Source organism: Hippopotamus amphibius, chromosome X (genome assembly GCF_030028045.1).
Source record: "Hippopotamus amphibius kiboko isolate mHipAmp2 chromosome X, mHipAmp2.hap2, whole genome shotgun sequence".
In the NCBI taxonomy this organism is placed as follows: domain Eukaryota; kingdom Metazoa; phylum Chordata; class Mammalia; order Artiodactyla; family Hippopotamidae; genus Hippopotamus; species Hippopotamus amphibius.
The window spans coordinates 18,280,860-18,352,948 of record NC_080203.1 but is presented as its reverse complement, the minus strand read 5'-3'; the positions used below and the strand labels follow the sequence as shown (position 1 = coordinate 18,352,948).

Here is a 72,089-nt window from a genome sequence, read left to right as displayed (position 1 = left end):
ACTTATTAAAAATGAATTTACTGCAATTAGAAGGAAATTTGGGGGAAGGAGGGTGGGGAGTGGCACATGAGTCCAGGTAGATTCTACCTTCCTATCTTTCTGCAATACTGGATGCATATCCTAAAATGTTCTTGAATGATCACTTGAAGTATGATTTCCTTGCCTTACAAGCGAACGGTAAGACCATAAGGAAATGCCTCATGAAATGGCCAGTAATCTTCAGGTAGCCCAGGGCTTCCTTACTCTAACGTAACTTTTCATGAGCTAATCTCTGCAATCCCATAGTTAAAGTAAAAACAAAACAAAAAGTGTGATTTAATTTTTCAAAACTGAAAAATTTAAAAACTGAAAAATTGGACAAGTATCCCATGATGTTTAGACAAGGTTCTTACATTTTAGTATTGATCATAAGAGCAAGCCAGGGGAAATAAGCTAAATGTACAACACGAGCTTGGCTAAATAGAAATAGTCCATCTATGTAATGGGGTACTATGTAGCCATTAAAAATAAGGAATTATGTTTTGTGCATGTGGAATGAATTTAGTAGATGTAAAGTCACCTCACCAATGGCTCAAGTGATTGAGCCAGGGAGAAACAAATATATATTGTATAATATACATTTATACACTCCACTTATAGAGAAGTAATAATACTTGCAAACAGTATTGCACACTTACCATAAGCTATGCAACGTCCTAAGCACTCTATATACATCACTTCATTTAATTCTCACAACTCAGAGATAGGTGACAATCATTACCCCCAATATTCACGAGAGGAGACAAACACGGAGAAGGACAGTGGCAGAGTGATGAAATATTGCCAACAATATTATTCTTCCTACTAATGTGAGACATTCATTGCTATGGTTCATTTTTTTCTTTGCATTTTTAAATTGAAGTATAATTGACACAGTTTTATTAGTTTCAGGTGTAAAACAGTGATTCAATATTTTTATATGTTACAGAAGGATCACCACTGTTATAGTTAGTTAATTGTATTTTTATTATTTGAATTGTGAGGCCTCTTTTTAAAAACTTTAGTGTAGAAGTCACTATCCAAGTGGGTGGCATGGATGCTGGAACTTTAGGAACACAGGGCTAGGCACTCCATTCCTGCACCCTTGGCTTAGCACTCCCAAATACAAGTGCAGTGTATCACTGCACACGAATGGAGGGTCAGATGAAACTCATAGTCACTCAGGATTTGAATCCTAACCAAAGAAATTAGTTTTTTTGGTCCCCACTCCGCACTGGGAGGCATGCGGGATCTTAGCTCCCTGACCAGGGATCGAACCTGCGCCCTCTGCAGTGGAAGCACAGAGTCTTAACCACTGGACCTCCAGGGAAGTCCCTCCTTTTTTAAAACTGAAGGAGAGTTGATTTACAATGTTTCAGGCATACAGCAAAGTGATACAGTTATACATATACATATATAGGGAATTCCCTGGTGGTCCAGTGGTTAAGACCCAGCCCTTTCGCTGCTGTGTGGACACAGGTTGGATCCCCAGTCCAGAAACTAAGATTCCACAAACCACATGGCATGCCCCTCCTGCTCCTATATATATATATTCTTTTCAAATTCTTTTCCATTATAGTTTATTATAAGATATTGAATATAGTTCCCTGTGCTATACAGTACAAACTTGTTTATTTTATATATAATAGTTTGTATCTGTTAATCCCAAACTCTTAATTACTCTCTCCCCCACCCCCACTATCCCCTTTGGTAACCATAAGTTTGTTTTCTATGTCTGTGAGCCTGTTTCAGTTTTGTAAGTAAGTTTTTTTTGTATTATTTTTTTTTAGATTCCACATATAAGTGATATTATATGATATTTGTCTTTCTCTGTCTCGCTTACTTCACTTAGTATGATCATCTCCGGGTCCATCCATGTTGCTGCAAATGGCATTGTTTCATTCTTTTCTATGGCTGAGTAGTATTCCATTGTGTGTGTGTGTGTGTGTGTGTGTGTGTGTGTGTATACACCACATCTTCTTTATCCATTCATGTGTCAGTAGACACTTGGGTTGCTTCCATATCTTGGCTGTTGTAAATAGTACTGCTATGAACATTGGGTGCATGTATCTTTTCAAATTATGGTTTTCTCTGTGTATATGCCCAGTAATGGGACTGCTGGATCATATGGTAGCTCTATTTTTAGTTTTTTAAGGAAACTCCATACTGTTCTCCATAGTGGCTGCACCAACTTACATTCCCACCAACAGTGTAGGAGGGTTCTCTTTTCTCCACACTCTCTCCAGCATGTGTTATTTGTAGACTTTTTAATGATAGCCATTTTGACTGGTGAAAAAAATTCCTTTTCTACCTAGACTCTATCATTTCTCTCTTCCTTTCCCCCAAGTCCTCTCCAGATAGGACCAAACTTTCAACTTTACAGGCACAGATGCAGGCTCCAGGTCCTGCACTTTCCTCAGGCTGGACTATAGCCTGCGCTTTCTGTTGTGACCCTTGATCCCCTTCCTTGGACACAGTTCCATGACTGCCTTCAGACTGGGTCTGGTCACCTAAATGACTACTGGTGATGAGTCCCTTCTCCAGCAACTCAGAGAGACTATCTCTAGAATCCTGGGGCCCAGTATAGGGATGGGAGTGGTCAGAGAGTGGGAAACATTCTGTCTTTCAAGACATGATTTACCATAAGTCCTCACCTTGGGTAGTTTTACTGCAAATCTAAGAGCTTTGCTTCACATCCTTTCTGAAAAATGCTTGGGAAGCTAGCGGTCAAGTTCATAAGCTAAATTTTGTTGAACCAAAGAATCTGAGTGATCCTGGGCAAAGTAACCAAAGTCTTAAAAGGTGAAGCCTCCATAACAAGCAAGGATACCAAATTTGAGGGGCCTTTGCTGGGTAGTGCTGTCCTTCCCTCATTTCCATTTCTATAGCAAGCACTCCTGTGGTCTGGAGAAGTGAATCTCTGATTTTCAGCGGTTCCCCAAAGGAGGAGATGTTAGGTAGACAGAAAAGTAATATAGACCGCATGTAGAAACACCCTTCTTCCATTCATATGATTCCAAACATGCTTCCTCCTGGCATGATTTAATTACTCCACATACCACCAAGAACTACCCACAGAGAAACAACACATACAAACACTTCCAGCTGTCACAGTCAGAGATGAGGTCATGGGGCCTCTGATTATAGTTCAAGTTCTCCCTGTGATGTCTTTTCTTTCTCTAGCGCCGCCATTATCCCAACTTAATATTGCTATTGTACAATTCTATGACCTAAATGGTGAATTCACCACCACCACCACTCATCCTATTTATAATACTAAAGAAGAGGTGAGAGAGATATTAAAAAAGACAATCAGCCAGGCAATACAGGTGGACGGTAAGTCCTTGTGTTCACACATGGCCATGAGGTGGTCCTGTTATTTATGACTTCCCTGTCAATTCCACGATCCTTTTTGCTTTAACTACTGGGGGGTACAGTTTCCCTCCTGAGGAGTCTGCACCTTAGTGGGCTTTGTAGAGTTGCAGTGCTCTGGTTTGCACGCTCTCAGGATTGTCATATAACAAGGTACCTTAGGGGATCCGAGTCTCATTCGTATTCCTCCCTGTCATTCTACAGCATGAACACCACAACCACCTGTTTTGAGTGGCTCCAGGAGCTAAGAGTGACTTCACATTTTGTGGAACCATTGTTTTGTTCCAGACTAGGAGTGTTTTTTCTACGGAACAAAAACCTCTAAACCAGCAGAGATCAGAGTTGCAGGGACACAAAGTAAAACTGTTGCAGATGGGTCAGGTGTAATTACGAGAGGCACCACCTTTATTTTTGCCTCCCAGTTCCCAAACTTGCAAATCTTGCAATGGGAGAAACAGCACTATAAGTTGGTTGCGGTTCATAGTGAATATTACATCCCAGCAGCCTGCACTGTGATTCTCCTGTCAGGGCTTACCACAAGCTCCGTATAGCAAGCATACTGATTCACTCTAAGCATTTTGGGCACCACTGGATATTCGAGGTGATAAGAGCCAAGCAGCAGACCTACTAGCATGGTTGCCTACACCAGCTAGCTGGAGAGCCTGTTTTAGCTGTGGATCCCCATTAGTCTGGGTGTGGTAGGAATAACACCTACTTTTTCAAATCTTGGATGGTGGCCAAAATCTCTGCACTTCCTGTAAGGATAAACTATCGCATTTTACTTCCTCTGTTGATAAGGAGGGCGATTTGTCCCTCCTTATCCTCATATTCCTTTCTCCAGGGGCCAGGTTGCCACTGTGGCAGTGTACAGGAGACAGGCGCCTGTCTCTGCCTGGAAATTTCCGGAAGTCAGGAGGCTTGCTGGAGCAGCCTGTTCCAGCAGGATAAGCAGAGGCCATGATATGGTGGATTTGGAAGAAAAGGATGGGGGCGATCTCCCACTCGCTGCCTTCTCTCTGTATCCCTCAGAAGCTGCAGAAGATGACTTCAGTGTTTTCTGTGATACTACGTGTTGGAGCACAGAGGTTAGAGGAAGCAATAGAATGTCAGGGTAGCCCTGACAGCTTACCAGCCCAAAACACTCCACCTGGAGAGGAGGTTAGGGACTTGGTTTGGTGGACTCTAAAAGGAGGCCCAGATGTCCCTGGCTGAGAAGGTCCTCAGCTATATCAGGGGAGATGGGATGCGTTGAGGCTGGACATCAACCACAATAACAAAAATTACACACTCTAAGCAACATGCAGTTACTGCCTGCCACTAAGTGTACCTGGGAACTCGTAGAATAATCCCATAGGAGGGGGTCAGGGTCTCTCTGAGCCTTCAGAGTGGCAGCCTCAGGGAAGAACACCATTTTCCCCTAACCTCCACAAGCACTCCTTGCACTGTGCAGTAGGTACTATGTGGGGGTACCTGGGTCCCTTGGCACTAGCATTGCCTTAAAGGCAGTTTCAAATTCATCTCTGAAAGATTTGGGGCTGTCCTGCTTCCTTTTGCAAGTTGCCAAGGTCAACAGGGACGGGTGTTTTTGTAACCAAAAGTGGGGGTCCTGCTGCTTGCCGCTCAGAAGCCAATAAAGAGACAAGGTCGGTGGGAAGGAAAGTTTGCTTTATTTTGGATGCCAGCAACCAGTGGGGTGGGTGGACTCCTGTCCAAAGGATGACTCCCCACCACTGACAACTAGTGGGCAAGAGCTTTTATAGATGGAGGGAGGGGGCTACATGCAGAAACAGCACAGTCAGTTCTGACAGTCATCTTGACATTGGTCATACAGTGATCTGACCAGCATCGCCTAGATTGTTTTAAGCACAGTTAGTCTTCAGTTCCAGGGTTGGTCTGTTCCCATTTCCTTGAGGCCAATTCTCGGAATTGTGGCAGCTTATGTCATGGCTACAGTCTGGCCACCACGTAGGTAACTTCTTCCACCTGGTGGGGGTTTCAGTGTCTATAAGGCATCTCACAGGATATGGCTCAGAATATTATCTGTAGCCCTTGAGAAGGAACTAAAAGTCCCTGACTATGTTTAACGACTATTATTATTTAGTCTTCTTGGACTGTTTTTGTTTGTTTCTGCATTTTCTCACTTCTCTGATTAAAATTATTCTTTGGCTAAAGTTTTTCCACAGACAAAAGGCAGGTGGAGGACGTGGTGGGGAAGGACCATAGGGTCCTGCTCTGTTTCACTTTGGGGGGAAGGCCAAGGGGAAGGTTCACAAGCGTTACAACACATTCACCCGACCATCCTCTATTCTAAGGACTCTGGGTGTGTGTAATTAATAATTCCTGCCTGGGAATTGCACGTGAGCTATTCCTCTATCTGGAAGGCTAGTGTGGTGACTCAAATGCCAGGCACCTCTCTTGGCCAGACCTAAGAATCTTTTTGGTTATACAGATCAACTAAGGCCTTGGTGGACTGTCTGTAGATCTCATTCCTGGGAACTCCAAGGTGAATTATCCACAGTCAGCGTGTGTATTAGTGCACTCAGGCTGCCATAACAAAATACCACAGACTGGGTGGCTTAAACAACAGACATTTATTTTCTCATAGTGCTGGAGACTGGAAGTCCAAGATCAAGGTGCCAGCAGGGTTGGTTTCTGGTGAGACATGTCTTCCTGGATTGCAGATGGCCACCTCTTTGTGCTGTCACATGGCCTTTCTCTTATGTGTTTGGAGGGAGAGAGAGAGATCTAGTGTCTCCTCCTCTTCTTATAAGGACACCCATCCTATCAGAATAAGGACCCACCCTTATGACCTCATTTAACCTTAATTACCTGCTTAAAGGCCTTGTCTCCAAATACAGTCACATTGGGAGTTAGGGCTTCAACATATGAATTTTGGGGGGGAGGGCACAATTCAGTCCATAACAACGTCAGATGATCCCCAGATGTCTGTTATGTTAATATCCACTTTGCTACTGATGTTAACTGCCACCACCTAGACTCATCTATACCTGGCTCCCTCCAACATGCTACAAATCAGAGAGCCCATTTCATTGGCACCTACTTCTCAATGGCATCCTCCACCTGGAGAGAACAGCCAGCAGAAGCGCTTTTGAAAGCTTCAACGCTTCCCTCACCCACTAATTTCTTGAGGTAAGGGTTACAGGACAGACACTTTAATTTCTTTGGAGGGCAAAGTTAGGGAGTGAATAGGTAGAGGCTCTTAAGATCCAACAGGGTACTTGCGTGTTCAGAATTTTTGAATTTCTCCCCCTACGTTGTGCCAGTGGGCTTCTAGCCACTCAATGCCATATGTCACAGGCTAGCGTCTGGTCCAGGTTTGCATTAGATAACCCAGAAAACAGAATCACAGCTTGCTGCCTGAGCTCACCAATGTGAATAAAATTCCTGAGTGCCTACCACTCATTCTATTTAACTCCATTCCTTGACTGACACTGTATCTCACTTGCCATCCCTGGATAATATACCTTAAGTCAATCTAGAAGGATGACAACATCTTTGGATGGTAAATATCCTCCCCATGAGGTAGCCCCTCCCCCTCTACACACAAACACACAGGGCCCATGGAATAGAATAGATAGCAATTATTGAATCATATCATGAAAATGACCATTTAGGGGCTTCCTTGGTGGCGCAGTGGTTAAAAATCCGCCTGGCAATGCAGGGGACACGAGTTCGATCCCTGGTCCAGGAAGATCCCACATGCTGCGGAGCAACTAAGCCCACGAGCCACAGCTACTGAGCCCACATGCCGCAACTACTGAAGCCCTTGCACCCAGAGACCATGTTCTGCAACAAGGGAAACCTGCACACTGCAACAAGAGTAGTCCCTGCTCACCACAACTAGAGAAAGCCCATGTGCAGCAACAAAGACCCAATGCAGCCAAAAAAAAACAAATAAATGATAAAATAAATTTAAAAAAAAAGAAAATGACCCTTTAATCCTTCTCAGCAGATTAGAAATGACCCCATCTTTGCACTATAAGCATTTTATCTTTTCCACTTGGGGAGGAAGGAGGGTTAACAAGCAGTTCACGTCAGTACTCCTTTCCCCCCACAGAGATTAGTGCAAGCTAATCAGGATTCTATCATTCCCTTCGTCAGTGAATGAAAAAAAATGGGAATATGATCCAATCAGGACCAGTGAAAGGTGAAAAGTGCACTAAGTGCTTCTAAGAAAGGTTTCCTCTCTTCTAAGAAGTACATGCACAGGGGGGTGATCCTTTGTTTTCCCTGTAGAAATTGTTCGATATGGATGTGACCCTTGGGAACTGCTGTAGCCATCTTGCCAAGAGCCTGACAACGAAGCCAAATCATGGAGAATGACAGATCCAAGGGAATCACAAAGGAGTGGAACTCGAGCTCTGTGTCTGGAGCCTGCTATACCTCTGGACTCCTCCCTTAATGACACTAAAAAAGGGAAGCTCTTACTAAATGTGTAACAGGTATTTGAAACGTACATGTGAGGTTTCCTCTGTGTATGTGTATTTGTGATGCTACATTTGCCCAGTATAAATTAGTAGAGTGACTGAAGTCAAATATTAGCCATCATCCAAACTGTCACTGATTTATTGAAGGAATTTAATGCAAATAAATTAGATGGTGAAACTGAGGCTGAGGAAGGAAAGGTGATTTGCCTAAGGTCACTTTGGAATTTAGTAGCAGATACAAGACTACAACCCTAGTATTGACCTGGGAGAGTCTGAAACTCTCCAAATATTCTAGGATGCTAATGAAGAACAGTAGGGATAAGAGAAAAGGTTCTAGAAATGACAGAATTTCAAGAGGCATCTCTCTAAAGGACCTGTGATCAGATATATTTTTTAAAGTATTTCTTCTCAAAGAATATATCAACAGAGGGGTGGCTTGGGAAAACCAGTTGTCTCAGCTTGACATATATCTCTGCCCATCTCAGGATTCAGGAGATGGTACTGTGGGCAGAGTCATTGGCCTCTTGGCCACCGTAGGCTCTATGGGAAAGGTACTGCCGCCCCCTCAACCCTCCCTTCTCAATCTAGACTTCACCTTTCCTCAGTTCTCCTCTTCCGAGGTTGGAGACCTGGCCTGTGAGCAATACACAAAAACAGCCCAGGAGCTGCTTGGTCCAAGGCACTGGTTCATCACACTCACTTGACTAACTTGTATTTCAACATTCAAATTCAACTTCTCCACCTGTGCAGGCACAGACTAAAACCAAGACATAGACTGCCACCTAGGGGTAATTTATAGTGGAGGAAAAATGGTTCAAATATTTGCTCTGTGCTCACACCTGGGCAAGTCATTTTCCCTACAGGGACGTTAATTTCCTTGCATATAAAATGAGGGTGTTGTACTAGATTAGTAGTTCCCAAACTCAGCTCCACAGAATTTGTATGCCTTTAGTCATTCATAATTAGAGGCACTCACCAGAATTATCTATATGACCTTTGAACATATACATAATGCCCATGCTTTGCCCCTAGATATTCTGGTTCAGTAGGTGTGGAACAAGCAGAGTCAAGGCCTGGACATATGTATAAAACAAAAACAAAAACAATCCACCGGTGCTTCCAAAGACCCCCATGTAAGGAATCTGTGATGCAGATGTAAAACAGTGCTCCTCCAACAATGGTAACCAGGTTTCCTCACTCTAGGGCTCTGGAAGCCTTTAATAGTCTAATGTACATTGTGGATTTCCAAAAGATGTTGATATTATGCAAATTCTCAAAGGTGTTTCACCACAGAACCAGCACCTACCAACAATCCAAGCACACCAGCATTTCCCAGATCAGTTAGGAAAACCCTAGAGGATGTGTCTTCGGCAGCTCAGGTTGTCAAAACAAAATACCATGGAGTGGATAGCTTAAGCTACAGAAATCTATTTCTCACAGATCTGGAGGGTGGTAAGTCCAAGATCAAGGTGCCAGCAGATGCCGGCCTTCTCCCTATGTCCTCACATGGCCTTTCCTCGATGTGTGTGTGCAGGAAGAGATCTCTTTCTCTTTTCCCCCCTTCTTATAAGGCCACCAATCCTACTGGATTAGGACTCCACTCTCATGACCTCTTTTAAATTTAATTATCTCCCCAAATCCCTGTCTTCAAATACAATCACTTTGGAGGTAGGGCTTCAACAGATTAATTTGGGGTGTGGGGGGGGGTAGTTACACAAGTCAGGCTATAGCACTAGAAGATAGCCAAGGTCACTTTGAGTTTATATCCTAAGATTCTTAGTGAACCATTTTGTTTTGATGAATCATTGTTCACAATATTAAGGAATTTGCCCTGGGAAAATAGCATAGATGACCTCACAGGGGTATAATTTCAGTGTTCTTAGTGCCTCCAGTGTGAAAGATATTGCCAAAGAACAAAGTATTACTGTGATGACCAACTCTTTGGGGGCTTGTTCTTTTTATTAACACTGGAACCAAAACAAGAACCAATATTCTGAACCTGCTCAGATCACTAGTTCATATCGCAATGTCACTTCTAACCCAGATGTGCCAAACCATGCCTTATTTATCATCATGTCAACACAAATAATCAATAAACAATCTATAACAGGAACAGAAACAGAAAAGAGTTTTATTTGAGCAAAACCGAGGACTATAGCCTAGGGAATAGCGTATCACTAACTCTGAGAAGCTGCTCTGGAGAAGCATGGTTTTCATCACAGTTTTGTATCTTTTCAGAACAAAGAACAACCATCAAACACAAACATGACATGGGTACATTCCTTCAAGATTTCAAAAGGGACAGATTAGCACGAACACAGTGAGTCAGCGTGACCTTGGTATCTGGGAACAGAACCTTATCTGTAAAAGAGAATTAGCATGAGGGTCATAGGAGGGGGTGGCATTTATCCCTACTTCAAAGTGGACATAATTTACTTCTGCATAATGAATTCTTTTCTTAATGGTTAAAGCAGATGTACAATGTATGATAAACAGGTCATAAGACAGGCTGTTCTAGTTAGCATAAATTTCAAGCTAAATCACATATAAGCCAGAATGACTACCCCATACCCTAATTGTGAAAATTTCTTCCATCGATCACAAAGTTTTATTGATCCCAGACAGCGGTCTAAAACTGCAACCCTGCATCTGAATTTTGCACAATATTCAGGTTGTGGGCTAGATGTTTATTTTCTCTTCCACTCTCCTAGAGGTAGAAAGGAGATTCCCTTTATTTACTATTCGTCTTAGGCTATGAAGAGAGAAGGCTGAGCTGAACTGCCAACCCCCTGCAAATCCACAGATGTTTCCTTTACACCCATTTTTGATTTGATGTTCACCCCAGTGGGTTAGAAGGGATTCATACACCTTGAGTAAGCTCATACCTTACATACAGACTTTGTTTCTATATATTAGCTCATGTCTTTTTATGAGTCCATATTCTGTTTATGAGACCCTACTCTAGGTATTGGCTCATACTTCCATATACAGACTGTGGTAGATTGACTGAAAAGAAGGCTGCTGATGGAGTTAATGTGGGACATGAAAGAAACAGAGGAGTCAAGGAGGACACCAGGGTGTTTGGCCTAAGCAATAGGAAGAAGAGAACTGCCATTTACCAAGGGGAGGAAGACAGAGGGAGAGCAGATTTGGGAGAGAAAAAGAAAGTCTTAATGAATAAAACCTTCATGAATAGGAAATCGATGTATTTAAAAAAGTAAACATATAAAATCAGTGAAAGTAAGATTCCCTTAAATGTTCCAATATATAAACAACATATAAAAGTAAGAGTTCAACTAAAATCCCAACTCCAAACCCATTAATTACATATTTTAATATGGAACGACAGGAGCCACATCCTCTTTGGGTCGAGCTGTTGTGGGCATCCAGAGCATTATCTCATAAAAACACATGATTTATGAAACAACTTGGAGTGTCATTGCCCTAAGTAAAAAGAGAATTATGTGCATATATGTGATTATGATGTTAGAGAAAGTGACAGTGATCAAAGTGGTAATTCGACTTTCTCGTGTTGGTAATAGACTACAAGCAAAATGCCTCTGGTAAAATCAGATAACCCCTCATTTTTATCTTTTCAGCAATGACGCAGATGACCACATGATTATCTTCTTTTGGTCTTTCAACATAGCAAATGAAGAGACTTCTTAACATCCAACCTGCCTTACATTCCCTAGTCATGGTGCGTTCTTTGAACATGCTGCTCTGGATTATGTTGGCTAATACTGGGGCTTTCTCATTAATGTTGCAGGCAACACCTGCAGCCTAGGTGCCACTAACCTCTGGCTGACAGATGCACGAATAAGCAGGAAAATGTGTTCACGCAGCCTCACGCAAGACAGGTCCAGAGACTGAGGGTCAGCCAAGGAATTCGTAAGGGTGAGTGGCGGGTGCCGCCTCAGCTCCAGAGCACTTGGCCCCCCGCTCCCCAAGCACATCGGGCCCCGCCCCCATCCTCTAAGACACGGTCCTGGGCTCCTCCCCCATTTCCTGCGCCTCATTCACCACGCCTTGGGAAACCTAGGCCCTGCCCTGCGCTTCTGACCCCGCCTTCTCGAGTGGCTGTTAGCCCCGCCCCTTCCCACACACCTCTTCCCCCGCCCCCTCCAGCCCTAGCTCGGCCCCATGTTGCGCCTGGGCACTGGCAATCTTCTGGCCTTGCGGGCGGAACCTGAGCAGGCGCCGGCACGGCCCCTTGGCCACGCCCACCCCTGCCCTGGGCCCGCCTCCGCGGAATGCGCTTCCGGTGAGGCCTGGGAATGTAAAGATCGGAGTGGTAGTGGGGTTTCATGGTGTTTGGTAAAGTCCAAGTGCAAAGGCCTCAGGTAAGATCATACCCAGTGACCTGAAATAGGGCCAGTGGGAGATGGCTCACAGCTTTATGTGAGACTCATTCTGTAACACGAGAGGATAATAAAAGGGATACAAAGTTCCGGCTGCAAATGGGAAAAAAGAGAAGTGGTTTGAACTCTGCATACTGATGAACATCTCAGGCAGGAAACGAGACATTGCAGCTTGGGGCCCTCTAGACTGGATGGCAAGAACTGAGTTGCTGAAACCTTCAGCCCGAGATATTTATGAAATCCCAGGAAAAGAAACGTACACAACCACCCAGCACATCTACAGGCAGAACAGTCTGCCAGTCTTGTTCTCCTTTCCCTTGGGAGGAGGGCAGGGATTTTAATGACCACAATGATAAGGCTATTTGCCGAAATGATTAAACCATGGCAAGCTATAGAGAAGACATGCGATTTTAGTTAATTGAATGTCTAACTCTAGCGTTAGAACTGGAAACTGTATTGATATGTTTAAAGAACAAACAATGCCCCCCCCCCCATTCTTCTACCCACTTAACTAATATAATTCTGCTGTTACAAAGCCTTTATAAGACCTAGCGGTGTGATGTAATGAAAGATGCCTCAGACACAAGGGACCAAGATTCTAATGCAGGCTTCATCAGGAATTAATTGTGTGCTTGCTGCTTCTAGTTTTGGTCCTACTGACTTCTTAACTGATCTTCTGTACAACCATGCTGGTCCCTCTACCTCTGCCTTACCCTTGGGAGTATCAGAAGATTCCTCCACCATCCCCAAATATGCATTTATGGCCTTCATGAAGTGGCTAGAAGGATCAAGTCTCACAGGGAGGCATTAGATTATCTATTACCTTTAGGGACATACTTCCCCTAAACAGAGGGGAGAGCTTAACAAAGGGGGGGAATTTCTACCATGACCTGGAAACCCCATTCCCCTGCCACCAGCTCCCATTCTTAATGCATCAGATGCTATAGCTTAGAGCTCTGCCCTGGTTCAGGCAACAATGCACATGACAGAGCCACAGCTTCTTTGATCATGCTGGTGTTCATTGTGAACAATAAAAATCTACAAGTGAGATCTTCTGAAACAAATGAATTTTATTGGAAGAACACAAGTATTTTATAAAACGCAAAAAACAAGCAACAAATACATTTTAGAGACACAGAAATGAGGCTAGCTCAGGGAAACTCAACAGTATATCTTTTTACATTCTCTGCAGTGAAAGGTTCTTAATGAGCCTTTGCAGGCTATCACTCATTCTTGGGGTCTAGTCCCAAACTCTAAATATAACAAAAGTATGACTGGCTCAACTAGGATAAGATGAAAAGTATCAAACCAAGTAGCTATGGCCAGGGAACGCAGTCACACTGAAAAGAGAAGGTTGTGAGAAGGTCTCAGAGAAAAGGGGCCTGCTAGACAGACCAATCAGCCTGAGACACTGCCTTTCATCCTATGAAATACAGATACAGTACATACACACTTTGACATGTCCCCATATGTAAAATATTTTTAAAGATTTCTTGAGTAAGCACAAAAGCACATATTATAAAAAATGAAAACAACCCGAAGTCCAAGCCATTCCCAAAGGCACAGTACCCCAAAGTCAACTTCTGGTCAAATGACAAGTAGCTGATGTCACAGGGCCACTCCTTGAGCCGAAGTCCTCCAGGTGAAGTTCATGGCTTCTGTACAATTGCTGTAATTCTATGAAATTCAAAATGCTATGGACTAAAGGTTAACCTTATACACCGCCAATGCAAATGCTACATATGTGTAGAAAAACCAAGGCAAAACAATGATACAGAAGCAGTACGTGGCATTACCCATTTCCCCGTGTAGAAGCATTCGTCCCCTTCATTTCTAAAATCTAGAGGACTTGCCTGGAGGTCCAGTGGTTAAGACTCGGTGCTTCCACTACAGGGAGCATGAGTTCAACCCCTGGTCAGCGAACTAAGATCCCGCATGCCACGTGGTGTGGCCAAAAAATAATAATAATAAATTAAATAAAATCTAAAATCACTTGAGGGAGAGCACTCATCTGTAACCCTGGAAGGGCCTTTTTATTATTATTATTTTAAAACCACTGTATTGAGGTATGAAGGTATGATTGACATACAAAAAGCTATACATATTTAACATATACAACTTAATGAGTTTGGAGATAAGTATACATCCATAAACCATCTCCACAATCTATACCATTAACATCCCCATCCCCTCCGAAATTTCATTCCACCCTCATTAATTATTATTATTTGTTTATAATAAGACTATGACAGAAGACAGACTAAGATCTACTCTCTTAGCACATTTTTCAGTATATAATACCTCAATTCTGAGCTCTGAAGGAGATGCACAGGTGCTTGGATCCTGGCTTTAACTATATCCTACATCCTGCAGCTCAGTACCCTGACTGCACAGGCTACGGTCACTAGAGTAGAGTCTACAACAGGCCTTTCAGCATTCTGGAAGGCTGCTGTGTCGGACTGATGGGGGAGATTGAGCAAAGCAGTGCATCTCCTTAGGATTCACTAAACCAGACCCACTGCTGTTCTTTTCCAAAGCTGATATGAAGCAGTACAGCAGGCCTGCACGTGAATAAGAAGAGGCAAGGGAAGCTCAGAAGGCTAACCCAAATCTAAACTATGAGGTGGCCTGGCTGTGACACTCAATAATCCATTTGCTGTGCTTCTGGAGTCAGCACAATGGGCTGAGAGGGCAACTTCAAATCCAGAGGGATGAAGGGATCATTCAAATTGTACAGGAGTGCACATATTTGGCACATTCTTTCCACTCTTTCGGACAGGGCCGCACACTAAATATCCATAACGCAGGATCTGAGCCCACAACTTCTACCAAGAATTCTAGCAGGTTCTGTGTACCAGAAGCCACAAAGATCAAACCTCTGACAACTGGAGATCAAATTTCTGCTCTTCCAGAGCACTCAAGAAAGGGAGCATGCTAAAGGAAGTCCAGCTCACTTGCCAACAGACCGCTGACATCGGCATAGCAATTTAAAACACCTCTAAACAAGGTCTGTAGTTTTAATCCTCATGCCAATTGGTCCTATTGATCAGAGAACGCCCCCTGAGGAAATAGGAATGGGTAAACACAGGCTAGAGGATAAGCAATCACTCATACATTTTACTTTGTCCTTCAGGTGCTATCTGCACAAGTTCCTCTTGAGGAAGTTCTATGCACAGGCCTGACTTTGGCCAGGACTCTGGAATCACCATCTGGGGGGAGGGCGCAGACACCCAGGGGACCTGGTATCTCATGGGAGCATGTTGTAAGGGGAACTAAAAAAAGAAAAGTTAAATTGTCGGTGTTGAACAAAGGGAAAAGACCTCTCTCTTCCCTTTTCTCAGAACATTTACTTTGGAAAACTTGTCAGTTCTTTCTCTGCCTCTTTGCAATGTATGCTAATCTCTTTTTTTTTTAAGTTAAATAAGCCTCTTGGTAATTTGACAACCCAAGAATGTTCCTTCAAGGACCTGGCAGCAAAAATCCGTGCAATGGGTGAAAACTAGGTAAAGAGAGAACAACTTGGGCAGCTGAAACCAGAAACTCAGCTATACGCTCATAGAACATGAAATGAACACATTAGCAGTGCCCAAGAGCCCATAACTACAGGAAAGAGGAAGACACCTGGGGAGAAAAAAACATCAACATAAGCACCTGCAGTGCCCAGGAATCGGCAGAGACACCAATACTTTCTCCGGGCAGAGAGGCCCACAGTTCGCTGGCAAAATGAAATCTGAGGACCTGCTCCCAATATTAAGGTCGCAGCTTCACACGCTGAGACATTTCTCACTTCACACCGTCCTGTGCTTTGCTATCTCCTATGACACAGCCATGGCCACCCTAAGGTAGTGTGAGGGAATGGGGCAAGGGGACGGGAGCCATCCCCTGAACCCACCACGTCCACCACAATTCTCACACCAAAGCCCCTGGTCCTCCCCACTCAATGTTTCCTTATATTCTCAGAGCCTCCTCGTATGCCCTCTGGGAAGAGACTTCGCTACTGAAGAGAAAGCAAAAGCCTGAGATGGGGAAACCACAGCACCCCCCTTCTCCCAAACTCAACACCCCTATCCTCTCCCCCTCCAGTAGGCCAGCACCACGCACGATGCATAATCCCCCCTATGCACTGCCGTGTGGAAAACACCCTCTTCCTTGAGAGGGCTCGTAGACAAGGTGCCCTTGAGACAATGTCACCACCCCCCCACAAAGAGGAAGACAAACATGGTGAGAGGCCAGACCCCCAAGCAGCAACGCTTTCCAGCAGATAGACAGGGGAAGGGACAGCTACTGCCTGGGGCTGTAGGCCCTCTTCACCAAGGGGAATAGGAGGGCTTCATCCTCCAGCCTGGACACCTCACCCGGCAGGTTCCTGGACACGCAGGCTCATGTGCACCTGCCCCGGAGGATCCGAACGGCCCCGGCTTCATATAGGGATCATTGACAGGACCCACGTGACCTCTTTCTTCCAACCAACGTGCAGAGTGTGCTCAGCAGAAGCGTGCTGGAAGCCACCGTGGAAAGCCAGGCATAAAACCCCAACCACATTCCCTCACACAGAGTCGGGATTCCCCAGGGTTCCCAACACGCCCTTGCTCTGCAGAGGGGCACAGAAGCCTGACCACAGGCCACGGCCAACTTCTGCCCAGGACCCAACATTTCCCACGCCCCGGATGCCGCCATTGCCAGTACGCACTTTCTTTAGGAGTTGGCGAGGCATCTGAGCCGGGGGAGAGCAGAAGGAAGAAGTGTCTGGCCGGGACATCAGAAACACCTACCAGCAACAGAAGCTCATGTTCACTAGCCTCTCTGTGGAACACAGCTCACTCTCAGCAGGAAAAGCAGAGTGGCAAACTCAAGTAGTGCGATTATTCACCAGAAGAATTCAACATCAGCAGGTGCCTCCCGGGAGACTCCCTCAGATTACTGTTCTGGCCACAGCAGAGGAGGGGGAAAGGGCACCTTTCCAGAGCCACTTTTCACAGCCTGAGGCAGCTCACAGAATGAAGCAGGAATACAAGCACTTCCCTAAAGTGAAGTGGAACGTTCTCATGAATGCTGGAAACTCGGGAACAACCCCATCAAAAAAGTCTCACCTTTGCCAGAAGGTAATCTACTCTCATGTCACACTCACTGATGTGCACTGTTATCTTCGGTCCCCATGCTATGCCGATCCCAGGCAGCACCAGGGATTGAGAAGTGGGTCGGAGACACTCCTGAACACACAAAGTGCAATGCACCTTTCACACCGAGGGCCCATGTCCTCCTGCCTGCACTTTCCTCCTGCTCTGAGAGCAGCTCTGCAGAGGGTCACTCTTCCCAGCCCCCTGCCCACAGGCTTCTGGCACCCCAAGGAAGGACCATATCTAGTCAGTCATTCCATTTTTCCTGATCAGGGAAGTCCTTCCCGCTTTGAGCCCCCAATCTCTATAGCTCTTCTCCTCAAAAGAACAGACAATCAGAAGTGACCGGAGAACCAGTCATGAAATCCATTCAGTTCAAGATGAGTTCTCTCATGTAAATTGGTATGGCCACTATGGAAAACAGTATGGAAGTCCCTCAAAAAATTAAAAATAGAATTGCCATCTAATCCAGCAATCCCACTTGAGATATATATCCAGAGGAACACGTTACACCAAGAATTTATAGAACATTAACATTCCTACCAGTGAGTAGACATGCACTGAGTACCTGTCTCATGAGGCTAAGAGACAGGGCTGGCCTGGAAATGAACTCCTGGGAAAGAATCAGCAAGCCAGATTCCCTCTCAAACTCAGAGGAGGATGACCTTCTCTTTCCTTGAGAGTCCTGATTTTGAGAATGTCACCAGTCAGAGAGTCACTCTTTTGGAATCCTCAACCTTGTGACATTTTTAAGTGCCAATACTCAGCTGATTTACCTATTAAACCATCCATTTGGGTCTTCCTGACCCCTCCCTCCAATGAAGTCACCCAAGATGACTCTGATGGGCAGTGGGCACAAGTGTGTGTGGAAAGGGAAGAAGGCATCACAGTTATTGTTAAGTTTCACAACTGTTTTCGACTAGCACATAAGCCAGTTTTGGTCACGGTCCTGTCACTTGGTGGAGGAAAATGGGTTTGGGTACAGGTTTTTCTAAGTATCTCACGCTTCAGGTTTTCACCGGGCAGGAAACCCTCATGACCCCTATCTTTCACAGCTTTAAAGTAATTTAACCAATTACAGGGATAAATAAAAAGTCTCTGAAATGTCAACGTCAGCAGGTGCCTCTCAGAAGACTCCCTCAGATTACTGTCCTAGGCCACAGGAGAAGCCTAGAACAGTAATCTGAGGCCTTTCGTTTAACCTCTGGTGAGTGAAATTCCGGTTCTGTGATGCCACCTTCTGGATAAAACCTGTGCTAATAAAGCTATAGAGGAACCAGATGTGTCTATGAAGCTAGAGTTGAGAAGTGTCTTTGAGAGCACCTCAGAAGAGTTCATACTTATATTTAGCACTTTCCCCCGACCCCAACTGTCAAAACTCTTCCCCTGATGTTCAACAAATTAACCACTGCCCAGGAAAGAAGTGACTTTACACAGACAAGGAAAGACAGGAGACCTTTCTGGCACTGCCAGTTAACAAGCACCCTCTTGGTGCCCAAACTTGGTGCTGAACCATATCAGCTTTGACGTAAGGCATCACAGTTGGCCTGAAAAGGAAGTGGCTCAGAGCAAGGCAAGGTCTGAGTTGCCAGGCTACCTCTTGGCATCACAGCAGGATTAAAGAGGCTGGTTTTCAAAGAGAAGCTCAGCAGTATCTGAGGAAATTAGCTGGCCCTGTGAAAGGAAACAAACATTTGGTTGAAATTATGACAAAAATCTAAAGAAATGAAGTGGAAGTGGGGTCTGGACAGGTAAGGAGAAGAGCTAAACCAAGCCACAATATTCTGCTCCAATATATGGATTCTGGAAATGGTGTACTAATTCTACCTCCTGTGTGCTGAGCACTTTACAAAGATCACCACACTTGATTCTTACAATATCCCTGAGAGCAAGGTGTGATTCCCATTTTGCAAATGTGGAAATTGAGGCTCAAAGGTGAGAGTAAGAAAGAGTCAGACTCAGACACTAGAAATTTATTGTGAATGAAACACAATGTATTGTCTCAGCAACATCTGCAAGGGAAAAAAAAGCCCTACAAAGCATGGGAAGGTAAATATTTAACAAAGTATTGACCTGCATATTACTTGAATTCTTAGCCTATGCCTCTAGGGCCACTGCAAAAGAAATGCCCACCCACCCGTAGTGGGGGTAGACTGGCAGACTATCATTCTCTGGCACCCACCTGGTGTACAGGTCTCATCTTTCTCCCCTTTCCTAAACAGAGCTGGCTTTAAATTACATTCAAATCCATGTTCTCCTACCTGAAGAAAAGCAGCACTCCCACAATCCCTGGATTCCTGAAGTTTGTTTTTCATAATCCCATCCAGTCCATCCTGCTTCTGCCTGGTATTACAAGGGTTTTCCGAAAGGAGAAAAAGACAGATCAAAACTTTGATGTGAAAATGTCAAGATCAGGCTCTTCGGAAATCTGACATTCTAATACATTCAACGTGTCTGTAACAGTGGCACCCACAGTGAACAGAGGAACACGGATAATGACTGGAAAAAGATGCCACCGACTAGTTAAAGACACTAATTACAGACACAGTGTCTGAACCACGGAGTTAATAAGCCGTGCCCAGGGAGTGACCCTGACATTGTTGGAAGTTCCTATCTTAAAGACTCAGGGAAGGCATTTCAACACCATCTTAAATAACATTACAGCTGACAGAGGATGGGTGCTACCCTCCGCCCAGCATCTGTGGCCCCATATAACATAAGGTTGCTCTTACTTGTCTGGCAGGTCCGGACAGTTGGTTCCAGGTCCACTCTCTTCTCTTTACAGGCCCAGAGGCTGACCAGTACGAGACTTTTCCATCACAGGTCCTGAAGGAAATGGTGATTGTACAAATCTACAAGGAGACTTGCTAATGCGTAGAGAGCCTAACACAACTGCAGGAAACTTAGGTAACTTGGAAACTCATAAGATGAGTGGCTGGGGCAAACGTCCCCTTTCCCTCCTCCAGAAGAATTTCTGAAAATGGCTGGTTGGGGCAGAGTACCCAGTCATGCAGCCTGCATGAGGCAGGCCAAAAGAGTGTTCAGACAGAAACTACAGGAATCAAATCACAAGATAAGACTGCTGCTTCACAGAAACCTGATTGCCCCTTCAAAATATAGGGGAATTATTAAATATTACGTTGAAAAGTATTGCCAGTTATTTGCTAGAAGGGGAGACTCAGAACTCCACTTTTTCTTTTCAGTAATAAAGCAACTGACTCATACAAAATTATGGGTAAAAAACCTTTGGAATGGGTTGTGTTCTCACTTTGTTACCAATTACTGACATTTTATATACTATGCAAGAATATGGGTAATAAATCATTCAAATGGGGTTTGTGTTCCACTTCATAGACCATGAAGTGCACATTACACAACTGTGGTATTGTTATAGTAGTTTCAGTAATTGGTAACATATTAAGTTCAAAAGTTGATAAAACTAGAAATAAGCGAATTTAATTCAGAACAAATTCATGAAGAATTTTTAAAAATTACACAATGTTACTAACACTTGACACTGAATACAGGTCTTTGAGGAGAAAACAACTGAAAAAATAACATTTGGTAATGGATATAATGGGGAATTTGCTCTTAATTTGCAAATATGCCCGTAGGATACTATGGGCAATGGGCATCTAGTAAAAGCACATTCATTCCATACTTAGATACTCTTCAAGTTCTAGGCCTCTGACTGAAAAGTCAGGATCAGTGAGGCTAGTTAGTGTGCAAGTTCCTGAAATCTGCATTCCTGCCAGTACCAATGACACAGGAAGCCCCAAATACCAGCAACGAATCCTCCACGTTTCTAAACGTAATCAAAGTATGGATTTAGAGACCATCAATGTTCCACCAATATAAGAATCATTAAATCATTTCTACATGCAATAATCTACATAACTGAAATCAAAATCAAGAGTCAACCAGCAAAAAGGCTAATAAGCAAATTTAACCATTACCATTCTCAAAAAGAAGTAACTGTTTTACTTAACACCAAATATCAGAGTTACTCTCAGTGACTGGAGTCCTCAGGGTTTTGAGCAAAGCAACAGTTATCCTTTAACTCTCCCCTTGAATACACAATAGGTATCACACGACCGAGGCAAGAGTATAAACAGGCAGACACTGCCTATTTCTTAAACCAACATGCTAGCAGTTGCGGCATTAAGGCACAGGCAGCACTTACGGACAAAGAGGCAAAGACAGCACCCTCTGCGACGGTGGGGGAGTAGGGGCGTTGTAGCATGTCCTGTTTGGCCCAAGACCTCAAACAAGGAGGACAGGAACTGTCCTGGGTCAGACTGGTCAGGCCGTAAACTGTCATAAGTACCTTGTTTCTAAGAAACCACACAAATAATTTCTTCTGTGGGAGAACACCTGGGAAGGAGAACCAAGCCAACATTTAAAGAAATAATATATTAAATGCACAATTACAGTTCTAAAATAACATTCAAAAGTATGCACGATGACCTGCAAGGGCCATTCACTCCTAGAAAACTCAGTCTGGCAGTGAATTTTCTTACATGTAAACCGAAAATGCTCCACGGTTTTCAAAAGAAATGCATGAAAAGACTAGTGGAAGAACTGAACTGACTAACATGATATCCAACATGCAATTATTTCGAGAAATGAAACCCAGCACAACCCAAATGACTTCAAGCGGCGGCCCATGACCGGCACTTCCGGGAATTCACTGTCGTAAAACAACAGACGCTCAAAGCCAGACGGTCAATGTGTATATTGTTTACATTGAAAACGAAACTTTCTCCATTTTTAGTAGCTCTTATGCAATAAGATGCACAAAAACTAGTTGTTAGACAGATGTGATGATATTAAACCATTTTAATGGTAAAAAAATGAAATGTTAGGCTACCGGCCGCTTGAAGTCATTAACTGTCGTAAAGCAAGGACCGCAGAGACAGAACATCTTCCTCATTTGTAAATTGAATATAACGTGAAAATTTTTAACACAAAACTTATTAGAAGGGCAGGGCCCATATTTAATACCATAAAATGATACCAAATACAATTCTTCTGTAAAACAAAGTCCCGAACTGCGTTAACGGTGGACATTGACATACGGTTAAGAGCATTCACTGTCGTAAAACGTCAAGGCCTCAGCCGACTGACTGTTCCGCATTGTAAATCGAGACTGCCTAAAACGTTTACTTTTAGGAAACTTGATGGAGAACACGACCAGAATTTAACAAAATATATTATGTCAAACACGCAATTATATTATAAACTTACAGGCACTCAATCAGACGTTAAATTCTCCTCTGCACATTGAAATTTACACCAAACCATTTAAAGAAAATTTATTAGGAGCGCCAGGACCAAACTTTAGTTGAATGCATGAGGAGGAATGTGTCAAATTAAATGCAAAACGTAGTCCAGTCTTGGCTGACAATAACAGCCAAGAGGCATTCACAGAATTCGTAAAACTTTCAAGTTCCCAGCCGGACAATTCATTTCCAAAAGTGCACACTGAAAATACTTTCATTTGAAGAATATTCATGAAACACTGCCAAAATAAAAATTGAATTCAAATAACAGCAATGTCATAAAAAAATAAACAGCCGCCAGCGAGCTGATTTTGCCTTTTACTGTACGGTGTTTTGGTGTTTATATTAAGACGAAAACAGGTTAAAAATAAAGACTGAAACAGGAAATCGGATCCCTGTGGGCGTGAGTCCCTTCAGGAACTGAAAGCAGCAAGGTCTTGCCAATCACACTGCTATTTTTCCCCTTCGAAAATTGCAAATAACACATTCTTTTATGGAAAAGGCAACGAAAAGCACCTGGGTCGCTCTTGGTTGAATACAATGATATTAAACACACATAAAATGCAAAAGAGCCTTCCACGGTGACTGAAGACAATTCCCAGGGTCAGTGAACAAGAAGCCCCAGCCGACCGAGCCATCTGCTTACACATGTTCACATCGACATTCTCAGGATTTTTGTTCCTTTTTAAGGCAACATGTGAAGAAAACCATTCCGAAATTTAACCAAAAAATGATATTAAACTTAAAGCTGCGTTGTTAAATGAAACACAAAACACAAAGGCAGCCAAGGGCCGTCAGCTGTCATAACAGCACACGTGCTCCCTCAGACCCTTACTTTCTCGTTTCACGTCAAAAATAACTGAAGTCCCGTCACTGCTAAGAAATCTCAAGAAAACTGCCAAGATCAACATTTGAACAAATACCCGGCGACGATATATCCACCCCAAAACACCGTACAATAAAAGGCAAAATCAGCTTGCTGTCGGCTAATGGCCCCTGTGCTGTCCCGGGCCCTCACCTACTCAGCCAACCGCACCAGCCCTTTCCTCACTATAAGCCGCAAACACCACGAAACATTAAGAGCACAAATGCGGGGGCGGGGGCGGGGCTGAGACCCACATTTAAACAAAGAAAATGTTCTGACACTTTCATCCTGTTTTTACATAACGCATAACGCACAGCACCGCACCCGGACGCGCCTCAGAGACCCCCTCGGCCGTCCCTCCAGAAACCCGTGGGACACGTCTGTCCACGTATATTAGGACACACCACCTCCCCCACTCTCCAAAGCCCACTGCAGACAGCCAAATACGAGGTAAAGAAATGAAACTTACACTTCTGACATCTCCGGACAGGGAGCCGCCATGTTCTCTCGTCACTGAGGGGAACGGTCCACGGAAGCCGCGCTGTACCATCCAGGTGGGCACGAGCTTGGTCCTGCGCGAGGGCTACTTCGCCGTCCTTTCCATGGCCCCGCCTCCGCGCATCGTCATTGGTGGGCCTGCGGTGATTGACGAGGAGATTGTCCATTGCTTTCAGGTCGGCTCGAGGGCGCTGTCCATTGCCCAAGGCCCAGCTGAATTCCTGAAATCTCTGCTCATATCCTTATCTCTTTCTACATCTATGTCCATCCCTCAGTGCCTAGCTCTACTTCTTGGGCCTTTGCACATGTCTTTTCCTCTGTTTCCTGTCATCTCAGACTTTGGAAAGCTTGCTCATCCAGTTTCCCCAGACCTATAAAAATTACATCCCCCTCCAGGAAGCCTTCCAAGCTTTACTCCTTCCAGGCAAAATGTGAGTTCTTTACTAGTAGAAATGGACATGGGACACATCAGTGCAGAGATGCAGGGGAATGGTTTCTGAGCTCTGGGATCTGGACTGTGTGCTGTGGGAAGGACCCAAGCTTTTCACTTGTAATTGTGGGAAGTCAGTTCAGGTTGCAGACATTTGGGGAAGGCCAGGGAAAACTGACAACAAGCTAACTCATAGCAGCCTCCCAGGATTGGTACCACCCTTTTCAGGATTTTCATATCCTTTCCTACTTTTCTATCTGTGAAAATCTTGCCCTCCTTTCAAGGCCCAGGCATAAGTCACTTCTCTACCCCTTTCCCTCAATTCATGTTCCCACCCCAACCACAAGAAGACTTATTTCTCTTGTTGCTATAGAAAGAAAGATTTGGGGACTTCATACCTCTGCTGCAAAGGTCACTAAGCTTCACGATTATTCAAAGTGAGACTGGAAGCCCAGTTCTTTCGAGGAGGCCATCTGCTGAGAGACTTCTGCAGCTGCTCTCAGTTTGTGAGTTGTACAGTCAGGAAGGTGCAGCTCCGCTAGGGTTGACTACCTTGAGTGTTTAACTCATCTTCACTCTACCATGGTGCGTGGGCCACATAGCCACTGGGTCATGTGAGCTGGACTGCACAGTCACAGTGCACCGAGCTCCTAGGAAGGACAACCTAATGCTGGCACTGTCCTGCCTGCCCACGGGAAAAATTATTTGGGGGAGAGGATTATGAGGCTTCATGGTGTGCACAGTGTAATGCACTAGTCCATGATGTTGCCCCACCCACTGTGATGGTTAAGTTTATGTGCCAACTTGACCGGTCATGAGATGCCCCAATTAAACATTATTTCTGGTTGTATCTGTGAGGGATGAGATTAGCATTTGAATGGGTGACTCCCTAAAATAGAGGGCCTTCCCCATTGTGGGTGGGCATCGGCCAATCCATTGAGGGCCTGCATAGAACAAAAGGCAGAGGAAAGAAGAATTGTTCCCTTTTTTTCCTATCTCACTGCTTGAGATGGAACATTTCTCCTCATCTTCTCCTTGTCTTCAACTAGGATTCACACCACCAGCTCCCCTGGTTCTCAGGCCTCTGCACTGGGACTGAATTACGCCACTGGCTTTCCTGGCTTTATAGCTTGCAGACAGGAGATCGTGCAACTTTTCAGCCTCCATAATTACAGAACCAAATTCCTCAAGATAAACCTCCTTGACTTCTCTGGTGGCTCAGTGGCTAAGAATGCACCTGGCAGTGCAGGGGACATGGGTTCAAGCCCTGTTCCTGGAAGATCCCACATGCCTCAGAGCAACTAAGCCCATGCGCCACAACTACTGAAGCCCATGTGCCTAGAGCCCATGCTCCACAACAAGAGAAGCCACTGCAAAGAGAAGCCCGAACACCGCAACATAGAGCAGCCCCCACTCGCAGCAACTAGAGAAATCCCGTGTGCAGCAACGAAGACCGAACACGGCCAGAAATAAATAAATAAATAAAAAAGATAAACCTCCTACATATATATATACACACACACATATGTAGATATAAAACATCTCTTATTGGTTCTGTTTCTTTGAATCACTGTGACAACTAACCTGGAACACTTCAGCCAGATGCAGCTGTTATAGTCCTCAAGTAGAACGCAGACGAAACAGCAAAATCCAATACGTTAAAAGTAGTTCCAAACTGTGGGTGAGGAAACTAAGATACCACAAACAGACAGGCAGATATTGGGCAGTGCTAAGGACACAGTCATTGGCCCAGATGGGTGTCTTTTCCACTAGAATCTGGCTGCTCGTTTGCAAGCTCAGAGAAAGCTTATGTAGGTGAGCTCTTCCGGAACTGGGGTTGTGGCTTAAGACTCTGACAAAGATCCAGAGGGCAGGAGAGTTGTTGCAGGCCTTGTCCAGCAACTGGTGAAGTGATGGATCTGGGAACCTAATGCACATGGGGAGGGAAGAGAAGGGAAACAGGCTGTTGATGTGAATCCTGTCCCAGAATCTGCCAAGTCTTTGCCCATGTGCCACTAAGCTTGTCTCTCTGACTGGCCGCCGCAGATGGATACATGCTGGTCCCTCTCGATCCCTCGCGTATGATGACCAGTACCACACAGGTCCTATCCCTCAGATCACTGATGTCTCCTCCATCTGTGGTCACCATTCCTTTTTTTGTTTGTTTCACTGCAGCTTGTGGGATTTTGTTCCCTGACCAGGGATCCGACCCTGGCCCATAGCAGTGAAAGCACCGAGTCCTAATCACAGAACCTCCAGGGAATTCCCACCATTCATTCTTTTTGTTTTCAAATATGTAATGCTTTTTATTTATCTATTTTTTAAATACATCTTTATTGGAGTATAACTGCTGTACAATGTTGTTAGTTTCTGATGTACAGCCAAGTGAATCAGTTATGTGTATACATATATCCCCATATCCCCTCCCTCTTGAGCCTCCCTCCCACCCTCCCTACCCCACCCCTCTAGGATGTTACAAAGCACAGAGCTGATCTCCCTGTACTATGCAGCAGCTTCCCACCAGCTATCTATTTTACATTTGGTAGTGTATATATGTCAGTGCTACTCTCTCACTACGTCCCACCTCCCCTTTCCCTCCTGTGTCCTTAAGTCTTTTCTCTACACCTGCATCTTTATTCTTGCCCTGTCACTGGGTTCATCTGTACCATTTTTTTAGATTCCGTATATATGTGTTAGCATATGGTGTTTGCTTTCCTCTTTCTGGCTTACTTCACTCTGTATGACAGACACCTCACTACAAATAACTCCATTTCATTCCTTTTTATGGCTGAGTAATATTTCGTTGAATATATGTGCCACATCTCCTTTATCCATTCATCTGTTGATGGGCATTTAGGTTGCTTCCACGTCCTGGCTATTGTAAATAGTGCTGCAATGAACATTGTGGTACATGTTTTTTTTTTTGGATTATGGTTTACGCAGGGTGTATGCCCAGGAGTGGGATTGCTGGGTCATAGGGTAGTTCTATTTTTAGTTTTTTAAGGAACCTCCATACTCTTTTCCATAGTTGCTGTACCAATTTACATTCCCACCAACAGTGCAAGAGGGTTCCCATTTCTATGCACCCTCTCCAGCACTTGTTGCTTCCAGATTTTTTGATGATTGTCATTCTGACTGGTGTGAGGTGATACCTCATTGTGGCTTTGACTTGCTTTTCTCTAATGATTAGGGATGTTGAGCATCTTTTCATGTGTTTGTTAGTCATCTACATGTCTTCTTTGGAGAAATGTCTATATAGGTCTTCTGCCCATTTGTGGATTGGGTTATTTGCTTTTATGGTATGAAGCTGCATGAACTTCTTGTATATTTTGGAGATTAATCCTTTGTCCGTTGCTTCATTGGCAAATATTTTCTCCCATTCTGAGGGTTGTCTTCGTGTCTTGTTTATGGTTTCTTTCACTGTGCAAAAGCATTTAAATTTCATTGGGTCCCATTTGTTTATTTTTGACTTTATTTCCATTATGCTAGGTGGAGGGTCCAAAAGGATTTTGCTTTGGTTTCTATCGTGGAGTGTTCTGCCTATGTTTTCCTCTAAGAGTTTTATAGTGTCTGACCTTACATTTCGGTCTTTAATCCATGTTGAGTTTATTTTTGTGTATGGTGTTAGGAAGTGTTTTGATTTCATTCTTTTGCACGTAGCTATTCACTTTTCCCAGTACCACTTACTAAAGAGGCTGTATTTGTTTCCATTGTATATTCTTGCCTCCTTTGTCAAAGATAAGGTGCCCATATGTGCTTGGGTTTACCTCCGGTCTATCTATTCGGTTCCATTGATCTACATTTCTGTTTTTGTGCCAGTACCATACTGTCTTGATCACTGTAGCCTTGTAGTATACTTTGAAGTCAGGAAGCCTAATTCCACAAACTCCATCTTTCCTTCTCAAGATTGCTTTGGCTGTTCAGGGTGTTTTGCGTTTCCGCGTAAATCGTGAGATTTCTTGTTCTAGTTCTGTGGAAAATGCCGTTGGTAATTTGATCGGGATCGTGTTGAATCTGCAAATTGCTTTGGGTGGTATAGTCATTTTCACAATGTTGATTCTTCCAATCCAAGAACATGGTATGTCCCTCCATCTGTTTGTATCGTCTCTGATTTCTTTCATCAGTGTCTTATAGTTTTCTGCATACAGGCCTTTTGCCTCCTTAGGCAGGTTTAGTCCTAGGTATTTTATTCTTTTTGTTGCAATGGTAAACGGGAGAGTTTGCTTCATTTCTCTTTCTGCTCTTTCATTGTTAGTGTATAGGAATGCAAGAGATTTCTGTGCATTCATTTTGTATCCTGCTACTTTACTAAATTCGTTGATTAGTGCTAGCAGTTTTCTGGTATAATCTTTAGGGTTTTCTGTGTATAATATCATGTCATCTGCAAAGAGTGACAATTTTACTCCCTCTTTTCCAATCTGGATTCCTTTCATTTCATTTTATTCTCTGATTGCTGTGGCTAACACTTCCAAAACTGTGTTGAATAATAGTGGCGAGTGTGGGCACCCTTGTCTTTTCCTGTCCTTATAGGGAATGCTTTCAGTTTTTCACCACTTAGAATGATGTTGGCAATTGGTTTGTCATATATGACTTTTTTTTTTAATTTTATTTTTATATTTATTATTTTTGGGGGGTACACCAAGTTCAATCATCTGTTTTTATACACATATCCCCGTATTCCCTCCCTCCCTCGACTCCCCCCCCACCCTCCCTCGAGTCCCCCCCATCCTCCCCATCCCAGTCCTCTAAGGCATCTTCCATCCTCGAGTTGAACTCCCTTTGTTGTACAACAACTGCCCACTGACTATTTTACAGTTGGTAGTATATATATGTCTGTGCTACTCTCTCGCTTCGTCTCAGCTTCCCCTTCACCCCCGCCCCCTCCCAACCCTCGAGTTCTCCAGTCCATTCTCTGCATCTGCGTCCTTATTCTTGTCACTGAGTTCATCAGTACCATTTTTAGATTCCGTATATGTGAGTTAGCATACAATATTTGTCTTTCTCTTTCTGACTTACTTCACTCTGTATGACAGACTCTAGGTCTATCCACCTCATGACATATAGCTCCATCTCATCCCTTTTTATAGCTGAGTAATATTCCATTGTACATGTCATATATGACTTTTATAATGTTGAGGTAACTTCCTTCTATGCCCACTTTCTGGAGTGTTTTTATCATAAATGGATGTTGAAGTTTGTCAAAGCTTTTCCTGCATCTATTGAGATTATCATATGGTTTTTATCTTTCAATTTGTTAATGTGATGTATCACATTGATTGATTTGTGTATATTGAAGAATCCTTGCATTCCCAGCATAAGCCCCACTTGATCATGGTGTATGACCTTTGTAATGTGCTGTTGGATTCTGTTGGCTAGTATTTTGTTGAGGATTTTTGCATGTATATTCATCAGTGATATTGGCCTGTAATTTTCTTTTTTTGTGACATCTTTGCCTGGTTTTGGTATCAGGGTGATGGTGGCCTTGTAGAATGAGTTTGGGAGTGTTCCTCCTACTGCTATAATTTGGAAGAGTTTGAGAAGGATAGGTGTCAGCCCTTCTCTAAATGTTTGATAGAATTCGCCTGTGCAGCCATCTGGCCCTGGGCTTTTGTTTGATGGCAGATTTTTAATCACAGTCTCAATTTCAGTGCTTGTGATTGGTCTGTCTATATTTTCTATTTCTTCCTGGTTCTGTTTTGGAAGATTGTACTATTTAAGAATTTATCCATTTCTTCCAGGTTATCCATTTAATTGGCATATAGTTGCTTGTAGTAGTCTCTCATGATCTTTTGTATTTCTGCGGTGTCCATTGTTACTTCTCCTTTTTCATTTCTAATTCTGTTGATTTGCTTCTTCTCCCTTTTCTTTTCCTGATGAGTCTGGCTAATAGTTTATCAATTTTGTTTATCTTCTCAAAGAACCAGCTGTTAGTTTCATTGATCTTTGCTATTGTTTCCTTCATTTCTTTTTCATTTATTTCTTATATGATCTGTATGATTTCTTTCTTCCTGCTCACTTTGGGTTTTTTTAATTCTTTCTCTAATTGTTTTAGGTGTAAGGTTTGGCTATTTTTTCATTTTTTTTCTTGTTTCTTGAGATAGGAGTGTATTGCTATAAACTTCCCTCTTAGAACTGCTTTTGCTGCATCCCATAGGTTTTGGGTTATTGTGTTTTCATTGTCATTTGTTTCCAGTTATTTTTTGATTTCTTCTTTGATTTCTTTAGTGATTTCTTGGTTGTTTTAATAGCGTATTTTTTAGCCTCCATGTGTTTGTATTTTTTTGCAGTTTTTTTCCTGTAATTGATATCCAGTCTCATGGCGTTGTGGTCTGAGAAGATGCTTGATATGATTTCTATTTTCTTGAATTTACCAAGGCTTGATTTGTGACCCAAGATGTGACCTATCCTGGAAAATGTTCCATGTGCACTTGAGAAGGAAGTGTATTCTGTAGCTTTTGGATGGAAGGTCCTATAAATATCAATTAAGTCGAGATGGTCTAATGTGTCATTTAAAGCTTGTGTGTCTTTATTTATTTTCTGTTTGGATGATCTGTCCATTGATGTAAGTGGAGTGTTCAAGTCTCCTACTATTATTGTGTTACTGTCGATTTCTCCTTTTATGGTTGTTAGCATTTGCCTTATGTATTGAGGTGCTCCTATGTTGGGTGCATAGATATTTACAAATTGTTATATGTTCTTCTTGGATTGATCCCTTGATCATTATGTAGTGTCCTTCCTCGTCTCTTGTAATAGTCTTTACTTTAAAGTCTAATTTGTCTGATATGAGTATTGCTACTTCCGCTTTCTTTTGGCTTCCATTTGCATGGAATATCTTTTTCCATCCCTTTACTTTCAGTCTATATGTACTCCTTGGTCTGAAATGGGTTTCTTGTAGGCAGCATATGGAAGGGTTTTGTTCTTGTATCCATTCAGCCAGTCTGTGTCTTTTGGTTGGAGCATTTAATCCACTTACATTTAAGGTGATTATTGACATGTGTGTTCCGATTACCATTTTCTTAATTGTCTTGGGTTTGTTTTTGTAGGTGTTTCCCTTCTCTTGTGTTTCTTGTGTTAGAAAAGTTCCTTTAACAATTGTTGTAAGGCTGTTTTGGTGGTGCTGAATTCTCTTAACTTTTGCTTGTCTGTAAAGCTTTTGATTTCTCTGTCGTATCTGAATGAGATTCTTGCTGGGTATAGTACTCTTGGCTGTAGGTTTTTTTCTTTCAGGACTTTCAGTATATCCTGCTGTTCCCTTCTGGCCTGCAGGGTTTCTGCAGAAAGATCAGCTGTTATCCTTAATGATTTTCCCTTATATTTTATTTGTTGCTTTTCTCTTGCTGCTTTAATATTTTTTCTTTGTGTTTAATTTTCATTAGTTTGATTAATATGTGCCTCAGTGTATTTCTCCTTGGGTTTATTCTGTATGAGACTCTCTGTGTTTCTTGGACTTGATTAATTATTTCCTTCCCCATGTTGGGGAAGTTTCCCACTATAACCTCTTCAAATATTTTCTGAGATCCTTTCTTTTTTTCTTCTTCTTCTGGGATGCCTGTGATTCAAATATTGGTGCGCTTAATGCTGTCACCAAGGTCTCTGAGACTGTCTTCCATTCTTTTTGTTTTCTTTTCTCTTTTCAGCTCTGTGGCAGTAATTTCCCCCATTCTTTCTTCCAACTCACTTATTCGTTCTTCTGCCTCCATTATTTTGCTGGTTATAGCATCTAGAGTATTTTTAATTTCCGTTATTTTGTTGTCCATTACTGTTTGTTTGCCCTTTAGTTCTTCTGAGTCCTTATTAACTGTTTCTTGTATTTTTCTATTTTGTTATTGTGATTTTGGATCATCTTTACTATCATTACTCTGAATTCTTTTTTAGGCAATTTGCCTATTTCCTCTTCCTTGATTTGGTCTTGTGGGGTTTTTTCCCGCTCCTTTGCCTGCATGGTGTTTCTTTGTTTTCTCATTTTGCCTAAGTATAGGATTTGCTGTCTCCTTTCCCTATACTGCCTAGTAGTAATTCCTCTTGTTTCTGCCCTCTGCCCATTGTGGTGGGGTTTGTCCAGTGTCTTGAGTAGGCTTCCTGGTGGGGAGGTCTGGTGTCTACTTTCTGGTGTGTGGCTCTGAGTCTTTTCTCTCTGATGAGCAGGGCCATGTCAAGTGGTGTGTTTTAGGGTGTCTGTGAAGTTAATATGGCTTTAGGTAGTCTGTGTGCTGATGGGTGGGTTTGTGTTCCTGTCTTGTTTGTAGTCTGGTGTGAGGTGTCCAGCACTGGCAGTTGCAGACAGTCGGACGAAGCTGAGTCTTCGTCTCTGATACAGGGCTCTGTGAGAGTTCTCTGCAGTTACTCTTCCCTGTGTCTTAGGACTCCCTAGTAGTCTAGTATCCTGGATTCAGTGCTCCCTCCCCAGATCCTCCTACTCAACTTCTGATGGAGTAGTCCAGACTTCAGAGGTTGCTTGTCCTGGCAATAAAGGGGTTTAAAGAAGACTGTCCAAGCCCCACACTAATGGCAGAGTGTTGAGTCAAACAAATACTAAATCAAGGAAACATATACATGTATAAGACACACAAATACTGAGTCCAATAGAACATAAGGCACTAGAAAGACCTGACAGAAGAACCCCAGTATGCCATCAGACAATCAAAGAGAACACCAATAAAAATTCAAAACAAACAAAAAACAAAAAACAGAAAAACAACCACACACACACAAAAACAAATCCAGGGAGGTTTTGAAAGCTAGGATCAAATATAAAAAAGAGCAAGAGTACTCCCAGACAGACTGAAGATTCTCAGAACGAAATCAGAGAATTATACTTAGAACTAAGATAAAGACAAAACCTAATAATAAAAACCAAAGCAGTATGTCATCTGGAGAATAAAGCAAGGAAACAGAGCAGACCTATAATATTGCTTATAAGTATATTAAGATAAAATGAACTAAAAAATGATAGAAGACAGGGCAACAGAAGAGCATAGTGTGACTGGAAATATGAAAAGAGAAAGAAGAGAGAAAAAAATTGAAATGTAAAAAAGAGAAGGAAAGAAGGTAGAAGAGATAAAGTTAGCATTACAAAAAACTTAGCTAGAAATAGAAATATGTAAAAACTCTAAATTTAAAAATAGAAGAACAAATAGAATAAAAGAATAAAAAATATGTTATAATATGTGTAGATCCCTTAGGACTAAGATCGTAATTAATTAACAACAACAACAAAAAAAACCAAACACACACATACACATATCCAGAGACATTTTGAAAGCTAGGGTCAAATATAATAAAGAGCAGGAGTACAACCAGACAAACTGAAGATTCCCAAAACAAAATTAGACAATTATAATCAGAACTAAGATAAAGAGCAAACCTAAGAATAAAAACGAAAGCAGTGTGTCTTCTGGAGAATAAAGCAAGGAAACAGAGCCGAGTGATAATGTTGGTTATAAGTATATAAAGATAAAAGAAACTAAAAAAGGATAGAAGACAGGGCAACAGAAGAGCGTAGTGTGACTGGAAATATGAAAAGAAAAAGAAAAAATTAGAAATGTGTAAAACATAGAGATGAAAAGAAGGTAAGAGGGATAAAGTCAGCACTACAAAAAACTTAGCTACAAATAGAAATATAAAAAAAGGCTAAAATTAAAAATAGAATTAAAAATAGAATAAAAAATATGTTATAAAACATGTAGATCCCTTAGGACTAAGATCATAATTAATTTAAAAAAAAAAGCTAGAACTGACCCCAGAATGGACTAGATCAATAGAATTAATAATAATATTTCTGTTTCCTTGGGGTCTCAGCTGTGTGTCCTTCTATGTACCTTGGGCTTTTTGTGTTATTCTGTGACCAGCAGAGCTTCCTTTATTGTTCGTCTGTAAGCGCCAGCGTGTGGGGAGAGAGGGGGTACAATAGTGGCTCCTTCCCCTGGGAGTGAGTGAACAGTGGCACCCTGTCTGTATCATAGCAGCTTGGGCGGCTCAGGCCAAGAAAGCGACTCCAACCGTGGCTCCTCCCCCTTGCTAAAACTCCACCGGGGTGCCCTGCTTGGGTCATGGTGGCTCAGTCAGCCGTGGTGGTGCCTGTTGCAGAGGGACACCAGTGGCTCTGATGTAAACAGAATGTCTCCAGATCTGGGCCACTCTGCAGACTTTTGGCTCTCGGCTGCAGGCACTCTAGGCCCGCCCTGCCTGGGGGCCTTTGTTATCCCTGAGTGCGTTAGCCAGGCCCAGAGGGGTCCTTCCTTTGTCCATTGCAGGTACCAAGAAAGAGGCTACACCCGCAGCTCCTCCCCCCTGCTTCTGAATCAACAGTAGCGAGCCACTGTCATGGCCGCCCAGCTTTCCATGGTAGGCTTTCTCCACTGCAGATTTCTTCCCTCCTGTCCTCTCAGTCTGTCTCCCCACTGACAACAATGTTTCTCACCCTGAACCAGTTCTCTGGTTCCCACGTTCAAGCTCCCAGACCCCCTGTTCAGCTGTGAACCCACGTCTCAGTCCGGACACGCTGAGCCGTGGTGCGGACCCTCTGTGTATTTCTCACTCTTTCCCATCTGCCACAGATAAGCCGCTTCACCCTCTTTGAACAGTCCCAAATGTCTCCCTTCTGACCCAGGGAAATTCCCCATTGGAGAAGGGGTTTCCCCATCAGATAAGGGATGTTTCCCCCAATTCGTCAATCTCCCCTCTGGTTCAGATCCCCCCACCCCAGGGTGTGGGACCTGTCCCTTTCTTTTCTTCTCCTCTTCTTTCTCTTTTTTTTTCCCCTCTGTCCTACCCAGTTATGTCAGGATCTTTGCAGTCCTTTCTGGTGTCCGAGGTCATCTGCTGGCGTTCAGCTGATCTTCTGTGGGAATTATTGTGTCTTTTGATGTATTCCTGATGCATCTGTGAAGAGGGATGCATTCCACATCCTTCTACTTTGCCACCACCTTTCCTCCCTCCTTTTCTTTTATTTTCTTTTCTTCTCTTTTCTTCATATCTTTTTTTTTTTTTTGGTGTTGGAGACCTGTTTAATGTGGACACTCAAGGCCTGGGTAGAGTGGGGGTGTTCACAAGTTTGGCAGGCAGGCACTCAAGGTGAGTGTGTCACTGGCCCACACCTGGCCCCAGAATGGGGATGCGCAGAGGTGCAGGCTGGCCCAGGCATGCCAAGGGAAGAAGCAGAAGGGTAGCCAAGGCAGGCAAAAGGCCCCAGAAGATCTGTAGGGCAGCCCTTGAAAAGGTATCTAAGCCAGGTATTGAGGGCTCCGGCCAGAACCTGGCTGGAGGCTCCCAAAGCCTAGGGATTGGCATTGCTGTGGGCCATTCTGAGCTGTTGCTTGAGCTCAGGGTGCAACAGTCGGTTGGATTCAAGCAGCTCCTGGAGGCAGGCAAGGTGGTGGTCATTCTTCTCTTCTAGGTGGTCCAGGCAGGAGTTGATCTGGTCCAACATGGAGTTGATGGCAGCATATTCTGCTTCCTGGAAGCTGTGGTCCTCACCTTCTGCCCCCACCAGCAATCCCAGGTCCCTGCTGGGGCACGACATTGCAGGCTTGGGTGCAATGGCCACGCAACAGTGGAACACTGGGACTGTCACATGGAAAGTGGGTGCGAGGGTGCCCGTGGTGGGGTATGAGGCTCAGGGTTTGAGGTGCAAGGGGCGGGGAAGTGTGGGGCAGGGAGAGGTGGATGACACTTGGGCTGGGGCTGGGGCGGAGGTGGGGTTAGGCTGCGGTTGAAACTTGGGCGGAAGGATGAATGACCTTTCTTGAAGTAATACTTTCACAGTGGTGAGCAAAAGCTTTAGGACCAAATATAAACAATAATTACACTCCTTTCTCTATTTTTGAAAAAAAAGTAAAATACATTCATAATATATTGGTTTTTGTCCAGTAGATTTTTAAATGTAAACAAAGTACTGAGTATCCCATTTTGATAAGGTCATGAAGAAATGGAAATTCTCTCAGATTTTGTTTAGACAAATAAGAAAAGTGGATTTGAATTTCAGGCTGAGATTTCAGTCTACAGTCTGAGTGGGGAGACAATACATTGCTCCCCAGCTAAGAGCTGGGGGTGTGAAGCCAGTTTCCTGGCATGTGACTGTGTCTTTGGTACCACCGAGGCACGTGGCTCCAGAAAAACTACATGATGTCTCTGAATCTCTATGTCCTCATGTGTAAAATAGAAGGGTATCAGTATCCACCTTAAAAGGTTCTTGTGAAGATTCAATGAGTAACTACATGTAACACACTTAAACTGGGAACTGAAATGTGCTTAATTATTGGTTAATCTTTATTAACATGAATATGACCTTAGGTGAATCATTGTATCAAACTCAATGAATACTTCCTTGAGCAGAGGGTCTTGGCACTGCATCTTTGTGCATAAAATTGCTATCACTTATTGAACTCCTTCGAAGTGCTAGGAGTCTGGCTGTACCTTTTCCACTTTTTTCTCTGTTCCTACAACAGGCCTGCTACATGCTTACAATGGTCATGTTTCACAGGTGGGTTCAGTCACTTGCCTAAGGGCATAAGGCTCAGAAGTGAAAAAACAGAGATTTTAACTTCAGAGGACATGTTCTTTGTAAGTGATCCTTCAAAGTAGAGGAATGTGGAAAGAAAGACAATAAAAGGTTATGTAAGACCTGCATAATGGTTTTGCACGGCTGAAATAGAGATTTAGTTGAAAGAAGGCCTGCTAGAGCGCCTTTTTTTCCCACATCTTTATTGGAGTACAATTTCTTTACAATGTTGTGTTAGTTTTTGCTGTAAAACAGAGTGAATCAGCTTTATGTATACATATACCCCCATATCCCCACCCTTTTGAGCCTCCCTCCCACCCTCCCCACACCACCCCCCGAGGTCATCACAGAGCACCGAGCTCCTCTCCCTGTGCTCTACAGCAGCTTCCCGCTAGCCATCTATTTTACACCTGATAGTGTATATATGTTAGTGCAACTCTCTCACTTCACCCCAGCTACCCCTTCCCCCACTGTGTCCTCAACCCTGTTTTCTATGTTTCCATCTCTCTTCCTGCCCTACCACTAGGTTCATCAGTACCATTTTTCTAGATTCCATATATATACGTTAGCATACGGTCTTTGTTTTTTCTCTTTCTGACATACTTCACTATATGACAGATTCTAGGTCCATCCAGAGCTTCTTAATAGGTGTGTCTTGTGGGTAGTGGTTCCTGGATACCCCAGAGTTAATGTGTGCTACATTTGGAATGTAGCCTAATCTCACTGACACTGGTCTGAATTCCTGCTTGGTAGTCCTCAGGATGTTGAGATCGGTTACTAAATGAGAAGCATATAAGAGACCAAACTTTTCTTCTTCCCACTTCCTCTTGCCACGATGGTATCATTTAACTGAATGTTGTTGCAATAAATTATATCTATTCTTGTCATCACTCTCAGATTTTTAAAGGGTAAAAAAAGTTACCAGTTTCGGGAAGCCATTTCCACAATGATATCAAAATAGTATAAATGTCTAAGACCTTTTGTCCCAGAGGATCCACTTCCAGAAGTTTGTACTGTAGGTGGAAAACATGGCCCAATATGCCGTTCATCCCAGGAACACATTCCTTGGGAGAGGAAGTACAGCAATTGGTCCGTGCTCCCTGAAAGTCGCCAGTCTTCCCATGGGCTCCAGCACCCAAAACAGCTGGCATGATGCTCTAGAAGGGTGCAGGAGGAGAGAGAGCAAGAGTGGGTTCTGAATTGGGAGACTGGGTTGTCATATATACATTACCAATAAGAAAAAATATCAAATTGTACACTTTAAATATATGCTGTTGATTGTATGTCAATTATACCTCAACAAAAGCTCTTAACATTAAAGAGTGGGTTCTGAGGGACTCTGGGAGGCGAGGATTTCAGGCTAGAGTCTGAGTGGGGTGGCAATGTATAGCGCACCAGCTAAGAGTTGGGGGTGTGAAGGTGCTAAGGAGACCAGGAATACATGGAGGAGGGGAAGCAGCTAGGGGTCTGTTACTGGGTCCAGAGTCTACAGCCATTTGTGAATTGTCTACTCAGCTCTATTGACTGTGGACACATTGACAAATTCTTTTCTTCTGGCCAGCATGTCAGGACGTGCGTCTCTGAACAAACAGGTAAATGAGCCACAGAGATACCTTTAGGTGTAGGAGGGGCAGGTGATGAGAGCACCAGCACCAGGATGCTGTAATACTCCTGGCATTGCAGAGACAGAGGATCAAGCCAAGACCTGCTGCATCTCAGCTTCTGCACTCCTGACTCGGTCCCTATGTCTCTCCTCTTGCCATCAAGTGGTGAGCACTCCCTCAAAATCTAAGCCTTCCTTGCAGTTCTGCTGACCCTCTTCTCAGCCCATTCCCTGTCCTCTGGAGAGCTCATCTGCACCATGACTCTCACGCCAAACCTCCTGAAAGAAATCTCCACTCCGGATCTTTCTTCTTCCCTCAACTCTAGACAGTATTTCCACTCAACTGCTATTCACGTTTTTTTCCGAATCTCATCGACACCTCAAACTTCTGGCAACATGAAATCTTTGCCTTTCCTTCTTTTCTCTGCCACACTGTTCTGCCCTTGTGTCTCTTTTCCCTTGGTGGGACCACCACGCATCCAGGCAATGGCACCATCAATCTGGCAGTAGCCCCTGACTCCTTGAGCTGCCTTTCTTCACATAGCGGCCACTGCCCATACGCTCCATGCCATGTTCACCCATGTTTTCATTGAATCTTTGCAGCTCCAGCATTCGTTACCACCCAGCTGGACTCTAACAACCTTCTTGGAGCCGAATGGCCTCCCTTTTTCTGGCGATCCTCTGTTTTGATCTGTTCTGCACACTGACACCCTAAATGACAGATTGGAAAAGCAAACTGGATCTCAGTGGAGTTTAGCACATCTAACTCATGGTTCCTTCCTATGGGCCACTTATCTTTTCCTCCTTATCTTCTGCCACTTATATCATGTACTCTCTTCTCCAATCTGGCCAGAATATGTGTTCTTCCCTAGAAGGCCATGTTCTTTCACACTCCTGCTCCGGTGCACTTGCTCCTCCTTAAGCCTTTAAACTGCCTCCTCTGTCTCCAATGTGCCACATCAACTCTCGTGCAACACACATTTCAGCCTGGTGCATCCTTACCTGAGAGACAGGCCTGAGGTAGTCAGCCACATCTTTGGAACATTGTTTGCCAATTCCTCTATCAGAGCATCACGCACATTGTGCATTCCAGCGAAACCAACGCATGGAGAAGGGAGTTGATGAAATTCTCAAGGGGGAATATTCCTGGCTATCTCCTAATAAAAGGTACCACTTCAGAATCTCCTTATGTGCTATTGAATCTTCATATGTATGGTGCTGTATATTGAGTTATATTATATAAGGAAAACATAAGCTACTAAGCTGACGCATTGGAAACGGGTGTACAATTTGGGAAATTGACATATACATGAAGACATGTACAACACTTAATACATCAATAAACAGAGACTTTAGCATAGATGAAAGTAACAAATTGTGGAACAAACAATTGGAAAACTGGCCAACGTGTTGTAAGATGTGGATTATCTTATATGAATGGGTAACCACTGGACCACCAGGGACATCCCATGAATCGTAAGTAAAAAGGAATTAGAAAAAGTAGATTAGTGTTGTCAGGGATAGCATGGGAAAGCCTGCAGAAAGGAGGTGATATTTGACCAGAGACATGCATGGTGATAAGATGACAGTCATGGTTAACTTTACATGAGAGCTTAGTGTGTGTTGGGCACTGGTCTCAATGCCTTCCTTTAACTCACTAAGTGCCACGGCAGTCTGATGACGTGGTTCTGATTAGTATCCTCACTCTACCAGTTTGGAAACTGAGACACAAACAACAATGAAGGATATTCAATTTATAGGAGGAATCATTGTGTTATGAATCCAAACAGGATACCTCAAGCTCAGGTCCACAGGAATCGGCAGATAGGAAGTAAGTGATTATTGTCTGTAGACAGACCATGAATGTGGAATGAAGTATGAATGAAACAAGAATGATTGCTGGGGTCATAATGGCCATCATCAAACAATCTAGGAACAATAACTACTGGAGAAGCTGTGGAGAAAAGGGAACCCTCCTGCACTGTTGGTGGGAAGGTACCTTGATACAGCCACTATGGAAAACAGTATGGAGTTTCCTTAAAAACCTAAAAATGGAACTATTATATGACCCAGCAATTCCACTAATGGGCATATACCCTGAGAACACCATAATCCAAAAAGAAACATGTACCACAATGTTTACTGCAACACTATTTACAATAGCCAGGACATGGAAGCAACCTAAATGTCCATCAACAGATGAATGGCTACAGAAGATGTGGCCCTTATATTCAATGGAATATTACTCAGCCATAAAATGAAATGAAAGTGAGTTATTTGTAGTGAGGTGGATGGACCTAGAATCTGTCATATAGAGTGAAGTAAGTCAGAAAGAGAAAAACAAAAAGTGTATGCTAACACATATATGGAATCTAGAAAAATGGTACAATGAACCTAGTGGCAGAGCAGGAATAAAGCTGCAGATGTAGAGAACAGACTTGAGGACACAGGGGAGAAAGGGTAGGTGGGACGTAGTGAGAGAGTAGCATTGACATATATATACTCCCAAGTGTAAAATAGATAGCTAGTGGGAAGCTGCTGCATAGCACAGGGAGATCAGCTCTGTGCTTTGTGATGACATAAAGGATTGCGATAGGGATGGTGGGAGGGAGGCTCAAGAGGGAGGGGATATCGGGATATATGTATACCTATAGATGATTCACTTTGTTGTACATCAGAAACGAACACCATATTGTAAAGCAGTTATAATCCAATAAAGATGTATTTTTAAAAAATGAAAAAAAAAAGAACTACGTATTTTTCAAAAAATGAATTAGATGATGCCCACCCACATGGGGGAGGCCCTCGATTTTAGGGAGTCACCAATTCAAATGCTAATCTCATCCAGAAACACCCTCACAGATACAACCAGAAATAATGTTTAATTTGGGTATCCCACAGCCAGTCAAGTTGGCACATAAACTTAACCATCACGGTGGGTGGGGCAACATGATGGCCAAATGCATAGCACTGTGCACACCATGAAGCCTCATAACCCTCTCTGCCACATGATCTTTCCCGTGGGCAGGCAGGACAGTGGCAGCATTAAATTGTCCTTCCTAGGAGCTCTGTGCACTGTGACTATGCAGTCCAGCTCATATGACCCGGTGGTCCACGCACCATGGTAGAATGTAGATGAGTTAAACACTCAAGGTAGTCAACCTTAGGAGAGTTGCACCCTCCTGTTTGTACAATTCACAGATTGGGAGCACCTGCAGAAATCTCTCAGCAGAAGGCCTCCTGGAAAGAAGTGGGCTTCCAGTCTCACTTTGAATAGTCATGAAGCCTAGTGACCTTTGCAGCAGAGGTGTGAAGTCCCCAAATCTTTCTTCCTATACCAAGAGGAGAAATAAGTCTTCTTTCAATTGGGGTGAGAACATGGATTGAGGGAAAGAGAGGAGTTACTTATGCCTGGGCATTGAAAGGGGGGCAATATTTTCACAGATTGAAAAGTAGTAAAGCATATGAAAATTCTGAAAAGGGTGGTACCAATCCTGGGAGGCTGCTATGAGTTAGCTTATTGTCAGTTTTCCCTGGCCTTCCCCAAATGTCTGCAACCTGAAGTGACTTCTCACAATTACATTTGCAAACTTTGGGTCCTTCCCACAGTGCCCAGTCCAGTCCTATCTGATCCCAGAGCTTAAAAATGATTCCCCTGCATCTCTGCTCTGATGTGTCCCCATGTCCACATCTAATAGTAAACAACTCACATTTTGCCTGGAAGGAGTAAAGCTTGGAAGACTTTCTGGAGGGGGATGTAGTTTTTATAGGCCTGGGGAAAACTAGAGGAGCAAGATTTCCAAAGTCTGAGATGACAGGAAACAAAGGAAAAGATAGGTGCAAGGCCTAAGAAGTAGAGCGAGGCACTGAGGGATGGACATACATATAGAAAGAGATAAGAATAGGAGCAGGGATTTCGGGAATTTGGCTGGGCCTGGGGCAATGGACAGTGTCTTCTAGCAGGCCGGAAAGCAATGGACAATCACCCCGTCAATCACCGCAGGCCCACCAATGACGATGTGTGGAGGCGGGGCCATAGAAAGGATGGCGAAGTAGCCCTTGCGCATGAGCAAGCCGGTGCCCACCTGCATGGTACAGCGCGGCTTCCGTGGACCGTTCCCCTCAGTGACGAGAGAACATGGCGGCCCCCCGTCCGGACATCTCAGAAGTGTAAGTTTCATTTCTTTACCTCGTATTTGGCTGTCTGCAGTGGGCTTTGGAGAGTGGGGGAGGTGGTGTGTCCTAATATACGTGGACAGACGTGTCCCACGGGTTTCTGGAGGGACGGCCGAGGGGGTCTCTGAGGCGCGTCCCGGTGCGGTGTTGTGCCTTATGTAACAACAGGATGAAATTGTAAGCACACTTTCTTTGCTGAAATGTGAGTCTCAGACCCCCCATTAGTGCTCTTAATGTTTTGTCGTGGTTCCGTGTTGTTCTAGTCTGTCTGCCCACAGGCAAGTCTTCTTGCAGATTTGTACACTCGCCATGTCCTGCAGGACCTGTGGTGGAAAAGTCCAGTACTGGTCAGCCTCTGGGCCTGTGAAGAGAAGAGAGTGGACCTGGGACCAGCTGTCCTGAGCACCTAGACAAGTAAGGGCAGCCTTCTGTTGTGTGGGGCCACAGATGCTGGGCAGAGGGTGGCACTCGTCCCCTGTCAGCTGTCACATGATGTAAGATGGTGGTGAAGTGCCTTTCCTGGGGCTCTAGGAGAACACCGTCAGGGTCACTCCCTGGATGCTGCTTACTAACTCTGTGATGGAAACCCTGTTTCTGCAATTGATTTCTTTCACAAGGCAGTGACATCTTTTCCCAGTCCTTACTCGTGTCCTTCTGCTCACTGTGGGTGCTGCTGTTACAGCCCTATTGTCTTCTTAGAATGTCAGATTTCAAATAACCTGATCTTGAGCATGTACCATCAAAGTGTTGATCTGCCTTTTTATTCTGGTTGGAACCTCTCAGAGTAGCAGACAGCAGCAAGATGGGCTGGATTGTCGTGTTGAACGTGAACGTCGCGAAGGCAGAGGTGGTCCTGCTTGGGGGCCTGTTTTCCTATTGTGACCCAATGGATGTGGAGGTAATTTAAAGCATTTCTATCTCTGGAAAGGGGTAAAGACGGGACCCGTGGACCACGTGGGTGAGAGCACCCTCGCAGCTGTAGCGTGGGCATTTCTGTGATAGGGTTCCTGGAAACCTAGGATACAGTAGAAGTACAGCATAGGTCAATAGCCCTTCAAATCTTCCCCCTTGCATGCATTGTTGGCCACGTCATTGTTTGCAGGTATTACTGGAAGTGCACATCGGGTTTCGTCCGCAAACAGCTTGCAGTGTGTGAGTCTCAAAGTCTCATGGCTCTTTCTCACTGTCATCTTTGAGCTTCAGTCTCTCCTCTTTGGCAGAATGGGATTCATATCATGGTGTCATGGATGCTGTGAGAATCAAGTGTGATAACCTGTGTGAAGGGCATAGGTGGTGCTCAAGGAATTAGTACCCCATTTCCTGAGTCCACCTATGGGAGCAGAACATTCTGGTATTTGGTTTAACGCGTCTTCTTACCACCGCTTCCTTCTCCTGTGCAAGCTCTTTAGACTTTGGCATCATTTCATTTAAATGGTTGTTTCCTTTCTCAGGGCCAGCGCATTACCTCTGGAGTTACTCCAGCATCTCCGTGGAAACCACAGAACTAAAGACAGCCCAGGACCCCAGGCTTTTCCTTGCTCTGAGCAACGTTCTGCGCTGGTCAACTTGGACCCCTTCCGTGGAGGCTGACGTGGCTGCGCACCCGCACCTGTGAGGACTTTGTAGGGTGTGAACCTGTGCAGGCCAGAGGGTGCCTGTTCCCTGGCAGTGCCAGAAAGGTCTCTACTCTTTCCTTTTCTGTATAAATGACTTTTTTCTGTGTGGTGATTCATTTAGCAACATTCAGGTGAAGGATCTTCCTGGAGCAGGGATCGAAGGCGTTGTCCCCTGCACTGGCAGGCGGATTCTCAACCACTGTGCCACCTAGGAAGCCTCCAAAAGGAGGTTTTTCTAATTGGTGGCAGCCTCAAGATTTTGGACTCTTGAGCAGTGAGAAGGGGACACTGCTCAGTATGTCGGATGGGACCTGGCTCTCTGTGCTTCCCCAGGTGTGCATTCCTAGGCCTGCCTTGTCACTTAGCCTCCTGAGGCATGTATCTGATGCATGTGTTCTCTCTGGTGGGAATGATAATGTGCTGTAAGTTCTTGGTATGACGTTTTCCGTATCGACCTCGTGTTTGCCCCTTGTGTACGTGGGTGACAGGAAGAGAATGGATCATATTGAGCACTCTAGGGCAAGGCCTTTGAAACAGAGTGTCTTCCTTTTTATCCTGGTTCCCTGTAATATGCAGGCGGTAGCCTCACGGGGCAGCAGCAGTCATTTGAGAGGCATGTTAGCCTCCTGGAAATGTTGATGGTGGTGGGGGCCATGGTGGTGGTTGAGGTAGTGGTGATGCTAAGAAGAAAATAGCCACAGCTACCACGGATCCAAAACTGAATGGAACTAAGAACTGTCCTCCGTTCTTTTCACTGGTGTATTACCGCATGGTCTCAAACCGTGTGATTTGAGTACAACATATAATGTAAATAGATAACTCTCTATTTGGCAGAGGACCTTCATGATGTACAGAATGGCTCATTACTTTGCTATGGTAACAGAGGCGAGTCAAACTGTATAGGGGGCATTAGAGCTGGCTTAGCTGGCCCCATATCTTGTGATGTTCATCACTAAGCTGCAAGAAGCGTTCTTAAGTAACATTTTCTTGCTTGAGAAATCAGTGGTTTTCCACCCCTCCATCTCCGTTGCATTTCTAGTCCATATGGTTACCCAGAGGCCGCACAGTGTGCCTTTGCATTAGTAGAAATAAGTGGTAATGAAAATGGTCTCCCAATGTGGGAGAACACATATTGAATGCAACGGATTTCCTGGCTGACTGGCCAGCCAGTTTGATTGTCTGTTCTTTTGGAGAGAGACTTGCAGAGGTTACAGGGTCAGGTGAGGGGAGGAGCTCTTCTGATCAGGAAAGATGGAATGGCATATAGGATATGGTCCCTCCTTCAGAGGCCTGCCGTCTGCAGGTAGGGAGAGGACAGGGAAGAGCAGCACAGGATGTAGCTGCTCATAGAGATGGAGGACAAGGGACTGCAGTGTGAACGGTATGAGAAGCTTCGCGTTTTCAAGGAAGTGTTTCCTTCCCTTCTACATTCCTGGTGCTGCTTGGGCTCTGCCTAGCATGGGCACCGAAGATAGTACACACTGTTGTGTGTGATGTAAGAATAAATTTCCTTTTGGCAAAGGTGAGACTTTTTTTGATGGGGGCTGTTTCCTAGTTTCCAGCCTTCATGGGAATGTTCCACTTCACTTTAGGAAATGCTTGTATTCCTGCTTTATTCTCTGTGCTGCCTCTAGCTGTGAAAAGTAGCCCCGGAAATGTGCCCTTTCCCCCTCCTCTGCTGTGGCCTGGTTCAGTAATCTGAGGGAGTCTCCCGGGAGGCACCTGCTGATGTTGAATTCTTCTGGTGAATAATCGCACTACTTGAGTTTGCCACTCTGCTTTTCCTGCTGAGAGTGAGCTGTGTTCCACAGAGAGGCTAGTGAACGTGAGCTTCTGTTGCTGGTAGGTGTTTCTGATGTCCCAGCCAGACTCTTCTTCCTTCCACACTCCCCCGGCTCAGATGCCTCGCCAACTCCTAAAGAAAGTGTGTACTGGCAATGGCGGCATCCGGGGCGTGGGAAATGTTGGGTCCTGGGTGGATGTTGGCCGTGGCCTGTTGTCAGGCTTCTGTGCCCCTCTGCAGAGCAAGGGCGTGTTGGGAACCCAGGCGAATCCTGACTCTCTGTGAGGGAACGTGATTGGGTTTTATGCCAGCCTGGCCACATTGACTTCCAGCAAACTTCTTCTGAGCACACTCTGCACGATGCTTGGAAGAAAGAGGTCACGTGGGTCCTGTCAATGATCCCTATGTGAAGCCGGGGCCATTTGGATCCTCCGGGGCAGGTGCAGATGAGCCTGCGTGTCCAGGAACCTGCTGGGTGAGGTGTCCAGGCTGGAGGATGAAGCCCTCCTCTTCCCCTTGGTGAAGAGGGCCTACAGCCCCAGGCGGTAGCTGTCCCTTCCCCTGTCTGTCTGCTGGAAAGCGTTGCTGCTTGGTGGTCTGGCCTCTCACCATTTTTGTCTTCCTCTATTGGGAGGCGGGTGACATTGTCTCAAGGGCACCTTGTCTACGAGCCCTCTCAAGGAAGAGGGTGTTTTCCACACGGCAGTGTGTGGGGGGATTATGCATCGTGTGTGGTGATGGCCTACTGGAGGGGGAGAGGATAGGGGTGTTGAGTTTGGGAGAAGGGGGGTGCTGTGGTTTCCCCATTTCAGGCTTTTCTTTCTCTTCAGTAGCGAAGTCTCTTCCCAGAGGGGATACGAGGAGGCTCTGAGAGTATAAGGAAACATTGAGTGGGGAGGACCAGGGGCTTTGGTGTGAGAATTGTGGTGGACGTGGTGGGTTCAGGGGATGGCTCCCGTCCCCTTGCCCCATTCCCTCACACTACCTTTGGGTGGCCATGGCTGTGTCATAGGAGATAGCAAAGCACAGGATGCATGTGAAGTGAGAAATGTCTCACCTTGTGAAGCTGCGACCTTAATATTGGGAGCAGGTCCTCAGCTTTCATTTTCCAGTGAACTGTGGGCCTCTCTGCCCGGAGGAAGTATTGGTGTCTCTGCCGATTCCTGTGCACTGCAGGTGCTTATGTTGATGTTTTTTTCCCCCGAGGTGTCTTCCTCTTTCCTGTAGTGTTGTGGGCTCTTGGGCACTGCTTATGGGGTTCATTTTATGATCTAGCAGAGTATAGCTGAGTTTCTGTTCTCTGCTACCTAAATTGTTCCCTCTTTAACTAGTTCTCACCCATGACAAGGATATTTGCTGCCAGGTCCTTGAGGGAACATTCCTGGGTTTTCACATTGGCAAGAAGCATTTTTAGTTTCTAAAAAAGATGTTCCTCTTTCCTGTAGCTTTATGGGCTCTTGGGCACTGCTTATGGTGTTCATTTCGTGTTCTTCAGGAGGGTCTAGCTGAGTTTCTGGTCTCAGCTGCCTAAGTTGTTCCCTCTTTAGCTAGTTCTCACCCATGACAAGGATGATTGCTACCAAGTCCTTGAAGGAACATTCCTGGGTTTTCACATTGACAAGAGGCTTACTGAGCTTTTAAAAAGATTTGCATACATTGCAAAGAGGCAGAGAAAGAACTGACACATTTTCCAGAGTAAATCCTCTAAGAAAAGGGAGGGATGGAAGCCTGCTGTCTGTTTTGAACAGCGACAATTAAAGCATTCTCTTTTTTTTAAGATGCTTTTTATGGGAAGCATTTTTAAAGTTCTTATTGAATTTGCAATCATGTTGCTTCTGTTTAAGTTTTGGTTTTTTGGCCAGGAAGCATGTGGGATCTTAGCTCCCCGACCAGGGATGGGACACGAGCCTTCTTCATTGGAAGACAACGTCTTAACCCCTGGATCGCCAGGGAAGTCCCAAATCTTTGTTTCTGAGTTGTCGTACTTTGTATTTGTCCTCCAAATGCTACCATGAGATACCAGGTCCCCCCAGGTGTCTGCCCCCCACAAATGGTGGTTCCTGAGTCCTGGCCAAAGGCAGGCCTGTGCAGGGAACTTCCTTAAGTGGAACTTGTGCCAATGGTACCTCAAGGAAAAGGAATAAGTAGGGGTCATTGTTCACCCTTCGTCTTCCATATGCTTTTACCAATACCTGTACTCTTATGGCAAGTTCTCTGTGGTCAATTGGAGTAAGCAATGCAACCTCAGGCCTTGTGTACATATGATTTCATTTGCTAACGTCTTGGCAAGTGGAGATGTACTGTACTCTCATGTCTTCCCTTTCCTGAGTGTCTTGGAGGAACAAACCCAGTTGGCAAAGGAATCTGTAAAATACTTGTGTCTTTCAATAAAATGTGTATGTTGGAAAAGCTCCCACTGGTGGATATTATTATTCACAGTGACTACAAGCATGATCGTGAAAGATGTGGGTGTGTGTGTGCATCACACGCTGTACCAGGTGGGCTCTGAGCTCGGTCATCTGGGGCTTTCATGTCAGGGGGATGGTGGCAGGCTGAGGGGTCTCCAGGCCGGGATTAAAGTTCTCCCCTTGTTAAGGTATGAAAGCTCATAGGTAATCTGTGACCTTCCTATGTGAAGTGATCCTCTTGGCCACTGCATGAGGACCACAAATACATGGCTGGATATTATGTTCTGCAGAGCATCCAGACATCATGGGGCACAGAACTGGAAGCAGTGAGCACACAGGTAACTCCTGGTTCAGCCTGTATGAGAATCCAGGTCCCTTTAATGTTAGGACTTTTTGCTATGTCAAACTCACTACCAGTCTTCAGATGGAGAGAAGCTAAAGACGTAACTCATTGGCAGATTCTTTCTTCTTTTGTCTAGTGCTTCAAAATATGAAAACTCTACCCACTCTTTGTGTAAAATTTCCAATACTACATTTACATTTCCTCTGTATAGCTGAACATGGTCTAAACATATTATCAATTAGCCTTTTTTAAAAAAATATTTATTGTTTTGTGGTTGCACTGGGTGTTAGTTGTGACAGTCAGTCTCCTTATATGTGGCATGTGAACTCTTAGTTGAGGCAGACATGTGGGATGTATTTCCCTGACCAAGAATCAAACACAGGCCCCCTGCATTAGAAGCACAGAGTCTTCTCCACTGTGCCATTAGGGAAGTCCATATCAATGAGCCTTTTAATTGGCAATTTTGTACTGGGATTCTAATCCCAGAGAATTTTAAGAGATGTTTTCATCTGCCTAATGAACCTTTGGCCTTGTGGTCTTTCAAATCTTCCCCCTGGGGAAAAGCAACACTGTGCTGCTCTCTCCTGACTGAAGGTGTGCCCTCTGGGTAGGTGGGTACCGGCGTCTCCCCAAGATTTCATAAAGATCTGAGGCTGCCGGTGTCAGCAACTCCGTTCTTGCCATCTGGTCCAAAGGGCCCCAAGCTGCAAGGTGTCACGTTCTGCCTGAGAGTTCCTCAGCATGTGGGGGTCAAATGTCTTCTGCTCTCTCATCACAGTTGGAATTTATTTATTTATATCGTTATTACTGTTGTGGTCCAAGCGCGGGTGGGAAAAGAATTTCCAGACACAAGGCAGAATACATGAAAGACAGAGTATATTAGAGAGAAGGGTCACAGCAAGAAGAGCGGGCCGCCTTCTTGGTCTGCAGGGAAAGTCAACAATGAGCATGAGTTGCTTGCCTGTGTTTACAGCCAGGGAACCTGTGGTTATCTGCTGCCCTGGGTAGAGTATGTGTACTCTTAGGGTGCTGAGTGGGAGAACAATGGGGCAAATATCTCTCCTTCTATGGGATGGGCAAGGGACAGGGCATGCTGCTCGGGAGGGCTCTGGGACCTTGCAATGGCTGCCTTGTACAGAGAGATAACAGTGTAACTCTCTGTTCAGGCAGTATTGGCCCTTTGAGTCTATCTTGTTCTTTGTCCTTGGAGCACAGCACATTTCCCCTCTTTTTATTTAGAGGGCCAATTCTTTGTCCCCATTGGATACCCTGCTCATGTCTGTCTATCTGCCTAGCTCCCTCTCAGGTGTTGGGGAACCCTGTTTGTAAGGGAAAGGGGTGATGATGTCTCTGGCTGCCTCCTGCTGGACCGGGGTGTGCCAGGGCCCTGGGTCTGGTTACCTGCTCCCTGTAGGGTATGCCTAGGGAGCGGTGGGGGCTCCATGGAACGTGATGTCAGCTTCTTCACGTGTTGTCCAGCCGATATTCTCATCGCATTAGCACTTAGAGGTTTATTTGTTATATCCTAGAAGGGTCAAACTTCACAAAGAGGTTAAAAATACATGGCCCGAAGATCAGTGGAAGTATGACCTAGAAAAGGGCCGAGGCATGACCAGATATTAATCTTGCAATCCCACCAGTCGAATCCCCCAGAGGCTCCTTTGGTATAAAGCCTGGTAGCTCTTTCAATAATATCCCAAAAGTTAGCTTGAATTTTGCCCAAATGGTTGACAAAAAATGCAGCATTCCTCCTTAAACATAGCACAGGTCCTCCCTTGGTTGGCTGTTAGTAAGTCTGAAGCTCTCCTATTCTGCAAAACCACTCCTGCTAGAGAATTTATTCGTCCTTGTAGCCTGTTAATGTGAGCTGCTAGGTTAGTAATCTGTTGAATGAGTTTGAGAGAGAGCTGTCGGGCAGTGAAAATAGAGTTAGGAGTCCTGTTGAGCCTGTTCCCATCCCAATGACATGCCTAGGATTGACATTACAGTGAGGGCTGCCCGCTTCCGTTTATGTGATTGAGAGTTTAAGGGAAGCAGGATACGGTCATTTATAAGGGGAAGCTTAGGAATAACGTATGTAAGGGTCCAGGTCCCCGTCCAGTTGGCTGGAAGACGTAAATAGGCATTGGATCCGCAGAGGAAACAGGTGCAATTTGTGGGGTGTAAGCAGACGTCTACAGTGATGTTGAAGTAGCCTGTCCCTAAATGGGTACGGGAAGGTTCTGTGCCCTCATAGGTGGTAGCTACAGTCATGGCAGCTAAGGGGGAGAGGCAAGCAATCCTTGAGGGGTGGGAGGAAAAGTCATAAGCCCAGTAGGAAGAAGGAATAGTAGGGGTGCACGCAATGTCATCGTCCTCGGGTGTCTTGAGTTTCCTGCAGTCTTCTTGTTAAATATTACAGAGTTGGAACCAAATACTGTGGTTCTGATAGAGACAGTTTGGGGATGGGGTGGGGCACATGAAGGTCCCAAAGTAGCTAGTTTTGTCCAATCGGTGGTGACATTAGGAGCTTTGGGGAAGAAAATGTAGAAAGGGGAATCAGAATAGTAAGTAAGGGGATGGTTTGTTCTATCATCTGTTAGAGGGAAAACCATGATCGGTGTGTCTCTATTGCTTAGTTGGTCCAATATTTCTTGAGGGCTTGCTGGGCTCTTTCCACCTTGCCTGACAGCTGAGGACACCATGCTGAGTGAATACAATGACTGCTTTGAAGGGCCTCACTGACCCCTTGAGTTAGACTTGAAATAATGGCAGGGTCATTGTCTGATTGTAAAGAGTGTGGTAGCCCGAACCAGAGTATGATATGTTTCATGAGAGTCGTAGGAACCTCAGATTTTCTCTCGGTTTTAGTGGCGAAGACCTTTATCCAACCCCTGAAGTTGTCCACTATGACTAGCAGATATTTGAAGGCTTTACAAGGGGGCATGTAGGTGAAATCTATCTGCCAATCTTCTCCTGATTGGTTGCCTGCCTTTGGATCGGATGAAATAGCAGGGAGCGGGGAGGGAGGGGTGTTATACCCCTGTGGGTTGGCCTGGTGACAGACGGGACAGGCCTGGCATATAGATTGGAGGGTAGAGAGGATTCCTTTTCCTGGAAATATTGTGCCTATCAGTGTGTAGATGGAATTGGGTCCTAAATGTGTAGCCCGATGAAGGTGGTTTGGAATCTTCCATTGGGAGGCTTCTGGTAAAAGAAGTTTGTTGTCTGGGCTTTGTAGCCACCCTTCAGGGGTTAGAGTGAACCCACAGTTTTCTCCCTCTTTAGGTTCTGATGTGAGTACTGTGGGGTGATGAGTCCAAACTTGGGATCAAGGGAGCCTGTAGGACACGTTGGGGGGCCCTTTTGGCCTCTCTGCCTGCCATATGATTTCCTTTAGTTATGAGGGATGGTTCCTCTTGGTGTGCCCTGCAGTGGATGGTAGCTATTTCCTTAGGGGAGATAATGGCCTCTCTAATAGGTCCAGGATTCCTGGTCCATGCTTGACTGGGGTGGTATGTGGGGTTAGTAGGCACCTTTCCTTCCAAAAGGCTGCATCAGCTTGGAGAACATGGAAGGTGTATGCTGAGTCTGTGTAAATGTTCATTCGAAGTCCTTTCCCAATTGGAGTGCTCTAGTTAGTGCCATAAGCTGTGCTTTCTGGGCAGAGGTGGCTGCCCCATGGAGTGGGCCTGTCTCTACTACCCCTATTGAACTGACTATTTCAAATCTGAAATGCTTCGACCTTCTTTAATAAAATTCTTACCCTCTGTTCACCATTCTGTGTCTGGATCGAGTAAAGGGGTGTCTTGTAAACCTTGTCTTGCACTGTAGGCCTGATCAATAATTTCTAGATAGGAATGTAGTAGGGGGGTGTCAGCATTTTGATTGGGCAAGAGTGTGGATGGGTTTAGAGGGGTGGTGTCCCATACCTCCGGGGTACTTGGTGGAGGATATGGGGTGGGATATTAGTTAGAGTAGGCTTCGTGGTGGTTGTTAAGGCCATATTTCCTGGAGGAAATGATAAAGCAGCTTTAAGTTTTGGTAAAAGGTCTTGGCCTAAGAGAGGTGTAGGATACCATTGCAACAAAAAGAATAAAATACCTAAGAATAATCCTAACCAAGGAGGTAAAAGACCTGTACTCAGAAAACTATAAGACACTAATGAAAGAAATCAAAGACGACACAAACAGATGGAGGGACATACCATGTTCTTGGATTGGAAGAATCAACATTGTGAAAATGACTGTACTACCCAAAGCAATTTACAGATTCAATGCAATCCCTATCAAATTACCAACGGCATTTTTCACAGAACTAGGACAAAAAATTTTACAATTTATATGGAAACACAAAAGACCCCGAATAGCCAAAGCAATCTTGAGAAGGAAAGACAAAGTTGGTGGAATAAGGCTTCCTGACTTCAGGCTATACTACAAGGCTACAGTGATCAAGACAGTATGCTACTGGCACAAAAACAGAAATATAGGTCAATGGAACAGGATAGAAAGTCCAGAGATAAACTATAGTCAACTAATCTATGACAAAGGAGCCAAGGATATGCAATGGAGAAAAGGCAGCCCCTTCAATAAGTGGTGCTGGGAAAGCTGCACAGCTACATGTAAAAGAATGAAATTAGAACACTCCTTAACACCATACACCAAAATAAACTCAAAATGGATTCAAGACCTCAGTGTAAGACCAGACACTATAAAACTCCTAGAGGAAAACATAGGAAGAACACTCTTTGACATAAATAACAGCAAGACCTTTTTTGATCCACCCCCTAGAGTAATGGAAATAAAAACAAAAATAAATAAGTGGGACCTAATGAAACTTCAACGCTTCTGCACAGCAAAGAAAACTATAAGCAAGACGGAAAGACAACCCTAAGAATGGGAGAAAATATTTGCAAATGAATGAACAGACAAAGGATTAATCTCCAAGATATATAAAGAGTTCGTGCAGTGCAATATCAAAAAAACAAACAACCCAATCAAAAAATGGGCAGAAGACCTAAATAGGCATTTCTCCAAAGAAGACATATGGATGGCCAAGAGGCACATGAAAAGCTGCTCCACATCACTAATTATTAGGGAAATGCAAATCAAAACTATAATGAGGTATCACCTCACACCGGTCAGAATGGGCATCATCAGAAAGTGTACAAACAGTAAATGCTGGAGAGCGTGTGGAGAAAAGGGAACGCTCTTGCACTGTTGGTGGGAAGGTAAATTGATATACCCACTATGGAGAACAGTATGGAGGTTCCTTGCACAACTAAAAATAGAGTTACCATATGACCCAGCAACCCCACTCCTGGGCATATACCCAGAGAACACCACAATTCAAAAAGACACATGCACTCCAATGTTCATTGCAGTACTATTTACAATAGCCAGGACGTAGAAGCAACCTAAATGCCCCTCAACAGATGAATGGATAAAAAAGCTGTGGTACATATATACAATGGAATATTACTCAGCTGTAAAAAGCAATGAAACTGGGACATTTTTAGAGACATGGATGGACCTAGAGACTGTCATACAGAGTGAAGTGAGTCAGAAAGGGAAAAACAAATATTGTATATTAACACATATATGTGGAATATAGAAAAATGGTACAAATCAACCCGTTTGCAAGGCAGAAACAGAGACACAGATGTAGAGAGCAAACATATGGACACCAAGTGGGGAAAGCGGGGAGGATTGGGGGGAATGAACTGGGAGACTGGGATACCAAATTGTGCACTCTAAATACATGCAGTTTGTGGATGAATAATATTATTCATCCACAAATAACAAATGAAGTATTGATATATGCAACAGCATGGATGATCCTTGAAAACATTATGCTATGTAAAAGAAGCCAGACGAAAGGCTGCATATTGTATTATTTCATTTATATGAAATATCCACAAAAGGCAAATATCTAGAGACAAAAAACATATTACTTCTTGCCAGCGTTTGGGAGGAGAGGAGAATGGCTATAACAAATTTATTGGTATGGATTTCCATTTGGGGTAAAGAAAAATTTTGGAACTAGATAACAGTGATGGTTTTGAATGTATTAAATGCTCCTGAATTGTACACTTATTAAAATGTTTTAAATGGTGAATTTAATGTCATGTACTTTTTAACATGATAAAAATAATAAACCATTGTTGTGAATATAGGACTATGTAACATTTAATCATCTTTATTTTATGAATTAAAATGTGTTTTTCAAATAAAATGCAGAACTGAACAAAAAAAGTAAATATATGCAGTTTTTTGTCTGTTAACTGTATCTCAATAAAAGTTCTTAAAAAAAGGAAAAAAAGAGAGAGGTGTAGGACAGGCCAGAAAAACTAGTAAAGAGTGTGTGAATAGAGTATTTTCAAGAGAACAAGTTAAGGGAGGTGTAAAGCAGCCATTAGAGGATTGTCCGCTTATCCATTTTAGGAGGATTGAGGAAAGGTGAGTGGGACCAGAGAAGGACGTCAGGGCTAAATAAGTAACCCCAGTGGCCGTGAGAAAGGTTATAGTAGCCCCTGCCACATCCAGGGTTACCCGGGGCTCCTCTCTTCTTACAGGGAATAGATAGAGCCCCAGGCACCTTCGGTCATCCACACCCAGGAGCCCCAGCTCTTAAACGCAATCTGGTTCCTGCTCCTGAGAGTCAGATGCCACCGTCAGGGGAAATTGGCCTTGATTTTGGCCCAGAGTGCCAGATTCCGAAGTACCCCACGTGTTTGGTGGTTCTGACGTTGGCCCACCCGCTTGAGGGCAGAGGGACAGCTCCTTTCCAATGGCCCTTTTGGCGACAGTAAGGGCATGGGGTGTAGAGTGGTGGGGTGTGGCAATTCCTGACAGCCTGCCCCTGCTGACTGCACTGGTAGCAGGTCAATGGTAGTTTCTGAGAAGAGGGAGAGAGTCCCATGGGCCCCTGTCATGGGAGAGACTGAGTAATGGCAGGGACCATATATTGAGCATGTCACTGTAGTCTTTCTTCCTCTCTGAGTTCTCCCCTATTTCTTGAAACCTCTTCCCAGTTGTTAAAGACCTTAAAGGCCGTGCCAAGTGGACAGAGAATGGGGTTTGTGGGCCCTGTTCTAGTTTCTGTAATTTGTCTTATGTCAGGGAATGCCTGGCTTATACAGTGAACTGCAAGAGTAGCGTGACCTTCCGGGCTCTCGGGGTCTAGCTTGGTGTGTTTCCTCATAGCCTCTGCTAATCGGGCCTGAAAAGGGGCTGGATTCTCACAGGGTTCTTGTGTAACTTCTCTGAGATTATTATAATTTACAGATTTGTTAATGGCCTTTTTCATACCTTCTAAGAGACAGGTAATCATGCAATTTCTCCTAGTGAGCCCTCCTAGTCGCCCATTTTCACTTGCTTCCTATTTCCATCCTGGGTCTGCCTGTGGGAGTGCTTCTGCCCCTGCTGGATTCTCATTAGGATTTCATGTTTGTGCCTCCTCTGCCCACGCCTGAGCCAAGGCCCTGTCCTGGTCCTTTCCTCATGGGTACAGCAGGTAGTTAGGACTGCATGAATATCTTGCCAGGTTAGGTCAAAGGCGATGGTAAGGGCCTGTAGTTCCTTGATACAAGTGGAGAGGTCGTGGCTAAAGGAGCCTCGTTTACCCTGGATATGAGAGAGATCAGACATGGGGAGGGGGACGTGAACTCTGCTAGTTCCTAGGTCTGCGTTAGCGACCTCTTGTAGGGGATGGATATTGGAGCTTGGTTCAGAGCATTGGGTTGCCTGTGACCGAGTGTGGGGAGGGAAAGGAAGATTTGCATCCAGGTATGGAGGTAGAGGTTGGGGCTAGAAGGTTGCAGACGGGGTGCATGTGACGTGGGGCAAGAAGGGTCATCTGAACTATCTGGTGGAGGGGGAGGTGGGGAGGGGCCAGGTAGTGAAGCTGATAGAGGGGGAGAAGGGGGAGGACGAGGCAATACAGCAGCAATGGGGAGACATTTGTGACAGGAGTCCCTCAGGCTCGGATTCGGATTGAGGGCCATGAAGGCCTGGATATACGGAACCTCAGAATGTTTTCCGAGTTTGCGATAATGGAGACCAAGGTGGAGGATTGTGTTATAATTTAGTGTCCCACTAAGAAGCCATTGCTCTTCGTCCCCCAGTTGGTAATGGGGCCAACTCATGTCACAGAAGAAGCCGAGCCTCTTCTTTTTGAGATTGTCTCAGTCCAATTTCTTCCACTTCCTGAGAATATAACAAAGAGGTGAGTCTAAGGGGATAGACATACTTGAAAGCATTCTTAGCCCTGATGCCGTAGAAGGGGGAGGGTGTACTGAGAATGCCTGACGGGTAAGAAGGCGTCCCCCGGTCTCTCAGTGATGTCTCGTGTGACTAAGGCACCAGTGAGAACTGTGCACAAAATGACAACCGGCTTGGCAGTGATGTCCAACTGAGAGAGGTGGTCTGTGAGAAACAACGTGACTGAGGCCCCTGTGAGAAACCGTGCATCTAAGGTACCAATGAGGATGGGGAAGGGAGTCCCAGTGGTTAGCCGGGAATTGACTCACTGTTAGAAGATCCTCAGGGAAGGCAGAAGTTCTCAGGATCTAGAAGTGACCAGGTCCTTTGGAGTCACTCCAGGGCAGAGGAAAGGAAGTGGAAGTAACAAGACAAGAAGATTGAGGGTCCCGCCTTCTAATCCTACCAAGGAGGCGGTGGCCAAGGGACTGTGGGCTTTGTGTTTTATTTCAACCACTGTGTGCCTCACATTGCACTGAAGTTGTCTTGATGGGGGCAGATGCTCTAGTAGCCTGGTCTGTTCTGTGACCCCTTATCCTTTCATGGGAGTCTCCAAGCTGCAGGAGCCCTAATGGCTTTAAAATGCCTGACCCATGCCTTCACAAATCAATTGGCCTAGTCCTCAGTCAGAAGGAAGACCAAAGTACCTTCACAGGTTCTGGGTGGAGGTTGCTGGGGCAAAGGGAGCTGTGGAGGCTTTGGAACACACCAGGGTGTGGCCCTGCCCAGAGTTCCTCTGTTGCTGCCACAGCCACTTGCCTGTTCACAGAGGGTCCCAAGGAATGAGGAGGGGAGGTGAGGGAGGAGATCCCCTGCAGGAGAATTCCCCATACGGACCACCAAATGTTGTGGTCTGAATGCAGTATGGAAAAGAATATCCAGACACAAGTCAGAATGCAAGGAAGACAGAGTTTATTAGAGAGAGGGGGTCACTGCAAGAACAGTGGGCTGACTTCCTAGGAGGCTGGGAAAGTCAACAATGAGGATGAGTTCCTTGCCTGTGTTTATCGTCAGGGAACCTGCGGTTATCTGCTGACTGGGCAGCATAAGTATAGTTTCAGTGTGCTGAGCGGGAGAAAAATGGGGCAAATATCTTTCCTTATATGGGATGGGCAAGGGACAGGGCATGCTGCTTGAGAGGGCTCTGGGACATTGCAATGGTTGCCTTGTACAGCATGATAGAGTCCTGTAACTCTTTGTTCTGGCAATATTGGCCCTTTGAGTCTATCTTGTTCATTGTCCTTAGAGCACACCACAGTTACTACTTACTCCTGTGTTAAAGAATGTCTGTCTACTAAGATGGGACCTACACTACTTAGCTATGCAAGTCCAAGCCAACAGCCAAGAAAGGAACTTGGTGTTATTTGGGGGGTTACTTCTCATGTGCATCTTAACACAGGATCAGCAGGTATTAATGATTTAATTAATTAATTCACAGTTTGAGTGTTTTCCATAAGAACAGAGAATTTTGGACCTGGGGAAGGCTAGAGAGGTGTGTGATTTCTTGCATTTATTGAGGGCTTTTTATGGCCAGGCTGTATGTGTCTCCCTCATGACCATTGTTGGGAGAAATGTGATGATGAAAGGGAATCTATTCTGGGCACTGGATATCCTGACACTCAGAAATAGGGCTCTCGGTGCCCAGGCACATGTATGTAGCTGTATACACAACTCTGGCCCATGTGTGCACATGTAGAAGTCCATTATTCTGGTGGAGGTCAAGGGTCTCTGATCATCCCCAAGGCTCAGGCCCCTCCGCATACTCAAGTGATCGCTTCCCTTTTCTACTCTCCCATTTCCCTGAAAGTGGCATCAACTTGGAGATGAGTGATTATCTGTCAGGCAGCATGTAGGAAGTAGGGATGGCTAGGGGGCCCGCCCAGTCTGGGTTCCTTTTCTGCTTTTTGTTCTCATTGCTTTCCCCACACCAGGAAGGCCAAGACCAGAAAGGCATGGAGCACCTTTCTGCCAATATTTTGGGCAGTGACTAGTGATTATCCCATGACCTTCAGGGATGGTCTTCCAGGCACTGTTGGGATTTTGGTGAGGCCCTGAGCAAGGATGGACTCAGGCCTGGAAGTGAGTGTCCTGGAAGCCCCCAGGGCAGAAGTCTTCTGCAGACACAGGCAGATGACGGGCTGGTCTGTGCTGCTGGTCCAGTGCTGGTATCACCTTCAGCCTTCCCCCCCCCCATTCTTTTTTCTGTCCCTGTACCCCTCTATCTGTGTCTGTATCCATCTATCTGTTTCCCATGGACACAGGGTACAATTCTGCCCTGGTGTCCAGCCAGAGAGGCAGAAACATGAAGGTCTGATCCCTACTGTGTGGGGTCTGAGTTTCTCTAGTGATCCAGGCAGGTGATCTGGGTCACCTTTGGGCAGCCATTACTCTTTCAGATGTAGGTCTACTCTCGGAGCCTGTCCCAAGTCTCAAAACATGACCCAAGGCTATTCATACGCCCTGGCCCAGCACTATGGTGGGGCAGCATGGAGTCCTCCTCGTGAGGGGAAGGAGGAGGGCGGCCATTCTGACAGGAACCATCCACAGTTAGGCTGAACTTCAAGGTTAAGGGCACAGTCCTCAGCCAGACTGCCCTCACTTCAGACACCAGGCACAAGCCAGGGGTTACCAGGGACACCCTCACAGTGACCCACTGACAGGTGGGCCAAGTTCTTCATCAGGCAATCCACAGAGGAAAGGTACAGATGCGCAGGGACCATTCCATATCATTTTCATTCAAATTTTATTCAAACACATTCAGACAAAGAAATTAAGCATGATTTTGCCTGATAAGTTTTGCAATGACTGTTGAAAAATCTAACCTTCAGGATGTAGGAAAACAGGTACCATGATTCTATTCATGAGTGGGTGAAAAACGGTAGAAATCTGCTTAAGGAGGTTTGTAAGTATTGTATAAAAATTGAGAAAGAGAAAGACTTCTTTTTCCTTTTTTCTCTTTTCCTTTTTTTTTTTTTTTTTTGGTGTTGGAGATGCGTTTAATGGGGACACTCAAGGCCTGGGCAGAGGGAGGGTTGTCCAGGATTTGGGAAGACAGGCAAAGTGGGTGGGTCACTGGCCCACATTTGGCCCCAAGGGGGGATGCCTGGAGTTGCAGGTTGGCCCAGACATGCCAAGGGAAGTAGCAGAAGGATAGCTTAGGCAGGCAGACATTCCCCCCCTCCCCGCCCCCCCCCCCCCCCCCCCCGCAAGAGATCTGTAGGGCAGCCCTTGAAAATGTATCTAAGCCAGGTGGTGAGTGCTCAGGATAGAGCCTAGCTCAGGGAGGCAGGGCTGAGACCCAGCTAGGGGTTTCCAAAGCTTAGGGGCTGGCATTGCTGGTGCCTCCATGAGCTGCTGCTGGAACTCAGGGCGTAACAGCCGGTTGGATTCAAGCAGCTCCTGGAGGGAGGGGTGGAGGTGGTCATTCTTCTCCTCTACATGGTCTGTACAGGAGTTGATCTGATCCAACATAGAGTGGATGGCAGCATATTCTGCTTCCCGGAAGCTGTCGTTCTCCCCTTCCGTCCCCACCGGCATGCCCAGGTGCCTGCTGGCGCCCGACATTGCGGGCTCGGGTGCAAGGGCCGCGCCACGGTGGAAGGCAAGGACGGTTGCGTGGACAGGTGGTGCGAGGGGACGCGTGGCTGGGCAAGAGGCTCGGGGTTCGAGACAGGAGGGCGAGGGCAGGGCAGGGCAGGGAGAGATGGATGACACTTGGGCTGGGGCTGGGGCAGAGGCGGGGTTAGGCTGTGGATGAAACGCGCCGGGGGTGGGGGGGTGGGGGGAGGGCAGACAGGGAAGGCAGCTGATGAAACTAGAGGGGAAGGCTGAATGAGTTTTCTTGAAGTAATACTTTACAGTGGTGAACAAAAGCTTTAGGACCAAATATAAACAACAATTAAAACCATTTCTCGATTTTAGAAAAAAATGTAAAATGCATTCATAATATATTAGTTTTTGTCCAGTAGAACTTTAACTGTAAAGAAAGTTCCAAGTATCCTATTTTGATAAGGTCATGAAGAAATGGGCATTCTCTCAGATTTTGTTTAGACAACTAAGAAAAGTGGATTTGCATTTCAGGTTGAGATTTCAGTCTACAGTCTGAGTGGGGAGACAATATATTGCTCCCCAGCTAAGAGCTGGGCGTGTGAAGCCAGTTTCCTGGCATGTGACTGTGTCTTTGGTACCACCGAGGCACGCAGCTTCAGAAAAACTACACGATGGCTCTGAATCTCTATAGCCTCATGTGTAAAATAGAGGGGTATCAGTATCCACCTTAAAAGATTCTTGTGAAGATACAATGAGTTAGTATATGTAAAACACTTAAACTGGGATCTGAAATGTGCTTAATTGTTGCTTAATCTTTATTAATATGAATATGACCTTGGGTGAATCATTTTATCACACTCAAGGAATACTTCCTTGAGCAGGGGGTCTTGGCACTGCATTTATGTGCATAACATTGCTATCACTTATTGAACTCCTTCTAAGTGCTAGGAGTCTGGCTGTACCTTTTCCACTTTTTACTCCTACAATAGGCCTGCTAGGTGCTTCCAGTAGTCATGTTTCACAGATGGGTTCAATCACATGCCTAAGGGCATAAGGCTGAGAAGAGAGGGAATATAGATTTTAATGCCAGAGGACATGTTCTTTGTAGGTGATTCCTCAAAGTACAAGAATGGGAAAGAAACACAATAAAAGCTTATGTAAAACCTGCATAATGGTTTTTTCATGCTGAAATAGAAATTTAGTTGAAAGGAGGCCTGCTGGAGCTTCTTTTTTTTTTTTTCCATCTTTATTGGATATAATTGCTTTACAATGTTGTGTTAGTTTCTGCTGTACAACAAAGTAAATCTGCTATATGTATACATATATCCCTATATATATATCCCCATATCCTCTCCTTGTTGGGCCTCCCTCCCAACCTCCCTATCCCACCCCTCTAGGTCATCACAAAGCACCTGATCTCCCTGAGAGCTGATCTCCCTATGTTCTGCAGCAGCTTTCCACTAGCCATCTTTTTTCACACATGGTAGTGTATATGTATCAATGCTACCCTCTCACTTCATCCCAGCTTCCCCTTCCCCACTGTGTCATCAAGTCTGTTCTCTATGCCTGCGTCTCTATTCCTGCCCTTCCACTAGATTCATCAGTACCATTTTTCTAGATTCTATATATATATGTTAGCATACAGTATTTGTTTTTCCCTTTCGGACTTACTTCACTCTATACGACAGATTCTAGGTCCATCCAGAGCTTCTTAACAGGTGTGCCTTCTGGGTAGTGGTTCCTGGAGACTCCAGATTAAATGTGTGCTGAAGTTGGAACATAGCCTATTCTCACTGATGCTGGTCTAAATTCTGGCTTGGCACGCCTCAGGATGTTGAGATCAGTTAATAAACGAGATGCCTATGAGAGATCAAACTTGTCTTCATCCCACTTCCTTTTTTTTTCTTTTTAAAAATTATTTATTTATTTATTTATTTATTTATTTTATTGGCTGTGTTGGGTCTTCGTTGCTGCACACGGGCTTTCTCTAGTTGCAGCATGCAAGGGCTACTCTTCATTGTGGTGTGGGGGCTCCTCATTGTGGTGGCCTCCCTTTTTACGAAGCTCAGGCTCTAGGCATGTAGGCTTCAGTAGCTGTGGTACATGGGCTCAGTAGTCTAGAGCACAGGCTTAGTTGCTCCATGGCATGTGGAATCTTCCTGGGGCAGGGAGCGAATGCATGTCCCCTGCATTGGCAGGCAGACTCTTAATGACTGTGCCAGCTAGGAAGTCCCCCCACTTCTTTTTGCCACGACAGTATCATTTAACTGAATGTTGTTGCAATAAATTATATCTATTCTTGTCACAACTCTCAGAAATTTAAAGGGTAAAAAAAATAGTTAAAAGTTTCTGGAACACATTTCAACGATGATATCAAAATGGTATAAATGTCTAAGATGTTTTGTCCCAGACGATCCACTTCCAGAAGTTTGTACTGTAGGTGGAAAACATGGCCCAATATGCCGTTCATCCCAGGAACACAGTTCACGGGGAGGGAAGTACAGCAACGGGTCCATGCCCCTGAAATTCACCAGCCTTCCCATGGGCCCCAGCACCCAAAGCAGCTGGCATGATGCTCTAGAAGGGTGCAGGAGGAGAGGGAGCAAGAGTGGGTTCTGAATTGGGAGACTGGGTTGTCATATGCACATTACTAGTAAGAAAATTATCAAATTGTACATTTTAAATATATGCAGTTGATTGTATGTGAATTGTATCTCAATAAAAATTCTGAGAATAAAAGAGTGGGTTCTGAGGGACTCTGGGAGGCGAGGATTTCAGGCTAGAGTCTGAGTGGGGTGGCAATGTATAGCTCCCCAGCTAAGAGTTGGGGGTGTGAAGGTGCTAAGGAGACCAGGAATACATGGAGGAGGGGAAGGAGCCAGAGGTGTTACTGTGTCCAGAGTCTACAGCCATTGGTGAATTGTCTACTCAGCTCTTTTGACTGTGGACACATTGGTAACTTTTCTCCTTCTGCCCAGGATGTCAGGACGTGCATCTCTGAGCAAACAGGTAAATGAGCCACAGAGGTGCCTTTAGGTGTAGGAGGGGCCGGTGATGAGAGCACCAGCACCAGGATGCTATAATACTCCTGGCATTGCAGAGACAGAGGATCAAGCCAAGACCTGCTGCATCTCAGCTTCTGCAATCTTGACTCCATCCTTATGTCTCTCTTCTTGTCATCAAGTGGTGAGCACTCCCTCAGAATCTAAGCCTTCCTTGCTTTTCTGCTGGCCCTCATTTCAGCCCATTCTCTGTCCTCAGGAGATCTCCTGTGCAGCACAACTCCCACGTCAAACCTCCTGCAAGAACTCCCCACCCTGGATCTTTCTTCATCCCTCAATTATAGACAGTATTTCCACTCAACAACTATTCATCATTATTTTGAATCTCATCGACAACTCAAAGTTCTGGCAACATGAAATCTTTGCCTTTCCTTCTTTTCTCCCCCAAACTGTTCTGCCCTTGTGTCTCTTTTCCCTTGGTGGGACCACCATGCATCCAGGCAATGGCACCATCGATCTGGCAGTAGCCTCTGACTCTTTGAGCTGCCTTTCTGCACATAGCGGCCACTGCCCATACGCTCCATGCCATGTTCACCCATGTTTTCATTGAATCTTTGCAGCTCCAGCATTCATTACCACCCACCTGGACGCTAACAACCTTCTTGGAGCTGAATGGCCTCCCTTTTTCTGGTGACCCTCTGTTTTGATCTGCTCTGCACACTGACACCCAAAGGACGGATTGGAAAAGCAAACTGGATCTCAATGGAGTTTAGCACATCCAACCCATTTTCCTTACTATGGGCCACTTATCTTTTTTCCCCTTATCTTTTGGCACTTATATCATTAACTTTCTTCTCCAATCTGGCCAGAATATGTGTTCTTCCCTAGAAGGCCATGCTCTTTCACACTCCTGCTCCAGTGCACTTGCTCCTCCTCAATCCTTTAAACTTCCTCCTCTCTGTCCCATGTGCCACATCAAGTATCATGTAACACACATTTCAGCCTGGTGCATCCTCTCCTGAGAGATCGGCCTGCGGTAGCCACATCTTCACTACATTTTTGCCAATTCCACTATCAGAGCACCACCCACATTGTGCCTCTGGCAAAACCAACGAGAGGACAATTGAGTTGACAAAATTCTCAATGGGAAATATTACTGGGCATCTCCTAATTAAAGGTACTATTTCAGGGTCTCCTTATGTCTTATTAAATCTTCATGGGTATTGTGCTGTATTTTGAGCTATATTATATCAGGAAAAAGTAAGCTACCAAGCTGACACATTGGAAACTGGTGGTAAACTTCTGAGAATGAGACATATACATGAAGACATGTACAAGACTTAAAACATCAATAAACAGAGACATTAGCATTGATGAAAGTAACAAATTGTGGAACAAACAATTGGAAAACTGGCAAAAGTGTTGTAAGATGTGGATTATGTTATATGAATGGATAACCACCGGACCACCAGGGAAGGCCCATGAATGGTAAGTAGAGAAGGAATTAGAAAAAGTAGATTAGTGTGGGCAGGGATAGCATGGGAAAGCCTCCAGAAAGGAGGTGATATTTGACCAGAGACATGCATAGTGATAAGATAAGTCATAGTTAACTTTACATGAGAGCTTAGTGTGTGTTAGGCACTGGTCTCAATGCTTTGCATTAACTCACGAAGTGGCATGGCAGTCTGATGGCATGGTTCTTATTAGTACCCTCACTGTACTGATTAGGAAACTGAGACACAAAAAACAATGAAGGATATTCAATTGATAGGAGGAATCATTGTGATATGAATCCAAACAGGATACCTCAACCCAGGTCCACAGGACACGGTAGATAAGAAGCAAGTGATTATTTTCTGTAGACAGACCATGAATGTGCAATGAAGTATGAATGAGACAAGAATGAATTCTGGGGTCAAGATGGCCATCATCAAAAAATTTAGGAACAATAAATGCTGGAGAGGCTGTGGAGAAAAAGAACCCTCCTGCATTGTTGGTGGGAATGTAACTTGATACAGTCACTATGGAGAACAGTACGGAGATTCCTTAAAAAATGAAAAATAGAGCTACCATGGGTGAAAAAGATGGCAGCAAAATAGAAGAAGATATAACTATAGCACATATCTATGCACCCAACATAGGAGCACCTCAATACATAAGACAAATGCTAACGGCCATAAAAGGAGAAATCGACAGTAACACAATAGTAGGAGATTTTAACACCCCACTTACACCAATGCACAGATCATCCAAACAGAAAATAAATAAGGACACACAAGCTTTATATGACACATTAGACTATCTCAACTTAATTGATATTTATAGGACCTTCCATCCAAAAGCTACAGAATACACTTCCTTCTCAAGTGCACATGGAATATTCTCCAGGAATGATCACATCTTGGGTCATACATCAAGCCTTGGTAAATTCAAGAAAATTGAAATCGTATCAAGCATCTTCTCTGACGACAATGCCATGAGACTAGGTATCAATTACAGGAAAAAGACTGTAAAAAATACAAACACATGAAGGCTAAAAAATACATTTTTAAATAACCAAGAAAACACTGAAGAAATCAAAGGGGAAATCAAAAAATAACTAGAAACAAATATTAATGAAAACACAATAACCCAAAACCTATGGGATGCAGCAAAAGCAGTTCTAAGAGGGAAGTTTATAGCAACACAGTCCTATCTCAAGAAACAAGAAAAATAACGAAGAAATAGCCTAACCTTACACCTAAAACAATTAGAAAAAGAAGAAGAACAACAACACCAAAAAAACCCCAGAGTCAGCAGACAGAAAGAAATCATACAGATCATATAAGAAATAAATGAAAAAGAAATGAAGGAAACAATAGCAAAGATCAATGAAACTAACAGCTGGTTCTTTGAGAAGATAAACAAAATTGATAAACTATTAGCCAGACTCATCAGGAAAAAAAAAGGGAGAAGAAGCAAATCAACAGAATTAGAAATGAAAAAGGAGAAGTAACAACGGACACCGCAGAAATACAAAAGATCATGAGAGACTACTACAAGCAACTATATGCCAATTAATTGGATAACCTGGAAGAAATGGATAAATTCTTAAATAGTACAATCTTCCAAAACAGAACCAGGAAGAAATAGAAAATATAGACAGACCAATCACAAGCACTGAAATTGAGACTGTGATTAAAAATCTGCCATCAAACAAAAGCCCAGGGCCAGATGGCTGCACAGGCGAATTCTATCAAACATTTAGAGAAGGGCTGACACCTATCCTTCTCAAACTCTTCCAAATTATAGCAGTAGGAGGAACACTCCCAAACTCATTCTACAAGGCCACCATCACCCTGATACCAAAACCAGGCAAAGATGTCACAAAAAAAGAAAATTACAGGCCAATATCACTGATGAATATACATGCAAAAATCCTCAACAAAATACTAGCCAACAGAATCCAACAGCACATTACAAAGGTCATACACCATGATCAAGTGGCGTTTATGCTGGGAATGCAAGGATTCTTCAATATACACAAATCAATCAATGTGATACATCACATTAACAAATTGAAAGATAAAAACCATATGATAATCTCAATAGATGCAGGAAAAGCTTTGACAAACTTCAACATCCATTTATGATAAAAACACTCCAGAAAGTGGGCATAGAAGGAAGTTACCTCAACATTATAAAAGTCATATATGACATGTACAATGGAATATTACTCAGCTATAAAAAGGGATGAGATGGAGCTATATGTCATGAGGTGGATAGACCTAGAGTCTGTCATACAGAGTGAAGTAAGTCAGAAAGAGAAAGACAAATATTGTATGCTAACTCACATATACGGAATCTAAAAATGGTACTGATGAACTCAGTGACAAGAATAAGGACGCAGATGCAGAGAATGGACTGGAGAACTCGAGGGTTGGGAGGGGGCGGGGGTGAAGGGGAAGCTGAGACGAAGCGAGAGAGTAGCACAGACATATATATACTACCAACTGTAAAATAGTCAGTGGGCAGTTGTTGTACAACAAAGGGAGTTCAACTCGAGGATGGAAGATGCCTTAGAGGACTGGGATGGGGAGGATGGGGGGGACTCGAGGGAGGGTGGGGGGGGAGTCGAGGGAGGGAGGGAATACGGGGATATGTGTATAAAAACAGATGATTGAACTTGGTGTACCCCCCAAAAATAATAAATATAAAAATAAAATTAAAAAAAAAAGTCATATATGACAAACCAATTGCCAACATCATTCTAAGTGGTGAAAAACTGAAAGCATTCCCTATAAGGACAGGAAAAGACAAGGGTGCCCACACTCGCCACTATTATTCAACACAGTTTTGGAAGTGTTAGCCACAGCAATCAGAGAATAAAATGAAATGAAAGGAATCCAGATTGGAAAAGAGGGAGTAAAATTGTCACTCTTTGCAGATGACATGATATTATACACAGAAAACCCTAAAGATTATACCAGAAAACTGCTAGCACTAATCAACGAATTTAGTAAAGTAGCAGGATACAAAATGAATGCACAGAAATCTCTTGCATTCCTATACACTAACAATGAAAGAGCAGAAAGAGAAATGAAGCAAACTCTCCCGTTTACCATTGCAACAAAAAGAATAAAATACCTAGGACTAAACCTGCCTAAGGAGGCAAAAGGCCTGTATGCAGAAAACTATAAGACACTGATGAAAGAAATCAGAGACGATACAAACAGATGGAGGGACATACCATGTTCTTGGATTGGAAGAATCAACATTGTGAAAATGACTATACCACCCAAAGCAATTTGCAGATTCAACACGATCCCGATCAAATTACCAACGGCATTTTCCACAGAACTAGAACAAGAAATCTCACGATTTACGCGGAAACGCAAAACACCCTGAACAGCCAAAGCAATCTTGAGAAGGAAAGATGGAGTTTGTGGAATTAGGCTTCCTGACTTCAAAGTATACTACAAGGCTACAGTGATCAAGACAGTATGGTACTGGCACAAAAACAGAAATGTAGATCAATGGAACCGAATAGATAGACCGGAGGTAAACCCAAGCACATATGGGCACCTTATCTTTGACAAAGGAGGCAAGAATATACAATGGAAACAAATACAGCCTCTTTAGTAAGTGGTACTGGGAAAAGTGAATAGCTACGTGCAAAAGAATGAAATCAAAACACTTCCTAACACCATACACAAAAATAAACTCAACATGGATTAAAGACCGAAATGTAAGGTCAGACACTATAAAACTCTTAGAGGAAAACATAGGCAGAACACTCCACGATAGAAACCAAAGCAAAATCCTTTTGGACCCTCCACCTAGCATAATGGAAATAAAGTCAAAAATAAACAAATGGGACCCAATGAAATTTAAATGCTTTTGCACAGTGAAAGAAACCATAAACAAGACACGAAGACAACCCTCAGAATGGGAGAAAATATTTGCCAATGAAGCAACGGACAAAGGATTAATCTCCAAAATATACAAGAAGTTCATGCAGCTTCATACCATAAAAGCAAATAACCCAATCCACAAATGGGCAGAAGACCTATATAGACATTTCTCCAAAGAAGACATGTAGATGACTAACAAACACATGAAAAGATGCTCAACATCCCTAATCATTAGAGAAAAGCAAGTCAAAGCCACAATGAGGTATCACCTCACACCAGTCAGAATGACAATCATCAAAAAATCTGGAAGCAACAAGTGCTGGAGAGGGTGCATAGAAATGGGAACCCTCTTGCACTGTTGGTGGGAATGTAAATTGGTACAGCAACTATGGAAAAGAGTATGGAGGTTCCTTAAAAAACTAAAAATAGAACTACCCTATGACCCAGCAATCCCACTCCTGGGCATACACCCTGCGTAAACCATAATCCAAAAAAAAAAACATGTACCACAATGTTCATTGCAGCACTATTTACAATAGCCAGGACGTGGAAGCAACCTAAATGCCCATCAACAGATGAATGGATAAAGGAGATGTGGCACATATATTCAACGAAATATTACTCAGCCATAAAAAGGAATGAAATGGAGTTATTTGTAGTGAGGTGTCTGTCATACAGAGTGAAGTAAGCCAGAAAGAGGAAAGCAAACACCATATGCTAACACATATATACGGAATCTAAAAAAATGGTACAGATGAACCCAGTGACAGGGCAAGAATAAAGATGCAGGTGTAGAGAAAAGACTTAAGGACACAGGAGGGAAAGGGGAGGTGGGACGTAGTGAGAGAGTAGCACTGACATATATACACTACCAAATGTAAAATAGATAGCTGGTGGGAAGCTGCTGCATAGTACAGGGAGATCAGCTCTGTGCTTTGTAACATCCTAGAGGGGTGGGGTAGGGAGGGTGGGAGGGAGGCTCAAGAGGGAGGGGATATGGGGATATATGTATACACATAACTGATTCACTTGGCTGTACATCAGAAACTAACAACATTGTACAGCAGTTATACTCCAATAAAGATGTATTTAAAAAATAGATAAATAAAAAGCATTACATATTTGAAAACAAAAAGAATGAATGGTGGGAATTCCCTGGAGGTTCTGTGATTAGGACTCGGTGCTTTCACTGCTATGGGCCAGGGTCGGATCCCTGGTCAGGGAACAAAATCCCACAAGCTGCAGTGAAACAAACAAAAAAAGGAATGGTGACCACAGATGGAGGAGACATCAGTGATCTGAGGGATAGGACCTGTGTGGTACTGGTCATCATACGCGAGGGATCGAGAGGGACCAGCATGTATCCATCTGCGGCGGCCAGTCAGAGAGACAAGCTTAGTGGCACATGGGCAAAGACTTGGCAGATTCTGGGACAGGATTCACATCAACAGCCTGTTTCCCTTCTCTTCCCTCCCCATGTGCATTAGGTTCCCAGATCCATCACTTCACCAGTTGCTGGACAAGGCCTGCAACAACTCTCCTGCCCTCTGGATCTTTGTCAGAGTCTTAAGCCACAACCCCAGTTCCGGAAGAGCTCACCTACATAAGCTTTCTCTGAGCTTGCAAACGAGCAGCCAGATTCTAGTGGAAAAGACACCCATCTGGGCCAATGACTGTGTCCTTAGCACTGCCCAATATCTGCCTGTCTGTTTGTGGTATCTTAGTTTCCTCACCCACAGTTTGGAACTACTTTTAACGTATTGGATTTTGCTGTTTCGTCTGCGTTCTACTTGAGGACTATAACAGCTGCATCTGGCTGAAGTGTTCCAGGTTAGTTGTCACAGTGATTCAAAGAAACAGAACCAATAAGAGATGTTTTATATCTACATATGTGTGTGTGTATATATATATGTAGGAGGTTTATCTTTTTTATTTATTTATTTATTTCTGGCCGTGTTCGGTCTTCGTTGCTGCACACGGGATTTCTCTAGTTGCTGCGAGTGGGGGCTGCTCTATGTTGCAGTGTTCGGGCTTCTCTTTGCAGTGGCTTCTCTTGTTGTGGAGCATGGGCTCTAGGCACATGGGCTTCAGTAGTTGTGGCGCATGGGCTTAGTTGCTCTGAGGCATGTGGGATCTTCCAGGAACAGGGCTTGAACCCATGTCCCCTGCACTGCCAGGTGCATTCTTAGCCACTGAGCCACCAGAGAAGTCAAGGAGGTTTATCTTGAGGAATTTGGTTCTGTAATTATGGAGGCTGAAAAGTTGCACGATCTCCTGTCTGCAAGCTATAAAGCCAGGAAAGCCAGTGGCGTAATTCAGTCCCAGTGCAGAGGCCTGAGAACCAGGGGAGCTGGTGGTGTGAATCCTAGTTGAAGACAAGGAGAAGATGAGGAGAAATGTTCCATCTCAAGCAGTGAGATAGGAAAAAAAGGGAACAATTCTTCTTTCCTCTGCCTTTTGTTCTATGCAGGCCCTCAATGGATTGGCCGATGCCCACCCACAATGGGGAAGGCCCTCTATTTTAGGGAGTCACCCATTCAAATGCTAATCTCATCCCTCACAGATACAACCAGAAATAATGTTTAATTGGGGCATCTCATGACCGGTCAAGTTGGCACATAAACTTAACCATCACAGTGGGTGGGGCAACATCATGGACTAGTGCATTACACTGTGCACACCATGAAGCCTCATAATCCTCTCCCCCAAATAATTTTTCCCGTGGGCAGGCAGGACAGTGCCAGCATTAGGTTGTCCTTCCTAGGAGCTCGGTGCACTGTGACTGTGCAGTCCAGCTCACATGACCCAGTGGCTATGTGGCCCACGCACCATGGTAGAGTGAAGATGAGTTAAACACTCAAGGTAGTCAACCCTAGCGGAGCTGCACCTTCCTGACTGTACAACTCACAAACTGAGAGCAGCTGCAGAAGTCTCTCAGCAGATGGCCTCCTCGAAAGAACTGGGCTTCCAGTCTCACTTTGAATAATCGTGAAGCTTAGTGACCTTTGCAGCAGAGGTATGAAGTCCCCAAATCTTTCTTTCTATAGCAACAAGAGAAATAAGTCTTCTTGTGGTTGGGGTGGGAA

The 72,089-nt window shown here is 44.3% G+C and overlaps 2 protein-coding genes and 2 long non-coding RNA genes across 6 annotated transcripts; 1 reads left to right on the top strand and 3 right to left on the bottom strand.

Annotated features, from left to right (window-relative positions):
* Positions 1-13,279: 13,279 nt before the first annotated feature.
* LOC130842632 (uncharacterized) lies at positions 13,280-24,060 on the bottom strand. The gene is made up of 5 exons (XR_009050498.1): positions 23,933-24,060; positions 21,500-21,690; positions 20,049-20,142; positions 19,578-19,659; positions 13,280-18,990 (listed from the first exon to the last, which is right to left on the bottom strand). It is a non-coding gene; the product is annotated as an uncharacterized LOC130842632 (long non-coding RNA).
* Positions 24,061-35,666: 11,606 nt separating this feature from the next.
* Positions 35,667-35,912, bottom strand: LOC130841334 (bublin coiled-coil protein-like). Its single transcript, XM_057717452.1, has one exon. It carries the CDS (start codon positions 35,910-35,912, stop codon positions 35,667-35,669), a length of 246 nt encoding a protein of 81 aa, XP_057573435.1.
* Positions 35,913-42,576: 6,664 nt separating this feature from the next.
* On the top strand, positions 42,577-48,435 carry LOC130842720 (uncharacterized). 3 transcript variants are annotated; one of them, XR_009050522.1, is made up of 4 exons: positions 42,577-42,663; positions 42,964-43,083; positions 43,453-43,567; positions 44,121-48,435. It is a non-coding gene; the product is annotated as an uncharacterized LOC130842720 (long non-coding RNA). The 3 variants fall into 3 exon arrangements; XR_009050519.1 differs by having other exon boundaries at positions 42,587-42,663; positions 42,990-43,083; XR_009050521.1 differs by having other exon boundaries at positions 42,589-42,663; positions 42,933-43,083.
* Positions 48,436-60,299: 11,864 nt separating this feature from the next.
* On the bottom strand, positions 60,300-60,623 carry LOC130841383 (bublin coiled-coil protein-like). Its single transcript, XM_057717566.1, has one exon. The coding sequence runs from the start codon at positions 60,621-60,623 to the stop codon at positions 60,300-60,302; it is 324 nt and encodes a 107-aa protein (XP_057573549.1).
* Between the last annotated feature and the right edge of the window lie 11,466 nt (positions 60,624-72,089).

Excerpts from the sequence above, each read along its gene's own strand:
- LOC130841334 (XM_057717452.1), bottom strand. The coding sequence starts at position 35,912 with ATGTCGTGCCCCAGCAGGGACCTGGGATTGCTGGTGGGGGCAGAAGGT.
- LOC130841383 (XM_057717566.1), bottom strand. The coding sequence starts at position 60,623 with ATGTCGGGCGCCAGCAGGCACCTGGGCATGCCGGTGGGGACGGAAGGG.